Consider the following 64,903-nt stretch of genomic DNA (forward strand, 5'->3'; position numbering starts at 1 on the left):
CTGCACCTTAATTGTCGACAAATGTCTTGTTAGAGTTACAAGTCAGTCTACATTATCCTAAAATCTGCCAAGATCAGCAAAATTATACTTCAACACAACAAATGGCTAAATACTAAAATGAAATAGACACGAGACAGCTGAATAGCACCTTATAGCCATTTTAAGGTATATAGCAGCCAGTCCTATATATAAAACTAAAACTGAAATGTCAATGGGCTAATCATAGGTTGTGGTTAAGAACTTGCCTTTTTTTTTTTTTTTTTTTTTTTTTTTGTAACACACTGGTTACTCACAACCATGTCAATTCCATAATGTTGCAAATTGCTGTTGATGTTATGTCGGGACTCTTGGTTGAATGGGATGATATTCTGCCAGCTCTAACAACGGACCAGAAATGGTCTCCCCAAGAGACTGTTCAACCCATCTGGACAATAAATAGCTGGACTTTAAAAAAATAAAAAGAAATCTGCTGCTCCTCTTCTGATTCAATTCCTGCTGATGTGCCTGAGAAAGAAATTAAAGAATGGCCCAAGCCCTTGGGCACATGAAAACATCCTGGACATACACACATCATTCTAGGCTCCTGGCCTGGCCAGCCACAACTGTTGTGACCATTTGGGGAGTGAATCATTCCATTGAATAGCTCTGTCTTTCATTTCTTCCCAGTGCCATATATTTCAAATAAAAAATAAGTTGTGAAAATGATCCTTCCCAAATCTATTATAAATCCTAAAAATAAGTGAGAAAACCCAAGAACCACTCCCAAAAATTGCTGCTTCAGTTAATTTTCTCTGCAACTCCACTCAACTAGAGATCTTGAAGAAAGGAAGTTGTTGTCTCTTGCTCCGACCACCAGAGCCAGTAACGTGGACAGGGAGAGGGTCTGGGGATGAAGCACCCACAAGAGACCAGTAATGGTAGAAGTCTCTGCCAAGTCTCGCTTTATTGCTCCTTTACCTCTCCTTATATACTCTTCCCCCCAAGCCCTAGTTTAGCCAGAATATTAGATACAGATGAGTCCAGCAAGCCTAGGTGTTTTCAGTCACAACCCCAGTTTCTGTCCCTGCCCAGCCCAACCAGCACTAACCAACTCCTTAGCCCACAACAGTCTCTAATTCTGCAGGAGAAGCCATGCCTTGTGATCCAGGAGCCAGGTAAGGCTTAATTGGGAAGCAAGAAAGTTATAAAAGTTAACATCTGCCTCCCTCTCTGGCCACTTGTTTATTTAATAGCTCAACAGGAGACAAAGAAATCCCACAAAAGATTATAACCTTAGATAACAAAGTTAAAAATGTACCTGTTTCCTATCAGTGTAATAATATGCACCGATTAATCTATGAATAGATATTCCTCAGGATTGTTACAAAGATTCCTTATCTGAATTAAAAATCCTTAAGAAATAACTAAGAGTAAATCTTACAAAAACACCTGTTTAAAAAACCTTCCAAAGGGTGGATGAGTCAAGCTGAGGAATGAATCCTGAGGGACACCCAACAACAGGACCACTGACTGGTTTTTTGGATGGAGAAACCTGAAGATCTTTATAGGTCAGTCTGATACACCAGCCCACTTGGGAGTCCTGGGTTGGGCTTGTTAGCATGGAACATGGTTGCCCACCACATGCCAGTGCACATAATCCCAGTAGCTGACACTGAGTGTCAGATTAGGGGATGGGTCACATTTCACTGGGCCATGACACCAATCAGCATGCAGGAGAAACAGGTCAGGGGGTGGAGAACGGTGGGGAATACATGAGGAGGTATTCTGTGGGGGATATGTGGGCTCAACTCTATGGAACTATAAGCCCCACTGGTTAGCTTGAGAGTTGGGGTGGGGATGGGTTGAGCTAGGTGTGACGATGGAACTCACCAACGCTCACCAGTGCTTGGACTGGAAACAAGCTGGATAGTTCAAAGTTGCAGCACACACATGAGCACCCTAAAACAGGGTGTGGGGTGGGCTTGGCCACAACAGGTCATACAAAGACTGGAAAGGATTGGCCATGCCAGGTAAGGGCCAAGTACTACTGGCATGTGTGAGACCTGGGTCTTGTAGTGGCCTGATTGAGGGAGCCTTGGAAACTCTCTTAGTGGGTTATAGCTCCCACTGATGAGTCTGTGGTCCAAGCCTGCATATTGGGCAGTCTGGGCAGGGTAGCTCTGTCAGCAAGTGTGTGAGTTGGTGTTGGGTGGGGGCAGATAGGGCCAGGCCAAGTAAACCATATTCCACTGGCAAGTGCAGCAGCCAGGATGGAGGGCAGGTCATGCTGGGCTAACCTGCCACACCAACTGGTTTGCAAGAGCCAGGGATGACAGCCAACTAAGCAAGGCGAGGTTGCAGCACCTGCAAGTGAGAGTCGGGGTTGGGCAGTCAGACTGGATCAAGTCAGGCTGCAGCATTTGAAGACAAAGGCCAAGATAGGAGAGGGACAATGCCAAGCTAGGTCAGAGGAACCACTGGGTAATACCATTGTTTCCACACTAATATTATCATTTTTCCCTGTATCTGGGGTCAGGGGAGAAACAAAGGGAAAAGCCCCACCCAGCCTCCCACCCATCCCAGATCCCCAATGTGAGGCGCGCTCTGAGGGTCCTGCTCATACAGTTCTGATAGTTCATCAATTCTGGATTGCTGCCAATCTCTCAGTTCCAATCACAATGAACCCTATTCAGAATCCACTGGCTGACAGTCTCTTCATGGTTGGGGTTCTGAGATCAGCAGTTCAGTTGGAGGGATCTCCAAAGAAACTTCGTCTGAGATGATCCCAGGCTGATTCTTGCACGAGTTTGATAGTACAAAGTCCGACACCGTCCGTCACACCAATCAGCTTATGCACATGCTGGTCGTTGGGATTGCTGGGTTCGTTCTGTTTCCAGCCCTGTCTTCCTCGTGAACCAGCGGATGTTGTAGTCCAGTTCGATCCTGCCCGCTTCATACTCGGTCCTCACGCAAACCAGTTGGAGCTGCAGCCTAGTTGGGGCAACTCCCCATAACCCCCACCAGTTCTGCCCCCTACGCTGGTTCCCATGCTTGCCAGTATGCACCGCAGGCTTGTGAAGTCTGTCCCACATCCCGTTGAGCTCTCGCACATGTCAATGGGCATTGAAGCCCATCTCAACTCAACCAACCTACTATCCAGCCCACATACCTACTGGCAGGTACCCTTCTGTACAGCCACCCCTTCCCCTGTCCTGGTGTTCGTGCTGTCCAATGAGAGTGGTAGCCCTGAGGGAGGTGCTCACTATTTCCCTTCTAGGCCACACTCACTCCGAGATTATGCACCCTCCAGGTAGTTCTGGCATTAGACTTGACAGAATTAGCTACAAGTGCCAGCCTCTGCCAGCTAGTATTGCGGCTAGCCAAACCAACCCTCACCCACTCTAGTTTTTGCTTGCACCAGTCAGAACAGTCAGCCCACCGTGGCCCTTCCCTTATCTAGCCCACATGAGGCCCACAGGTGTAACAGCCCTGCCTAGTCTGATCTGCCCCATCCCGACTCACACTTTCCAATGGAAGTAGTTGTCCAGCAGGGGAGCCCACGTTCCCCTGTCAGCTTTGCCTCCTCCCCCTGATTATCACATGTGCTGTTTGGGCGCTGCAACCACATCTGGTACGGCTCATCTCACCTTGGCATTCCTTATTATGTACTAGTATGTGTCGCAACCGAACCTGGGTAGACCCACACTCTGTTCTGGCACTCGGACTCACCAGCAGGTGATGTGAACAGGTTCAGCCTGGTCTGCCGCCAATCCATGCCATGTGTATACCAGTGGGATAATTTCCATAGCCTGTTCTGGGCTGTTTCCTATTGTGCTTCTTACGCTTACCTGCAGGGACTGTGTCCTGCCAGAGGAGTTGCCCAGGCTCCTCCATCAGAAACTCTCCCATTGCCAGGTTTCGCGCATACCAGTGGGTCCATGAGCCAGCCCTGTTCAGTTCACCTCCTGTCCTAGCAGGAACAGTGGTGTTTCCTGACTGTTCTTCAACCCAATCTGGTTCTTATTGTTGGATGTTTCAACCCAGCCATGGCTCTTCCATACCCCCATACAGCTTACACATGGTTCAGTAAAGGCTGAGACCTAGCCTAGTCTGTCATACATTTCCCCTGGTCCTGCCGAGCACCAGATGGTGTTGGAGTCTAGCCTGGCTTGGTGCTTCCATTCCCAGTCCACACTTGTGCCAAGTGGGATTACACTCATATCCTGATCGGAACACAGCCCCATTTACAGCCCATGCGCTCATTGGTGGGAAACTCAACCCAGCTAGGGTATCCCCTTAGCTGCCCAACTGGGCCTATTCCCAGCCTTAGATCTCATGAAGGCCAGTGGTTGCTTGATTCAACTTGGTAGAGCCCCTCACTTGTCCTGTCCCATTAGATGCTGTGGCTTAGCATCCCTGTCTTACGCAGATCAGTAGGTACAAGGACCTACTTGGCATGACCTGTGCTCCAACCTGATTTCTGTTGTTTCTTGTGAGTTAAGGTTTGTTCAGCCCTGCCCATTCTGTCCCCTTCCAGTGGCAGCACGTCCCACCCCACATCCTGTTAAAGGATGCACTTTCAGGTGCTGCTGCCTTGACCTGCCCTGACTGTTTTGGCTTCCTGCACCCATGTGTGATGGCAGGTGGCATGGTCACATCTAGCTTAGTCCATCCCAACCCCACCTTGCAAGCTAATGAGGGGAACTTGTATTTCCACAGGGTTGGGCCCACACAACCCCATAGAGTCTACCCCCAGACCAAGTTCTCTCACATGCTGGATAGAGTCTTGACCCTGCCAAATGTGACCACTCCACCAAACAGTTGGGTAATGGTACCCACCACTGCCAAAGAGTCCCCCATCCATAGCATTGGTGTGGGCTGGTGTGTGACGATAAGTGATGTTCTAGGCTAACAAGCCATTTCTGTATTCCTAATTGGGCCGGTGTATCTGTCTAACCGAAATTGTCTCCTGGGTACTTCCCTCCAAACCACCAGGTCTCAGTCCCCACACATGCCTAAACCTTCCATGACCCTGTCACTGGGAATCACCCAAGATTCACTACTCACCTACACTAAAATTGGACTTAGTCATGGGTGTCCCCAGGCAGCAAACATATCTTAAAAAACCCCAGAGTTTGCGCCGGGTGGCCAGCAGGCAAAGCCTGGCACCACATGGTGCACTGGTCACCCTGGGGGAGGCCGAGGACTCGTTCACTGCCTTGCGGCAGTGTCTTTGGTGTGAGCCCCCAGCATTGGGTCCGACCCGGTGGGGGTACCCCCCACAGCCGCCACACTGTGAGGAGTGGCACTTGCTCCCACAAGAATCAGGGTCACCTCAGATGAAGTTTCCTTGGGAATCACTCCTACTGCACTGCTGAACTCAGAATTCTAAACATGGAGAGAAGCGCAGGTTCCAACGTCTTACTGTGGAATGCATGTATTAGATCTGGGCCTCCTCATTAGCTCAGACCAAGCAGTGGACAGCATAGCTAGGTGCACATGGAGGATATGGCAGTGCAGTGGAGCCTGCAGAGGACACCTGGTATTATAACAGAGGAAAGAGGTCAGAATAAATCAACCAATTACCTCACTCAAAGGTTGGCAATGAATATCTGGGCAAACAGAGACGCTAAGGTGGACTATGTTAGCCAGTGGATTCTGGAGAGATCTCCGTGATTGGAGTGGCAAAATTGGCAGCAACTCAGAACTGTTGAACTATCAAAACCACTTGAGCTGGACCCTCAAAGAAAGCCCCATATCAGGGTCGCTGGGATGGTTTTTAGGCTGGGTGGGGCTTCTCCCCTTATCTCCACACCGCCCCCCCCGCATATACAGGAAGGAAAAAAGAGAATGAGAAAACAGTGGTCTCGCTCAATTTCTTTTAGCCCTTGACCCTTCATACCTTAATCAAATATGTAGAAAGTCTCAAAAATAGGGTTTTTCTCTTGCTTTTCCTATGGCAGAGGAACTCAAAGCCCCCTCCCGTCACTAGGACGGGAGTCTCCTTTCTCAACTTTTCTAATAAATCTTCCTTTAAAACTAAACTGTGTCTGCATGAAAATTCTTTCCTACAAGACAAGAATTGAGGTCGCTGCCGTATTCAGGGTCAAAAACCCTACAACAGTTTTGGTGCCGTGTAATTCGCATTCTACCAGCAAGATTGGCGTACATCTCTAGCCAGCCTCCAGTCATAGACCTCGTCGGACGGTGAGCAAAGTGGATTACTTTCTGTCCTGTCTTTCGGAGACATTAGCTCTCCACAATCAGTAACTCTCGCAAAAAGAAACACCAGGTCCCTGTGAGCCAGTTAAATGTGTCTAGCTCGGCTGCTGGTCTCAAGACTCAGGAGCGAGGCTTGACTGTACCCCAGACTCCAACAGCCTGTCAGGGTGTCGGGCTGAAATCTGTACTCTTTTCTTCCTTCTGCGGGGATTCAGTTGTCAGTAAGAATGTGTGCAACCCACAGGAGGTCATGAGCCCTGCACTGTGTGCCTCAATTCCCAAACTGCCCCAGGCACTGACAAGTCCTCTGCTACCTTTTCTGTTTGGATCATCTCAAAAACTCTTTCTCACTAAGTCTCCTCATTCTCTACGGATTTAGGTTTCGGGTTTTCTTTTACTGGTCAGTATGTGCTAAATATCAATTGGTCTGTGATGGGGAGAAAAGGGAAAAGGCAGGCAATTTCTATCTATTGCGCCTCTATAGATGAGATCTAAGTAATGCAGATAGATTTGAGGGAGGAAATGTGTTACACCTTTAATCCCTTCACAAGGCAGGCAGCAGAGACAGTTCCTCCAGGATAGTTCTTACCAAGTATAGTCGCTAATGTGAGCGGAAAGTCAGGGTCAACACACATATTCTTCCAGCTCTGGTTAAGGACATTGTTATACATGCTTATAGAATCAGGCGGAAGTTTGAGGTCAGGCTTGTCAACTTAAGGTTAGAACCAATTTCAAAGGGAGAGCATATTTTGTCCGGCAGAAGTCCTGGATGCAGCTTGGTGCATTTTTGGCACATGCCGTTTCTGACTTGTATGTTCTCCGGGACACCAGAATATATTGCACCAGGCAGAGGCCTAAGTCTAGCATGGCGCAGGAAGTGGAAGCGGATTGTTCACCCCTGGCACGTGCTGTTCTAACCGAGACATCCCACAAGTCATGGAAGGTTGAGTGACATGAGTCAAGTGTACTGACTTCACTCCCACCTTCCTCCCTTCTTCTGTGGTCTTCAGCAGTGCACACCTGGACACCACGGACGAGCTATAGGAGTCCTGAGAGATGTCTTAGACTTGGGAGAGATAGAAACTGAGGGACGCTTCTGGTTTTTATCCTCATTTCAGTGCTCCCAGCACATGCTATTCTGACGAGTATGTCCAGGTGCAAAACCAGGATTTACTTGTACTGGCAGGAGTCCCAGAGCCAGCATGTCAAAGGAATGGGGGGCTGAAGAGAGATACCCCTTGGGGTGCCTCCGCAAATACAGGGATGCCACAGTCTGGCCGCCAGCTTTGAGCTTTAGAGTGGAGAGAGTTAGTCTGGATGGGCCTTTTTGCATAAGTACTCTGCTGTGATGTGCTGGCTCCGCCGCCAAGTGGAGCACACTACTGACTTTTACCTTGGCCCTTCCCTGTTCTTTTAGCCAAGTTTCCCTACTGCACCCTTAATTGTAAGATATCTAACAGGAGGTGGAAGTTCATTTTGTCTCTCCTTGATCATTGATCTCAGAAAGGAATGGGAATATTGCTAGTTAACAATGGTGGGCCAGACCCCAGAGTCCCGCACCCCCTGGTGAGAACTTAGAATTCATTAACTCTTTCTAGCCTGAGAGATTCTTTCCCTCTGCAGTTCCCTCTGTCCCCAGCTAGGAGTATTTCATTCTATGTGCCTTTTGTTTCATGGTGTATCTCACTGTTAATGCTGCGTTCATGTGCTAAATCAAGGTTTTTCTGTGTTATTGCAACTTGCTTCAGTGATGAGCTCTCAGTGTTTTGCAATGCTTTCCACTGTTTTTGTTGCTGTTTGGTCTTGCAGCTTAACTATCTACTGGTTTATAGTGCCGTCCTAGCTCTGATCAGATCCGGCCTACAGTGTTTATACCCAGAGGTGCTTGTTATAAGGAGGAGCAGAGTCTGTGTGTGAGCTTGTATGTTCTATTAAAGTGAACACATTTGTTGGCTACAACAAATTCCTGGTAAAGTTTCAATAGTTGCTAATGCATACACTGGTGGTTATGTTAATTGGTCAAGTTGTCTTTTCATTGTGAAGCTGTACCAAATTGTGGGATTATTTGTGTTCTTGCACTGTTGATTATTCATGTTCTAATTTGCAAAAAGCATTGTTTGTGAGATTTTGTCTTACAGGACGACAACAAGTTCTTAAAGGATGTATGGTATGATTGAAATGTTCTTTCGTACAATGGAATTGAAATCTGATTCTTTGTCAAAGTAATGTTTTTTTAACTTCTCTTTTAGTTATGTTCATCTTATTGGTGACTAAATCTGCTAACTAGTTCCAGTACAATGAAATATTAACATAATAGACTGCTAGTGGTACAAATGTGAAAACATCACTAAAATCTAATAATCTTGTTGCATTATTGTTTACAGCTGTTATCCTAATGAACAGGACCTAGAGACCTAAACAGAATTAGTGTGTGTAAAGTCCTACAGGTGGTTCCACAGTGTGCTGTGTGAAGCAAATAGTTGTTTATATTTGTTGATTGATAGCTTAATAATCATCACAATGAATGCTTCATCTTCTAGGTTCCAACAGACCTATTGCAGATAGTGCTAAAGTTAAACATTAAGCTACAGGTTCCAACTAAAAGCATCTTCGACTCGGGTTACTAAAAGCAAGATATAATTCTAAGTAACTGGTAACTTTAAGACATTTAAGAAATTTTTCAAAAGCTGTTACAAAAGCTATTTTGTTGTATAATACGCTATCTGGTACGCATGTACATGTTTATGTGGCAAGCTCTGTAGTCCATTTTAATCGACTTATAGATGAAAGTGTTCATAAATAAGGATTGCTAAGCTCAATCTTTTTATCTTGATTTAAATAAATCCCTGAGATTGGAACCACAGAGAAATCCCCCAGCTTCTTAAAATGTTTGAGGAATGTCTTTGAGTATATTCCATTAGATCCTATGCAGAAAAGAATAGGTTACATATAGATGCTAGATTTTTAACTGCCCTGGATATTAGGACAGAGCTTTAGAAACTTACAAATGGGACCTGAAAGTACCCTGATATCCTCTTAAAGGGGTCACCATGGTCTTTGACCTCAGAGACCAGGAGGGGATCCCAGGGCAAAGCAGGATAAGAGAGATCTGTGCCCCTGGTTCCAGTGAGACCCCTGGAGGCCTCCCAAGTGCTCTGCATTGCAGAAGCAAGGGACACTTCACCAAGGATCATCAGAAAGAATGCCCAGGGCCATTCCCAACTACCAAGGAGGTCACTGGAGATCTGACTGTCCTCGAAGGCCAAGTACTTCAGGTCAGTCATTTCCCATTGAATCTCCCACAAGGGACGGAAGCAGCCTGGGAACCTGCACAGTCTCAAGGCCACCCACAGACGTCAGTGACACCTCGGAACAGCACCCAAGAGCCCCGGGTGGTTCTCACAGTGGAAGGGAAATTGTAAGTATCCATCTGGAAATTGCCTTCTCTGTCCTAGCTAGCTTTGGCTGCTTCCCTCTCTTAGAGTAACCATCAATGTCTCTCAGGAGCCCCAAATTAGCTTAGGTGACAGACTAATCTAGAAGCTCAGAAAAGAAGCTTTTCAAGGAAAAAGTTAGTTAGCCGGTAACTGCTCAGCCTGCAGCACTGACCAGGCTCCCAACAGGCAGGTTCGCCATCTCCCTCTTCAGTTTTCACTAGACATCATTGGATAGGACATTCTCACTATTTTTTTTTTGAATGTTTTTTTTTTTTTAAAGATTTATTCATTTTATTACAAAGTCAGGTATACAGAGAGGAGGAGAGACAGAGGGGAAGATCTTCCCTCCGATGATTCACTCCCCAAGTGAGCCGCAACGGGCCAGTGCTGTGCCAATCCGATTCCGGGAACCAGGAACCTCTTCCGGGTCTCCCACGCGGGTGCAGTGTCCCAAAGCTTTGGGCCGTCCTCGACTGCTTTCCCAGGCCACAAGCAGGGAGGGAGCTGGATGGGAAGTGGAGCTGCCGGGATTAGAATCGGCGCCCATATGGGATCCCGGGGCTTTCAAGGCGAGGACTTTAGCCGCTAAGCCACGCCGCTGGGCCCCCGACATTCTCACTATTTTGAGGCAGGGTTCATGTCTTCCTCATTTACTAAATTATTGGGGATTTCTCTGTCCATCTATTTAAGACTCTTCTGTTCTCCAAGTGTCAATACATGGCTTATCACAACTATAGGACTAGTTCATTGCTTGCCTTGGCCCTAAGGTGTGAAGTTTTGTGAATTCTTCCTAGAATGCCATAAACTGCTGGGTTATTATAACTCACAACTAGTTTAATCTTTTACCACCTATGCTATGATCAGATAAAACTTGTAATGAAATGTTTTCAGTGTTGTGCTTTATATTCTAGGTGACATATCTTCCTGAGACTCTTAGGATTACCAGCAACTGGCAAAATACAGAAATACAGTTGCTAAAAAAAAAAAAAAAAATGCAGGCTCGGCACGATAGTATAGTGGTTAAAGTCCTCACCTTGCACACTCCAGAAATTCCATACAGTTGCTGGTTCTAATCCTGGAGGTCCAGCTTCCCATCCAGCTCCCTGCTTGTGGCCTGGGAAAGCAGTCGAGGACTGCCCAAAGCTTTGGGACCCCGCACCTGCTTGGAAGACCTGGAAGAGCTCTTGGCTCCTGGCTTCAGATCAGCGCAGCACCAGCTGTAGGGGTCCCTTGGGGAGTTAACCATCAGAAAGAAGATCTTCCTATCTATCTTGCCTCCTCTCTGTATATCCACCTTTCCAATAAAAATAATAAATAAATCTTTTTAAAAATGCACCACTTGTACACAAAGCAACTGTAGCCTTTGCAAAAGTCAAGTAAGTTTAAATCTTCATTCAAAATCACCAATGCTAGACGAAATTGCAACTCCATGGAGACTTAATGTTTACATGCCCTGTATTTTTTCATGTCCTAATGCCACTTGTTAATCATTTCATTGTTTCTGTGTCTTCTAATGGACCTAGATAATAATTTCATCTAGCTCATAAAGTTTCATGTGTTCTATTATGTTCATTGAGTTTAATTGTTTCAAAAATTGAGCTTTAAAAGAATTAATTTAAACTGATAAATCTAGTTCATAGCCTAAAACTAAACTGTTCAAGTCCAATGTTTACTCTGACAAAATGTTTCTCATAGCTAAGTTCTAAAACTCAAGTATTCAAATTGGTGTTTCCCACTATCTTATTACACACTAGGTTGGGAGAGATTATAATTGTCTTTGTTTTGTCATCTAGACTTCAACAAGAAGGAATACTCAGAGCCCCAAACACCTCTGATGACTTCTGCGTTCTACTGGGTAGCCTTAGACTAACCCATTAATATGGGTTTTTCTCTTGCTTTTCCTCCTGCCACTATGGCAGAGGAATTCAAATCCCCCTCCTGTCCCTAGGATGGGAGTCTCCTTCCTCAACTTTTATAATAAATCTTGCTTTAAAACTAAAAAAAAAAAAGGGCCCAGCAGCATGGCCTAGCGGCGAAAGTCCTCACCTTAAATGCGCCAGGATCCCAAATCGGTGCAGGTTCTAATCCTGGCAGCTCTACTTCCCATCCAGCTCCAGCTCCCTGCTTGTGGCCTGGGAAAGCAGTCGAGGACGGCCCAAAACCTTGGAACCCTGCACCCGCGTGGGAGACTCAGAAGAGGTTCCTGGTTCCTGGCTTCGGATCTGCACAGCACTGGCCGTTGTGGTCACTTGGGGAGTGAATCATCGGACAGAAGATCTTCCTCTCTGTCTCTCTTCCTCTCTGTATATCTGACTTTGTAATAAAAATAAATAAATCTTTTTTAAAAAAAGTCTCAAAAACAAAATTTATACAATAAAAAAAGACATAATGCATGAACCAGCCTATGGATATATGACAATAAGGGAAATTTATCAGAAAAGAATATTCCAATGTATTATATCATGAAGGATAAAACAGAAAATCCTGCACAGCCAATGGCTCTAATAAGATTGAAAGACAGATAATTCAGTTTCTATAATGGATATTCAATCTCCTATAGGAGTTGCTATGGCAACTGCCTTCTGCCCCTCCTCTATGTAAAACCCCAGTGCTTTAGTCATCAATAACATACTCTGGAGCACTTCTACTCTCTCAGAGTGCACTTTTTGAGATGTGTTTATGTGTTTGAAAGTTACAGACACATGGAGAAATCTTCCATCCTGTGGCTCACTGCTACACCGCAATTACCCTCCTCTTGCCAGTGACCAGTGCCTTAGCCAGGCTGAAGTCAGGAGACAGGTGCTTCATAGAGATCTCCCACAGGGACTCAAGTAATTGGGACATTTTGCAGTGCTTTTTCCAGGTACATCACCAAGGAGCTGAAATGCAAGTGGAGTAGCTGGGATATGACCCAATGTTTGTATGGGATGCAGTATTACAGGCTTCAGCTTTACCTGAAAGCCACCAAAGTTTGCAGCCTTTTCTTTATTGTTTGTGCAAGTTTCTATTCTTTGCCAGTGACTTCAAGAAAGCTCTTGCTTTTGTCAACACTGGAACTGGTGACATGTTAGGAGCCACAGACTTACGGGCCTTAGACTTGGCCTACCTAACAGCCTTCAGCATTGCAAAGCCTGCCTTGGGCTAACAGGATCACAGCAAGGAGGATATTATGGCTAAAACATCCCATGCAAAGCAAGTGGGACAGAACCTCCGCCCTTGTTCCTGTTCAAATAATTAGTTCCTCCCCTTTTTCAATATAGATGATTAATTCCTTCTCTGTTTCAATGAAGACAATTAGTTCCAGGAAGCCCCTTCCCTTCTCCTCCTCTTTTAGAGAAGAAGGTTTATATATGAGGAATAAAATAAAGAGCATGGGGCACTCTTTACACCAAGTATGTGTGACCATGTGTTTCTTGGGCCAGCAGCCCGGCATTCCAAGTCCACCCTCAGGGTTTGAGTGTTGTGCCCTGCAGGTCGGGAAAGTGACACACTGGGGAAGCCTCCTGCAGAGAAGACTCATGTCCTTGCCTCTCCGGGAAGAAGCTTCCCTCCTCTTTGATAATTCCAGCTCACAGGCAAGTGTTGCAAGGTTTATTCTGTCCCCTAGGAAGAACAGGAAGAATAGCCAAGAACTGTACCCCAGCACCAACTGGTTTGCTCCAAAGCAGAACTTGGAGAGAGGAAGTGAGCCAGACCCATTCCCATGTCAGACACAGAGAAAACTTGCAGCACACCCAGTCCTTTTCTTATCCAAGGCTGTCCCATGCAGGCGGTGACTCCAGAAACTGCATTAGCAGATCCCCTTATTCTTCTGCAAAATCCTGCATCCATGCTGAAGGCTGACTATATAGAGGGTCACACAAAAGTGCAGAGCATGGGCCAAACATCCCAGCCTGGAGGAAACTGATCCTGTGACCCCAAACCACATAACTCGGTCCCTAATGATCAGCATGTCCATGAGATTTCCCCATCACTATACCAATAGACCGTACATATGTTGCTCAAGAGTCAACATCCCTAAACTGTAGGCTTCAACACAGTCAAACTATCTTGTCTCCTCATATGCAGTATTAGGCATTATTCATGTAATAGGCTCTGAATTATTCCTGAAAATCTTCTCCCGTCTGATGACACCCAAGTTTTTCTAGCAGCAATAAACTTGGGTATCATCAGAGGGGAGAAGATTTTCAGGAATAATTCAGATATCTTCATTCACCCAGATATTTACTGTAAACACTTGACTGGAGTAGTTGTCCCAATTTTCTGCTCTCCTTCCTGTGCTATGGTGCCAGATGTCCTCTGCAGGCTCGAATGGGCTGCCATATGCTTCATGTACATCTGGGAATGCCTACTACTGCTCCATTTTAGCCACTGCGGAGGCCAGTTCTGATACATGCATTCCATGGGCAGCCCACCGATCCTGATTCTCCCCATGGTTGGAGTTCAAAGTCCAGCAGTTCAGTTGGGGGTCCCCAAAGAAACTTCATCTGAGCTGATTCCAGACCTGATTCTTGTGTGTGCTTGCCAGTATGGGGTATAGCTCTGTTCAGCACCCATATCAGCCTACACACACAATTGCATTAGCCATTGATCGCTGTGGCAGTTCTATCTCTAACCTGCCTCTCACATAAACCAATGGATCTTGCAGCCCAATCCAACACTGACTACCACACACTCAGCCCTCACATTCACTAGTGAGAATTGCAACCTGCTCAGGGTGACATACAATAACCTCTGCCGGGCCCACCCCCAGCCCTGAGTCCTCAACATACTGCTATGTGTATCACACTGGTTCAGGTTGCCCCACATCTCATTCAGCTCTCATACACATATATGGATGTTGGAGCCCAGCTCAACTCAAGTGACCCAGCTATCTAAACCACACTCATACTGGTGGATTCCACTGTTTTTTCAGCCAGGCACACACCAGCCTTGATTTCATGCTTGCTAGTGAGAATTGCAGCCCATGTGAGAGGTGCCCATAGATTTCCTTTTAGGCCCACTCCCAACTGTGGATCTTGCATTCATTGAGTGGTTCTACATTCTTGGCTTATTTGTTTGTTTGTTTTGTGAATATAGATGTGGGGGAATCCCCCAGTGGTTTTTATTTTTCTTTCTTTTTTTAAGCCAGATATACAGAAAGCAGGACAGAGATTCACTTCCCAAGTGACCACAATGGCCGGTGCTGTGCCTATCCAAAGCCAGGAACCAGGAGCTTCCTCTGGGACTTCCACATGGGTGTAGGGTCACAAGGCTTTGGGATATCCTCCACTACTTTTGCAGGCCACAAGCATGATGCTGAATGGGAAGTAGTGTGGCCAGGACATGAACTGGTGCTCATACGGGATCCTGATGAGTCCAAGGCAAGGACATTAGCCACTACATTACTGCACCAGGCTCAGTTCTGCAGTCTTGCCTGACAGGACCCACCCTCAGTTCCAGAATGTTCCAGCTGAAACTGATGCAAAGCCAAATCTACCTTTCACTTATTCTGGTTTATGCCTGCACCAGTAGAAACAGTTGGTTAGTGCAGTTTGCTCTCCCCCTAACTCAGCTCACATGAAGTCTAAAGGGTATTGTAGCACTGCCCAGTCTGGTCTCCCCCAGGTTCCAATACTCATGCTCACCAGTGGGAGCAGTAGCCAAGCAGGAAATTCCCACCAGCCATCCTACGGGTCTCACAAGTGTTAGTGGGTGCTGTGGTCAAGTCTGGCAGGTACTGTAGCCTGTTGTAGCCCAATCTGCCCTTGTTCTGATTCCTGCTGATGGGTGTCACTATACTTCCCAGCCCAGCCAGCCCCCAATCCCGCCCTAATGTGAAATGGATAGTGTTGGGGACCTACTCAGGTTGTCTTGTATATCTTCCTGGTTCTTACATCCTCCAGGAGATATCATGAACTGGTCCAGCATGGCTTGACACACCTGACCCATATATATTCTGGTGGGTTCCATAATCTGGCTTGTTCTGGGCTGCTTCTAGACTTGGAGAGTTCACTCACCTACAGGGATTGCATCCTGATAGAGGAGTTCCCCAAGCTTTTCTTCAGTAGATTCCAGTAGATCTCCCAAACATGGATGGGTTTTTGGTCCCAACTAACTTAGTCTATCTTCTGTCCTAGCAGGAACATTGGCCTTTCCCAACGGGCCCACACCCATTCTGGTTCTTACTGTTATGTGTTACAGCCAAGCCACACCTGGTCCATACTAGACGGAAAGCTCATGATGTTCAGTGGGTGCTGAGACTTTACCCAGCCCATCCTACACCCATCATGGCTCTTATCCTTCAATCAGTGAGATCAACAACATTTCAGTTTCATTGAAACTACCTGGGCAGAACCCTTGGAGTGTGTAGCACATTGCAGCCCTTGTTTGGTATCAGGGGGCCAATACACATCATTGGATAATGGAACAATTGGGAGGTTCGGTATGGCTTCTCCACATATTCCTTTCCCTCCTCACCCCCAAAACAGGAAATAAAAATAGAAAATTTGAAAAAGATGATCACCCCTACATTTCACTAACCCTGGATCCATCTGACTGACCAAATATGTTAACATCACATACACAAAAAGCAATTAAGTCTCCAAAAAAAAAAAAAAAAAAGCCACAAAAACCCAAACCTAAAAAAAAAAAATGATTAGGTAACAAGAGCAAGTGCACATGAAGAAAGAAAAACATGGAGATTTGGACAAAATTCCAGTTGCTCATATTCAGGAAATGGATGGACTAGGCTATGTCTCTGCCCCTACTGAGCCAAGTGTGAGCTGTATGTGGGTATGGACAAGCCGTGGCTGGACTGAAACATCCAACGGTAAGAACCAGATTGGGTTGAAGGCCAGTCAGGAAAAGCCACTGTTCCTGCTAGGACAGGAGGTGAACTAAATAGGGCTGGCCCATGGACCCACTGGTATATGTGAAATCCAGCATTGGGAGAGGTTCTGATGGAAGAGCCTGGACAACTCCTCTGGCAGGACACAGACCCTGCAGGTAAGCGTAAGAAGCATGATAGTAAACACCCCAGAACAAGCCATGGCAAGTTACCCACTGGCATACATTTGGCATGGGTCGGGGGCAGACCAGGCTGAATCAGTTCATTGGCAAATCCAAGCACCAGAACAGAGTGGGTCGAGCCAAGTTTGGTCGCAACAAAAACCAGTCCACAATACGGAATGCCAAGGTGAGGTTGCCTGTACCAGATGTGACCACAGTGCAAAACCAGCACACATGAGAACCAGGGGGCGGAGCCAGCAGGAGAAATATGGCTGGTTCCCTTGCTGGACAGCTACTCTCACTGGAGAGCGTGAGTTGGGATGGGGGCAGACCAGACTAAGCAGGCCTGTGGACCTCATGTGGACTAGATCAGGAAAAAGCCACGCTGGGCTGACTGTTAACGACTGGTGCAATCCACAATTAAAGTGAGTGAGGGTTGTTTGGGCTTAGCCACAGCATCAGCTGGCAGAAGCTGGCACTGGGGGCTAATTCTGTCAAGTTAAACCACAGAACCACCTGGAGAGTGCATAATCCAGGAGTGGGAGTGGCCTGGGAGGGAAATAGTGGGTTCCCCCCTCTTGGGTTACTACTCTCACTGGAGGGTACAAAAAATAGGACAGGGGCTGGGGTGGCTAGACAAAGAGGCACCTAACAACATCATGTGTGCAGGCTGGATAGTTGAGCTGGATAGATGAAACTAGGCTTTAATACCCGTTGACATGTATGAGAGGCGAATGGGGCGTGAGACAGACTGGACTAGTTTGCTGCATATACTAGCAAACCAGGGTAGGGGGCAGGCCTGAGGGGGTTAGTGTTAGTCGCTCTCACTAGGCTGCAACTCCCACTGGTTTATGCAAGGGCCGAGTGTGTGCTAGGCAGAACCAGGATGGACTGCAACATCCATTGGCTCCAGTAGAAGTCAAGGCTGAAAACAGAACCAACCCAGCAATTGCAACCACCAGCTGATGGGGCGATGGACTGTGCCAGGCCCTGTGCTTGCTAGTACATACAACAATCTGGTCTGAGAACACCTCAGACAAAGTTTCTTTGGGAATCCCCTTAATCGAACAACCGGACTCAGATCCCTAGTCATGAAAAGACAGAGGACAGAACAAGTTAATCAACCACCTCAGCCATATGTTGGCAGTGAAAAACTGGGCAAACGGAGACTCTAAGATGGACTATGTTAATCAGTGGATTCTTTGACGACCTCAGCTTGCTCGGAGTGGTGAGACTGGCAGCGAATCATAACTGGTGAAGTGTCAAAACCACTTGAGCAAGACCATTGGAGCATGCCCCACATCAGGGACCTGGGGTGGGTGGGAGACGGGGTGGGGCTTCTCTCTCAAACTCAAGTTTAAGAAGCCAGCAGGTGCCATGCAGACTTGGCTAAATATTAGTTACTTTGAGAAATTTCTTATTTCCAGAAAGTGTAGAATGATTTTCAAAGCATGAACCATAGGTAACACCTAAAGACATCCCTAACATTCTAACCTGAATATGGATGGACCAAGGCCACTGTACCTACGTAGGCACACAGAACCAAAACAGCACTCAGGAGCCATCACAGGTCTGGCTTCTGCATGGAGCAGGATGAGGCAGCAAGGACTCCTGGGAAATCCACCATGCTATCTCTTAGATCTTCACACACAGCAGGCTGGGAAGAGCCCGCTCAACCTGGGTATTGGCATCCCCACCCCCACCAACCCCCTGATGTCACCCCTCAGCTCCTAAGGCTTGAAGCTGCAAGCACCTGGCCTTGAGACTGCCCTGGACATCTCAGGCCACAACACTACCTCAGCTGGACCAGGAGCCATGGGAACAAAATCAGAACCACCTTCTCTGCAACATCAAACTAGGAGTGTACAGGGCTACCTTGCAGTTGGTCAAAAAACAATTTACTGAAGAAAGTAAGGGTTAGAAATCACGTCATTCAGGCAAATTCCACTGATTCTAGTTGCTTACTAATTCCTGAATTAGCTCCCAATGGTGGTAAACACAAGATTCTCTACTTTGTAGAAACCAAATGAATGGGACTTCCCCCCCTCCACTGCCCAACAGTACAATGTTTGTATGTAAAATGCTAATTATATACAAACTAGTTATGTAAACCCTAAACTCTGCTTTGAAGGTGTGAAGCTGACATCTGGCAATGCCCATCCCACTGGGCTCCCCTCGTGCAAGAACCGAGGTGGCTGCTGTCAGTGCCAGGGTGAGCTCACAGGCAGGTGGCAGGACTGTGCCTGGAAGCAGACCACAGCCCAGCCCTGTCCCAGGTGTCCCAGGAACTTTCCCTGATGTTCTCTCTAGTGACAAACTGCCCACTGAGGTAGCCACACACAACCTTGAGAGGCCACACACCAACACTTGGCACAATTCATGGGGTAGTTTGGCAATACTTCCAGCTCATCTTTTTTTTTTTTTTTTTCAGATGGATGGGTAAAGAAACCAGCCATCAGAGTGCCTCTTCACAGTTCATCTAGAAGTCAGCGTCCAAGGTGAAAGAGTTTTCCCACGAACTTGACATCACTCCCATCCTCTGGTACTCGCCTACTTGTTTTTCAAAGAAGTTCATCTTCCCTGCCAGTGAACTCTTCTCCATGAAGTCAAACGGATTATCTACCCTGAAAATCTTGCTGAAGCCGAGCTCCCGCAGCAGCAGCCTGTCTGCCACGAACTCGATGTACTGCTTCATCAGAGCGCAGTGCATGCGGATGAGCTTGACGGGCAGGGCCCCCGTGAGGAACTCCTGCTTGATCCGCACGGCGTCTACCATGATCTCCCTCACTCTCTGTTCAGAACATGAGGCAGGCGAAGTCGCAGTGCAGACCCTCGGCCCTGCTAATGAGTTCATTGGAGATCAGGCCGCGCTGCTTGAGCCAGAAGACGGACGCGAAAGAGCCGGGGAAAAGAAAACCCCTTCCACCGCAGCGAAACCTACGACCTGTTCTTTAAAGGTCGACTCTTTGTCCCCCAATCCAGTGCAAGGCCCAGTCGGCCTTCTTCTTGACACAAGGCATTGTCTCGATGGCGCTAAAGAGGAATTCCCGTTCCTTGCGGTCCATAATGGAAGAGTTAGAATAAGGAAATATTTCTGGGTGGAGATCGGCATATACAATCAAGGCACAGTGCACCAATAAGAAACAGATAAAGAACACTGTTAAAAGAAAAAGTACAGACCAGGAAATTAACATCAGTAACATAAATGAGATTGAAAATATGTATTTTTACTCTATTTTCTTTTTTTAAGATTTATTTTTAATGCAAGATTTTCAGGGAGAAGCAGAGACAAGTGGCCACAACAGCTGGAGCTGAACTGCCCTGAAGACAACAACCAAGAGCCTTTTCTGGGTCTCCCACGCGGGTGCAGGGTCGTCAGACTTTGGGCTGTCCTGCACTGCTTTCCCAGGCCACAAGCAGGGAGCTGGAAGGGAAGTGGAGCAGCCAGGATAAGAACCGATGTCTCTATGGAATTCTAGCATATGCAAAGCAAGGACTTGAGCCATTAGGCGATCATGCAGGGCCCTTATATACACTGTATTTTCAAATATTCTTCAATTCTATATTTTAAAAGTGAAATGATCTGACGGAAAAAACCTATACGAGGACGAGAAGTCACAGAACGTATTGAACATTGAGCGAATTGTAACTCATTTTTGGGATTGTCATACATTTTGGGGTTTCCAGACTTGAACAGAACCAGGAACCAGAAAGAGAAGAGGCCAGCAGGTGGATTATCTGACAGGTGACGGCGACCCCTGCTGTTGGGAGGCTCAAGCTGCAAAAGAAACAGGTGGCCTCTTCATACCTGGGGCGAAGCCCCGCCCCACTGCCCCTCCCTCCAGAAACCCAAGTGTCCGCCCTCTTCCCCACCGTAATTCTGATTGGCTGCGCATGCTCTGACGCCATGCATTCAATCTCGCGCGCCCAGGGAACACGATAGAACACTGCGGGATCTTTGCTTTTCTGGCGCCGCCATATCCCTGGTTGTGCTCCTGGGAAGCGCAGGTGGCTGAGCCGGTGCTGCCCAATGCGCTCCCTCCCCGCAGGAGCCCCTGGAGGACGCCCGACCCCTGAGGAGCTGGAAGCGGTGAGTGTGCGAGCATCTCCTGAGGCCCCGGGGCGGGAGGGCGCCGGTGGCGGGACCTTGGGGTCCTCACTGCGGGACTGACCTGGAGCCTCAGAACACACCTCGTGCAGTGAGGAGGGGAAACTGCCCAGGCACAATTGCACCTTGATTTCGGGCCTTTTTCTCTCTCTCTCTTTAAATTTACCTAACCTTTTTCTCCATTTTTAAATATATATTTATTTTTAGTGGACAGTCATATTTTACAGAGAGGAGGAGAGACAGAGAAAGCTCTTCCGTCTGCTGGTTCACTCCCGAAGTGACCGCAATGGCCGGAGCTTTGCCGATTCCGAAGCCAGGAACATGGAGCTTCTTCCGGGTCTCCCACGCGGGTGCAGGGTCCCAATCCCAAGGCTTTTTACCGTCCGGCACTGCTTTCCCAGGCCACAAGCAGGGATCTGGATGGTTACTGGGGCTGCCAGGATTGTTCTGGTAGCCATTTGGGATCCTGGGCGCAGGCAAGGACCTCAGGACTTTAGACACCAAGCTGCCTCTCCAGGCCCAACATTATCTGTTTAAGAGAACTGTTTTCTGTGCACAGTAGGTGTGAGAGAAAAGCAATGATTGCCACTTGACACAGCACAGGAAGGGATGGATCACTGCCCTGTGGGTGTGTGTGACTGTGGTTAAGATGACATTGGGACTCCTGTGTCTCCATCAGAATGCCGGGGTTTCAGTTCTGTTCACATGCAGTGTGCAGCTAATGCCCAGGCTGGGAGGCAGCAGACATGGCTTGGGCACCAGTGTGAAAAACCAGGTTATTTTCAGCCTTGTGCCATTTGTGGGTATGGGGGAGGTGAGCCCGTGGATGAAAAGGCCTGCCTTTCTATCTCTGCACAGTAAATAAACAAAACTAAGTTAAGCTTCCACAGTCTTAGTACATCTCCTTTTAGCTAACTTAAGTTGCAGACGTTGTATCAGAATGTCCTCATTTTGTGATTCCCCTTGAATAATTTATGTGACCCTGAGTACACTCTTTCCTTTTTGTTTTGTAGTTTCAAAATTGTAGCAAACGACCAATTTATCCTTGCTGTCTCATTCCCCTGAAGGATAGCAGTAGAATGGGGGTTGCCGGGTCCAGTGTGGTGGACTAGCAGCTGAAGTCCTTGCCTTTAACCCTCCGGGATTCCAAATACGTGCTTGTTCTAATCCCAGCAGCCGCGCTTCTAAACCAGCTCTATGCTTGTGACCTGGGAAAGCAGTCGAGGACTGCCCAAAGTCTTAGGACCCTGCACCCGCGTGGGAGGCCCGGAGGAAGTTCCTGGCTCCTGGCTTCAGATTGGTGCAGCACCGATCATTGTGGTCACTTGGGGAGTGAATCATCGGACAGAAGATCTTCTGTATATCTGATTTTACAATAAAAAACAAATGTTAAAAAAAAAAAAAAGAATGGGGGTTACCAATTAGAGTGGCAGCAATGCCCTAAAACGGGAGGGCATCCATTGTATTCCCTCTATTTTATAAGCTAGCTGACCCCTTGGATCATTAATATTTTCTTTTTTTTTTTTTTTTTCTTTTTTTTTTTTTCTTTCATTACAAAGTCAGATAGCGAGGCGAGGACTATAGCTGCTAGGCCATGCCGCCGGGCCCCATTAATATTTTCTGTACCTACCTGCAGCCTCATTCCTAGGTGACATGTTAGTATCAAATTATTAGAAGCTGAAGCTGATATGTAAAGGGCAATGTAGAAATGATTGATGCATTCTGGGTTCTCTCAGCCTCACCTACCTAGGGAGTAAAACCTTTGCAAGGGCCCAGGTAAATCCTTAGAGTATGTTCTTGGGGTACACAGCAGCTTCGTTTTGCATGCACAAGTAGGTTCAGCCAGAGGAGAGTTTGTACCAACAAAGAATCTTTGCCAAGGTAAAATTCTGGTGGCCTAGAGCACTTAGAAATTTGTGAGTGTGTTAGCAATTGGTTGAATAAGTTATTTCAGAGAATATTTGCAGTGGTCCAATTCCAGTGACAGAGGTTATAAATGTGTAAGTGTATTTGAATGGTTTACTAAAAAGTTACTTTTGTGCTCAATATCTGGCCCAAGGATCTTAAGACCCTGGGGATTTACTGAGACACAAAACCTGTCTCTGTGGAACTTGAACCTGTCAGACCCTAGATAAGCTTCTCCTAAGGAGATGGCTCTGGATAGGGTCCCTGGGTAACTGCTTAAAGGACACACCAACCAGAGTTAAGACCTGTCATCCACCAACATTAATTGCTCCTGGGTATAGAGTTTGAGCCTTGACCCTGAGGCCTCTACTAACTCTATATTAGGGAAGAATGGAATTGGTTTGTAATTGACTGTTGATGGTAAATTGGTATTAAACAGACATAACACAGCTGGTGTTAGAAGTGATAAAAGAAAATCCCAGTGATCACTCTTTAACTTTGGAACCTGTGGCTGCAGAAGAGAACTCAGCTGCTGGAGGAAGCACGCCAGGCTGTGAGGAATTCCCAGGTCCACTTTGTCACATTTCTGGCTGCTTAGAATCCCCTCAGTCAGTGACGTGAGCCCCCAATGGGCTCTGTGTCCTCAGTCGGAGTGATCCCCAAGGCCTGGGAAAGGGGGAAGCTGCTGAGTGTGGGTCTCCCTGTGAAGTGTAAGCAGGCTGCTTCCCAGAGCTCATTCTCTGTCATGTCTTTGTGCTTTGATTTATAGTTTGCTCACTTATGGAGTGTCGTGTGCCCTGATTGGGATGTTACATCTTTGTTTTCTTGCATGGAAGCTGGGTTTACTCAGTGATCTCAAAGCAAGAAAAGAAAACATCTTGGCAATTTTATTTTCTGCCAAGTTTCAGTAAGACTGAAAACAATATAAACTGAATGCCTAGTGAGAAAAAAGCCTTTGTCAGTTCAGGTTTTGGTCTTTCCTGCTGCTGTTCACAGAGGTGACTGCATCCTGCCTCTGTCTGATGTTTGATGCTTTGGATTGCTTAAAATTTCTTTGTTAATGTAGCACAGCCAATCAAGCTGCTACCTGCATGTGGGTGCCATTTCAAGATCTGACTGCCTCAGTTACAATTCTGCTCCTCACTAGCACATCTGGGAAAGCAGCCCAGGTGTCACAGGTGCTTGGGTCCCTGCTCCGTGTGGGACACACAAAGGAAGCTCTAATTCTCTTGCTTTTGCCTGGCCCAGCAAGTGTTACCATATATGGAGTGAACCAGCAGAAAAGAAGATCTCTGATTCTCTCTCTGTGCCTTTCTAGTAAAAAAAAAAAAAAAAAAAGCTTTAAACATATAGATTGCCTTATTTTCAAGTGAAGTGAAAGTTAACAAAATAAAAGAGAGAGATCTTCTATCCAATGGCTCTCTCCCCAGATGGCCCAAATGAGCAATCCTGCACCAAGCAGAGTCCTGGAGCCTGCAGCTTCCTCCAGGTCTTGCATGTGGGTGATCAGGGCCCAGGCACTTGGATGATCTTCCACTGCTTTTCCCAGGAGATTACAGAGAGCTGGGCTGGAAGTGGAACAGGTGACTCCATATGGGATGCTGGTGTTGCAGTTGGCAGCTTTACATATTATACCACAATGCTGGCCTTTGCTTTCGTTTTTGATACTGGTGACAATGTTTTTCTTGCTTTTTGTTTCTCATATGCTAATTCATAGCAGGTATTTTACATATGGGACAATATTAGGTTACAACTCGTGCGTAAGTTCTGATGCTGTTTGAGTTATTGGCAGGGTAGGTTGAAGTCTAATGTTTATTTCTTGTGCACTTAAGTTATTTTGTGATTCTCTAGGACTTGGTTTGACTTTCTTTTCTTCATGTGGTGTGAACTGATATCTGTGTGGTCACATTGCTGGGCACTGACACTGTGGCACTAACTTGTCCTGGTTACTGCCTGTTGGTGTGGACTCCTGCTTGCTGTTCTCTGAGGTTTCCCTTCACATAATGCACTGCTCTGTATAGGATCACTAAATGAAGAAGCAGGTGATCCTCAAAATTTTGCATGAAAATCTATACAAAACATCCAGGCCAATTCTTGTTTTCAAATTCTTTTTCTCTTATTTGCAAAAATAATTTTTGTTCATGTGCTTTATGTATAAAAATCATGGAGACAGAGTGATCTACCATGTGCAGGCTCACTCCTTAATTTGCTGCAAGATTGACATGGTCCGACCAAAACCTGCAGCCAAGAACTCAGTGTGTTTCCATGACAGCAGTTGCAAAGACGCATATGCATTTAAAGATTTCCTGCCAGCTTCCAGGGAGTGCATTAGTAGCAAGATGGAATTTTGTGGAGCCATAACAAAGCCAGGTTTTTCCTGTGGATAGCAGAAGCCCAGAGCCTTAAGCCATTGCCACTGCTTTCCAAGGTTTACCTGAACACATAGCTGGAATCAGAACTAGGAGTGGAAGCTAGGTACTGTAGTGTAAGATGGAAGTTCCTTACCTGCTAGGCTAAGCACTCTTCTTGTGTTTTTTGTCATTTTTTTTTAAAGATTTATTCATTTTTATTGGAAAGCCGGATATACAGAGAGGAGGAGAGACAGAGAGGAAGATCCTCCATCCAATGATTCACTCCCCAAGTGAGCCACAACGGCCGGCGCTGCGCCTATCCGAAGCTGGGAACCTGGAACCTCTTCCAGGTCTCCCACATGGGTGGCAGGGTCCCAAGGCTTTGGGCCGTCCTCAACTGCTTTCCCAAGCCACAAGCAGGGAGCTGGATGGGAAGTGGAGCTGCCGGGACCAGAACCGGCGCCCATATGGGATCCCGGCACATCCAAGGCAAGGACTTTAGCTGCTAGGCCAAGCAGCCGGGCCCTTTGTCATTTTTTTTTTTAAGATTTGTTTTTTATTGCAAATTCAGTTATACAGAAAAGAGGAGAGACAGAGAAGAAGATACTCTGTCTGATGATTTACTCCCCAAGTGACCACAATGGTTGGTGCTGAGCCAATCTGAAGCCAGGAGCCAGGAAATTCTTCCAGGTCCCACCCTAGCTTTGGTCATCTTTGACTGCTTTCCCAGGCCGTAAGCAGGGAGCTGGATGGAAAGTAGAGCTGCCGGGATTAGAACCAGCGCCCATGCGCGATCCTGGCGTGATCAAGGTGATGACTTTAGCCTCTAGGCCACTGCGCCGGGCCTGTCATTGCTGTTTTTACTGAGATACATTGATTAAATTTGAATGCCTTCCTGTAATTTTAAGTATGGGTATGGTGGAGTGAATGCACCTCTCTTCAGTGCACCTACTTCTAATCCTGGCAACTGCACCCTTTCAATCCAGCTTCCTACTGCATCTGAGAAGCATCTGGTGGTGGCATAAGCAATTGGATGTCTCCCACCCACATGTGAGATGCAAGAGGGGGACCTGGAGTCAGTGTGACACAGCCACAGCAGTTAAAGGCATTCAGAAAGAAAGAAAAAAAAATTGTGCAAAACATCTGTTTTTCTGTCATTCTTGCTTTCAAGTGAATAGACATAGTGTAAGTAAAGCAGTATGACTATCTTTCCATCTACGTTGAAGGTTAGATTTTCCAGCAGTAGCTTGTACAACATCACTGTAAATCATGTTCCAGGTGAGCAAGAGGTTCAATGGCAAAAGCAACACTGACTTTTGATGACAAGGTTGTGTGTATTTGAATAACCCTTAGGATCAATGTTGTGATATAACATCTCACATTGCTCCATGCAATGCCAGCATTCCATATAGGACCAGTTCTAGTCTGTCGTGTTCACATTCTGATCTAGCTCCCTGCTAATGAGCTTGGAAAACAGCATAATATGCGCCAGTTCCTTGGATGGCTGCACTCCTGTGGAGGACCTGAGTGGAGTTCCAGGCTCCTGCTTTGAGCCTGGATCTGGTTGATTATTGTGGCCACATGGACAGTAAACAAGTGGAGGAAAGTACCTTGAGTTACGTGATGACTATGGGTTTGTCATGTGTAGATACTATTTGATTGGGGTATATGTCTACATACCCAAATTGAGGTATATCCAGGTATATCTACACATAGTTATAGGTTTGCACAGCTTATAGATATGTAAGGCATACAAAAGAAATGTAGAATTGTATTGAAAGTTGTCTGTAAGATGGTTTCAATACTGCTTATCCTTCATCCTGTTTATGTACAATATTTAGGTGGTTGATTTGCATTCATTGCGCCATTGTCTGCATCCTCAGGTTAGTTGCACCTTGATTATCATGTGTAAGTGTATTGACGTTTTGTTGGATTCATTTTGCATGTATTAGAATTTTGCATGTATTTTTATCAGGTATACTAGTCTGTAATTTTTTTAACTGGATTTCTTGGGTATGAAAAGTTATTTCAGAAGAAACATTGAAAAATAAATAGAAAACCAACTGTGCAGCAATGGGGATAGCTTTTTTACTGAGCTTTTTTCCATTGTGTTTTTCGATTTAAAACATAGTCAGATGTAGGGTAAGATCTCCCAACTGCTGATTCAGTCTAGTTTTGGAAGCTAAGTATTGTTAGGCTCAGCATAAGTTTGGAAGTGTTTTCTCTGTTTCAGATTTTTCCAATAAAACTTTGGGGTTAATTTCATAGTATTTAGTAGTGAAGACAGCTGGTGTTGACATCTTGTCTGAGTTTTTATTCCTAATTCCATTTTGTTATTTACCTATTGTTTTGGTAAGGATTTTTTCTTTCTTTTTTTTTTTTTTTAAGATTTATTCATTTTTATGGGAAAGGCAGTATACAGAGAGGAAGACCCGATGTTTTTTTTTCTGAAGTGGCCACACTGGCTGGAGCTGAGCCAATCCGAAGTCAGGAGCCCAAGGAGCATCTTCCAGGTCTCCCAAAGAGGTGCAGGGTCCCAGTGCTCTGGGCCATCCTCGATTGCTTTCCTAGGCTACAAGCAGAGAGCTGCATGGGAAGCGGGGCTGCATGGATTAGAACCAGCATTCATGTGGGATCCTGGTGTGTTGAAGGCAACTACTTTAACTGCTGAGTTATCGCACAGGCCCTGTAAAGTTTGTAGAGGCTTTCTGATTCAGATGGTAGGCTAATAAGTATCCAGAAATTAACCATCTCTAACAGATTTCGGTTTATATTTGCTGTTGGTGATCTGTAGTGATCCATTGCATTCCTTCATCTTTTTTTTTTTTTTAACTATAGATTCTATTTATCTATATGGAAGTCAAAGTCCCACATCAGTACAGGGACTCAAGTACTTGAGCCCTACTCTGCATCCCCATGTGCATTAGGGGGCTGGATGAGAAATGAAGCAGCCAGGACTTGAAGTGGCATCCACATGGGATGGTCACACCACAAGCACTGGCAGAACCCACTCTGTCACAGGCAGCCCCGGTGCATTGTACTTCCGTGAGAGCAATTTTCTTATGTTTATTTTTCTTTTTGATTTTATGTACTTAAGTCTACTTTTTTCCTTGATCTAGCTAATGGTTTATTGTATTTGTCTTTTCAAAATAATCAATGTTTCCTTTTTCTTCAATATTGCCTAATTGAGTTTACTGATTTCCTCACCAGTGTTCACTTTGAATTTTCCTTTACTATTCCTGGATTTGGCTTTTTATTTTGAGGTACTTGGAGATCAGTGTTTTGGGTGTGTATTGGTTGATATTTTGTTGTTGTTGTTTAGGTGTTAGGCATCTGAAGTCGTAGCATTAGTTCTCTGTATTTCTCTGATGATGATGGCTTCTTTCTTATTGGCTATAGAAAGTATAGTTACAAAGAAGAGAGTGCTTTGGTTGCCATAAAACAATACTATAGAATGTGTTTCTAAGGGCAGGACTATAATAGTTTTAATTCCTCCTGAGGTCACTCCCTGGCCAGCTCAGTCCCCATCTTCCTGTACCCTCATGTGGCATTTGCTCTGTCCGTGTGCATCCTTCTCTAATGGGGCCTAAGTCCATTTTTACACGGGGCTTTGCAGTTATGATGTTAGTTTCCAGTAATTACCTTCTTAAAAGTGCTGTGTTAAGGAAAAGTCACATTGGTGGTCACCCTTCATGTTACAGAACCATTTCTTTCCATAGCAGTTAGAAGGAACACAGTGATGTGCCCAAAAAGAACCATCTTTGACTTTGATTTGGTGTTTGAAATTAGTGTTATGCTTACTCTTAGTGTTAGGCAAATGTGATAACCACTACACTACGGAAACCTAGCTGTATGCTTACTCACAGTTTCACTTAAAATATTATCTGTCAGCACAAACACATACCCTTAAAACCTGTGTATGCATAAACACACCATCATGAAAATGTTTGGTAATCATATGGTAAATCCACAAGACAGATAAAGTAGAAGAAATGATAAAAATTAACGTGTGTGCTATAATATTTTTACCGTTTCTAAAATAGAAGCTCGAAATTTTGAAAAATCAAGCAATGCAAACTCACACAGTACAGTCTTCCTCCATAGTCAACATGAGGAACGTTTCCTTATGTCCATACACACTTCAAATCGCTGTTACGGGAAAGTAGTATTTGGGACTAACTGGAACATGGAATGATGCATTTCTAAAAACAAACCTGATAACATTGTAGCACAATTTTGGTTAATGCTGCTTCTTTTCTTAAAGTACCTACTAAATTAAAAACGGGGGAGGACAAATTATCTACATTAAAAACAGGGAAGGAAATAATTATCTACATTAAAAACAGAGAGGAACCTTGAGTAACAAGGCGGAGGTTATGGCCTGCTCAACAAGTTTTGCACATGGAGAGAGTACTCTTAGAAACTGGCTCACTACACAAATTCTGGTAACATTTCAGTTAAAATGGGAGCTAATGAGACAGATATGGTAGCACATCAAATTATGAAGTGATTTGGATACTGTAACTTTTTTAAAGAATTTATTTCATTTTCATTGCAAAGTCAGTTATGGAGAGAGGAGGAGAGACAGAGGAAGATCTTCCATCCGATGATTCACTCGCCAGGTGCCGATTCATATCCTTGCTGCAGGATCCCAAGGCTCTGGGCTGTCCTGACTGTTTTCCCAGACCACAAGCAGGGAGCTTGATGGGAAGCAGGGCTGCCAGAATTAGAACCAATGTCTATATGAGATCCTGGCAGATTCAAGATGAGAACCTTAGCCGCTAGGTCACCACACTGGGCCCTGTAATTTCTTTCAAGAGTGCCAGTTTGGAATTTGGCTACTTCTGTTCCAAGCCAGCTTGCTGTTAATGTTCCTGGATAGACAGCAAAAATAGCACACCAACTTAAGTTTCTAACCATCCGAACGGGATCATGAATACAATTTCTCATATTTTGCTTTGGATTTGCTCAACTTGGATCTTATAAATGTGTGTGGAACTTGAACCACCAGATTTGCTTGTATTGCCAATAAATAATTGTTAGAAGTTTGAAGCTATATGTTAAATCTAAGTATCCAACATACTGAAAGTGTCTACTTGCACTTCACATGTCAGTGATGTCCTTGCGGGGACTTGTGCAGGAAGACATAGTTGAGTCAGGCATGGAAATTGCAGTCAGATCAACACTCTTGGTTGTGTTTATCCCCAGCAGAAACTTCACCACTATGGTCAACTTGAACAGTTTTTAGAAGATTTGAAAAAGAAAAATTTTGATGGTGGTGATGATCAAAACTGAAAAACAATTACATTTATAAATTTTCTGGTGAGTTCTATTCACATCTCAAGCATCCTGTTTAAGGAAGTTTCGGCCCCAGCATGATAGCCTAGAGGTTAAAGTCCTCACCTTGCATGCCCTGGGATCACCTATGAGTGCCGATTCATATCCTTGCTGCTCCACCTCCTTTCCAACTCCCTGCTTGTAGCCTGGCAAAGCAATTGGATGTCCCAAACCCTGGGGACCCTGCAATTATGTGGTAACCTGGAGGAAGCTCCTGGCTCCTGCTTCAGATTGGTTCAGCTCCAGCCATTGTGATCACTCAGGAAGTGAACCTGTGGATGGAAGATCTTTGTCTCTCTTATTCCCTGTTACTCTGTCTTTTCAATAAAAATAGGCAAATCTTAAAAAACGGTTGTAAAGAGAAGCAATGAATTATGTTTAAAGTAATAGGGTATAGTTTACTATCTCAAACTTCTATTCACAGTAAATGTTTTTCCTCTGTAAGCTAGCTGTATATTTATGTGTTGACATTGATATGAATGTAACACTGCGGGATAGTTGCAGAAATGGCATGAATTACAATGATTGTTTCAGGACCAAGATATTTTGGGGAAAGGTGTTTGTTTTTTAAGGCTTGCATTATAAAATGAATTAAATAATTTTTTTAAACCTATTTTGGGGGGAGGTGTGGGGGACAAGTTTCCATGGTTAGAACTCATTTGTTTAAGAGATTAATTTTATTGTTATTTTACAAAGTCAGATGACAGAGAGGAAGCTCTTTTGTCCATTGATTCACGCCCCAAGCAGCTGCCATGGCTGGAGCTGTGCCAGGCCAAGCCAGGAACCCAAAGCCTCTTCTGGGCTTCCCACGCAGGTGCAGGGTCGCAAGGCTTCTGGGGCTTTAGGCAATCTATTTGGGTTATTTATTTCCCAGGTGTCAAGCAGGAGTTGGATGGGAAGTAGGGCCACCAGGGTTAGAAGCGCTACTCCTATGGGATCCCAGGTACATGCAAGGCAAGGACTTTAGCCACTAGGCTACCATGCCAGGCCCCTGAATTAATGTTTTTTAGTGTATGATCAGACACCAAAGGTACATGAGAATATTTTTAGTAGTAATGAGTCAAAAAGACTAATATTTGCTGGCATTGTGGTGCAGTGTGCTAGTCCCTGCTGATCATACTGCGCACAATATTGCAGTGCCCGATCGGTTCATGGCTACTCCTGATTCTGATTCCTGATAATTCCTAGGAAGGCAGTGGAATTGGCCGAGACTTGGATATCTGCCACCCATGTTGGAGAAGTAGACAGAATTCATTGCTGCTGTTTCCTGGCCCGCTGATCTTGTCTCTGTTTCTGTACCAGTACCAGGCTGTATTGATTCCCACTGTCCTGTAGTATGTCTTGAGGTCTGGAATCATGATTCCTCCAACTTCACTTTCATTATTCAAGATAGCCTTGACTATCCATGGTCCTTTTTTATCTCCAGGTGAGTTTCTGTATGCTATTTGCTAGCTGTGAGAAGAATGTTATTTTTATTCTGATTGGTATCAGCTTTAATCTGTATTTTATTACAGTAATATGGATATTTGATGATCCTGATCTTGCCAGTCTGGGAAAATGATAAATGTCTCCATCTTTTAATGTCTCCTCCAGTTTCTTTTTTAATGTTTTGTAATTTTACATCTTTGGATAGGGTAATTGCAAGGTATAAAGATTGTTCTATGCCATTTTAAAGGGGACTGTACCTTACAAGTTCATTCTCAGCCATGGAGTTTTTGATAAATATTACAATAATTGGTTTATGTTCACTGATTTTTGTATCCTGCAACCTCGTGAAAATCTCTAATGAGCTTTGTGGAAGGACATTGTGAATCTTTTGCCATGCAAAATCAGAGCTAGTGGTAATTCCTCCAGAAGTCTCCAGGAGCACTTAATATGGAGATGAATGCACAGGAACCATCGTGGTTCACAAAAAGGACCTGCTGGAGCAACAAGTTGTGTATTGGGAGACTGCCGCTTGCTGATGAAATATAAATGACTCAAGCTCCTCCTCCCTGGATGCCTACATCACAACCTTCTTTAAAAAGTCTGATGCTGTTAGTAAACTTTGGCTATTGACCATCAGTCAGTAGTCCACTGATGCCATTATCGTCTCCGTGCACCAAGTCATTCGCTGCAGGACAGCAAACAGCTCCAATAGTCTCTTCATTGAGTCTTTTTAATCTTTACTTTTTGATGCAGTGTGTCATGTTTATGGATTTGTGTGTATTGAACCATCACTACATTCCAGGGATAAATCCCTGCTGGTCTTGGTTAAGTGATTTGTCTGATACACTGTTGGATTCTGTTGGCTATTATTTTATGTAGGAATTTTGTATCTGTCTATTCATCAGAAATTTCAGCTTGTACTTCTCTGTTGTCTCTCTATCTGGCTTTGGTATTAAAGTGATATTGGCTATATAGGAAGAGTTTGGAAGGATTGTCTCCCTTTGTGTTGTTTTGAGTAGATTATGGAGGATTGGTGTCATTTCTTCTTGAAATGTTTGTTAGAATTCAGCAGTGAAGCCATCTGGTCCAGCACCTAACTTGGCTGGGATGGATCTAACTACTGTTTCAATCTCCATCCTTATTATATGTGTATCTACATGATTAATTGTATCATGATTTGATTTTTGGTAGATTGTAGAATATGTCCAAAAATCTGTCCATTTCTGCTAAGTCTTCCAGTTTGTTGGTGTGCAGTCGTCTGTATAGTTCTTGATTATTCTAGGGATGTTCGAGGTATCCATTGCTATAGTTCCTTTTTTGTCACTGATTCTATTGATTTGCATATTTTCTCTCCTTTTTTTGATTAGTTGGGTTATCAGGCAATCCATTTGGGTGATTTTTATCAAAGAACTTGCTTTTTTATCCATTGATCTTACATACTGTTTTTTGGTCTCTATTTGTTTTTTTTCTTCTTATTTTTGTTATTGTTTGTCTTTGCTAATTTGAAATTGTTTTTGCTGCTTTTTTTTTTCCCTAGATCCTTCAGAAGTAGTATTGACTCATTTACTTGATGCTTTATTAATTTCTTGACAGGCATTGAATGAAACTTCTGTCTTAACACTGCTTTGATCCTGTCCCATATGTTTTGACATGCTGTGTTGATGACTTCATCCATTTCAAATTTTTTAAAATTCTTCAATTTCTTTCATAACATATTACCCATCCTCCAAGTATTTGCATATCTTCTGGTCTGTTTTGACTTGTTCTCCAGTTTCACTCCATGATGGTCTAAGAAGGTGCATGGTATGCTATTGATTTGTAAAAATCTGCTGAGGTATGTTTTGTGACATATGTTAATTGGGTGTTACAGTTCCCCATCATTATTGTGTTGGACTCTATTTTTCCCTTTATATCCACTAATACTTGTTTCACATAGGCTAGTGCCCTTGGCATTTGGCATTTGGTGCATTTACATATTGTTGTGATTTGTTTTCCTTGCTAAATGCTGAATGAATTCTTTGATCATTTTGTGGTATCCTTCTTCATCTCTTTTTTTTTCATGTCCAAGTATTTCTATATTATTTTGGTGTATTTTTCTTTGAAATTTATGATACAATTATGTATAGTCTGGGATTCCCCTACCCCTATTTTCCAACCCCCCTCCCATTTTTCCCATAATATCATACTCTTCATAAGAAGTTACAGTTCCAACAATCTGCTATTTAAGTGTGCCCCAACATTGATGGTACAATGTCAGACAGTCCATCATTCCATTGTCTAAATATCTACAACACTTTTGTTGGGAGTTCGTCTTTTGTTTGGAATCAGAGATGCGTGTTCCATTGTGTCTTCTCTTCTGGATATGGTATTCTCCATTACTGTACCACTATACATTGCAATTTGCATAAAGGATTCCTTATATTAGAGAAAACATATGGTATTTCTCCTTTTTGTGATTGACTTAAATCACTGATCATATGGTCTCAAGTTGGGACCATGTAGTTCTAGCAAATTGTATAATTTCATTCTTTTTAATCACTGAATAATATTCCATGGAGTAGATGTGCCACAGTTTTTTTTTTAAATATCCACTAATATTTGTTTCACATAGTCTAGTGCCCTTAACATTTAGTGCATATACATATTGTGATTTTTTTTTCTTGCTAAATGCTGAACGAATCCTTTGATCATTATGTGGTGTCCTTCATCTCTTGATTTTTGCATATCCAAGTATTTTTATGTGATATAAGAATGGTGAGATCAGCTCATTGTCATTTCCACTCACCTGAAATATCCTTTTTTCCTTTCACTTTCAGTTTCTGCATATCTTATTGGTGAGATGTATCTCCAGTAGGCAGCAGATAGATAGGTTTTGTTTTTAAATCCATTTTGCGAGCCTATGATATTTGATTGTTGAGTGTAAGCCATTTACATTTTGTATTATTATTCATAGGTAGCATTTTGGTCCTTTCATTTAGCAGTGATTTCCAGTTGTGTGATTTAGGCTTTTTTTGTCATTGTGTTGGGATGTTCTCCAAGTTTACCTTTGTTTTGGTAGCTGCAATTCATTTTCTTTGTCTGTGGGACACCTTTAAGGATCATCTATAGAGCAGGTCTGGTAGAGATGAATTCTTTGAGGTTTTTTTGGGGGTGTGCTCATTGTTTTTACATTCTCTTTATTTCTTTCTGTATCTGGCGGGAGCGGAAAGTTAGGGGGAGAATCCATACCCAGCATCCCAACAATCCCAGGGCATGCCCCGAGGGTCCTGCTCAAGTGGTTTTGATAGTTCAGCAGTTCTGTATTGCTGCCAGTCTTGCTCCTCCGATCATGAAGAAATCTCTTCAGACTCCATCAGCTAACATAGTCCGCTTCAGAGTCTCTCTTTGCCCAGGTATTCACTGCCATCTCTTGGTTGGAGTATTGATTGATTTGTTCTGTCCTCCATCCTCTTTTACAGTACCAGGTGTCCTCTGCAAGTTCCTATAGACTGCCATATCCTCCACGTGCTCCTGGATCTGTTGAACTGCTCCATCTGAGCCTCTGATGAGGCTCAGCTTTGACACATGCACTCCGTGGTCAGACCATGCAACCTGCAATTGTCAACATGGTTGGGATTCTGAGATCAGCAGTTCAGTTGTAGGAATCCCTAAAGAAACTTCATCTGAGGTGATCCCAATCCTGATTCTTGTGTGTGCATGCCAATACAGGGCACAGTCTGTAATCCACATTGGCCTATGTGCATACTGTTAGTTGAAATTGTTGGGTTGGTTGTCTCCAACTCCATGAATTAATAGGTGTTGCAACCCAGCCTGATCCTGCACCACTATCCAGCTCACACATGTGCTGGCAGGTGCCCTTCCCTCCTATACCCCGTGGCAGCATATGCTCGCTGATGCTGCAGCAAAGCCCAACCAGCCCTTACCCAGTCTGTACCCAGTATGTACCAGTAGGTACAGTCTAACCAGCCTGGTTTGTTCCAGATCGAGCTTACATGCAGGCAAACAGGGGTTGTAGCCCTGCCCTGCCTGGTCTGCTCCCAATCCTAGCTCTCCTGCTCTCCAGTGGGAATAATGGTCCAGCAGGATATCTCCCTGCAGCCGCCCTACATTGGGTTCACCCACTCTCCCCTGAGTCTCACGTGTGCTAGTTGGGTGCTACAGCCCAGTCTGCTAGTTACAGCCTGCCTGCCTCACCTGGGCATTTGCCAGTGGGTACTGTCGTCTGGCCGGGCCCAGCAGGCCCCAGTCACAACTCTCGCTGGTGGGTGCTGCCACCTGGCCCTGCTCAGGCTGCTCTCATTTCTGGCTCATGCAGACCAATAGTTGTGGCAGCCTAGCCCAGCATAACCTGCACTCCATCCTGGTTTCTGCAGTTGCCAGTTGGCTATGGTTTGCTTGGTCCTGCCCAGTCCACCCCCTTCCAAAACCAACTCACACTTGCCGATGTATGGAGCTACCCTGTCCCATCCTTCCTGGCCTTTGTATAAGCTGGTGTGGCCCAACCCAGCACACACCCTTTTTTAGGGTGCTCATGGAGGTGCTGGCTCACTCATTCCTAGCTCCAGTACTGGTGAGCATCGGTGAGTTTCATAGTCATGCCTAGCTCAGCCCATCACCATCCCAACTTTCAAGCGAATCAACAGGACTTGTAGTTCCATAGGGTTGGGCCCATATATCCCCCACAGAATACCCAACCCGGGCTGTGGTTCTCCTGCATGCTGGTTGGTATCATGCGCCAGTCTAATGTGACCCATCCCCTGATCCAACACTCATTGTCAGGTCCTGAGATCTTCCTGTTAAGCAGTCCCCTAGCCATAGCTTGCATGTGTGCTGGCATGTGGTGGGCAGCCATGTTCCATGCTAACAAGCCCAACCTGGGACTTTGGTGGGCTAGTGCATCAGTGTGACCCCAAAATGCCTTCAGATCTTTACCCTCCAAACCACCACATCTCAGTTCCTGTGCTTACGTGCAAGTACAGTGGCCCTGTTTTTAGGTGTCCGTCTCGATTCATTCCTTACCAACACATCCTGTGGCCTTATCCATGGATGTCCCTAGGCAGTAATTCCCTACCCCCAAGACCCCAGAAAGAGCTCGCCACCGGGTAGCCAGCAGGCAGAGCCTGGCACCAGTTTACACACTGGCCACCAACAAGCCCAGGACCTTCCCCCTGCTGAGCAGCATTGCATGGGAAGCAGGAAGTTGGGCCAGCACAGATGCCCCAGCCACGGCCACATGGCTGGGAGACCCAGACACCCCTGCTGTCTCTGCTCAGACCTACCTGGACTCTGCCCAGGCTTTTTTCCTAATTTTTTCCCCCCTTAAGAATCTGAAATGTGTGACTTCATTCTCTTCTGTTGTGTAGATTTTCCTCTGAGAGAATAGCTGTGAGACTGACTGGGGTTCCTCTATTAAGTAAATTGATTTTTAAAATATTTATTTTTCCTTAATTCAACTGCAAAGAGCTCGATTATGATGTGTCATAGTGAAGATCACTTTTGGTTGACCCTGTTTGGAGTATGTGTCCCTCCTGCTTTTTTTCCAGTTTATTCTCCAGATTATGGAAGAGCTCAAACATTGCATTATCTCTTTTAGCCAAACTCTTCTTTTTGAAATTTCTGACACTCCCATAAATCTTATATTTAGCCTTTTAATGATGTTCCTTCACTCTAGAATGTTTTTCTTACCTTGACACTGTCCATTCTTTTAGCTTTTCCACTTTAGTTATTGTAGATGTTGTTCAATTCAGAGATTGTTTCTTCTGACTTACTCAATCTGTTAGTTTTCCTTTGAATTTTTTTGAAATTTTATTTTTGAGGATGTTTTCCTAGTTAATTAGGTTGGGAAATGTGGAGTGTCATGGGAAGTAGATGGTACCATTGTTTCCACATTTTCTTTTTCTTCCTCCTGTAGGAAGAAGGGGGAATGAGGGTGATAAGAGAAGTCACAGCCAGTCTCCTAACTGCCTTAGTACCTTGGTGTGGGGAATGGACACCATGTGTCATCTCATCCCAGGGTCTCCTGTATGGAGCATGTGCCAAGGGTTCTGCTCAAATGGTATCAATAGTTCAGTTGCTCTCAAATGCTGTTGATTTTGCTGATCCAAGGATGAGGAAATCTGTCCAAGGTCCATTGGCTGATACAGTCCACCTCAGAGTCTCCATTCAGACATTAGCTGCCAACACTTGGCTGGGGTAGTTGACCAACTTGTTCTGCCCTCCCTCCTTTGTTATGGTACCAGATGTGCTCTGCAGGCTCGAATGGACTGCCATATCCTCCATGTGCATCTGAGTATCTGTCACTGAGGAGGCCCAGCTCTGACACATGCACTCCACGATCAGACCACAGATACTGCAATTCTCCCCATGGTTGTGGTTAGGAGTCCAGCGGTTCAGTTTGGAAAGGATCCTCAAAGAAAACTCATCTGAAGTGATCCCAGACCTGACTCCTGTGTGTGCTTGCCAGTACGGGGTCTGCCTCTCTCTGTCCCCCCCATCAACCTACACACACCCTAGTAGTTGCCATCATTGGGTCAGTTCTGATTCCAGCCCTGTGTTTTACATAAACCAGTGGATCTGTGGTCCAGCCCAATTGTTCCAGCCACACACTTGGCACTCACATATACCAGTGAGAACTGCAGTCTAGATAGAGTGACCTCAAATCGTCCTACTGCCCCACCTCCCCAGCTGTGGTTCCTGTGCTTGCCAGTGTGCAGCAAGCTGACCCAGTGTTTCCCACATCCCATTCATCTCTGATACATGCCAATGGCCATTGGAGCCTAGCTCATACCAACCAGCTCCACTATCCAGCTCACATTGTAGCAACAGGTGTCTGTCACCACCTGTCTAGTAGGCCCTCTTCCAGTCCTGGTTCTCATACTTGCCAATGGGGGCCATCAGAGGGGTGCCCACAGTTTCCCTACATGGCCCACTCCTAGCCCCCGATATTGCACTTTGCAGGTGGTTCTGCAGTCTAGCTCAACAGGATTTGTCTCAGGTCCTAACACTTTTCAGCTGAGGCTGCAGCCAAGCCCAAGCAGCTTGCACTTACTCTGGCTGATGCATGTACCAATGGGCACACTCAGCCCAGCCTGACTCTTGCTCTAAACCAGTTCAGATGCTGGCCAACAGATGCGGTAGCGGTAGCCCTGCCCAGCATGGTCTGTCCCTCTGATTCCCCAATGGGAGCAGTGTCCTTGAAGGAGATCCCCGATAGGCCCCACACTAAGCTCACACCTCAACCCCCCACCCAGATCACGTGTTCTGGCTCAGGCTGCACCCCAGTCTGGCATGACCCACCTCATCTCGGCATCAGCCTTTGGGTGCTGTATCCTAATCAGTCTTGACCCCAGTTCCACCTCATGCTGGTGGGTGTTACAGCCCAGCCCAGCCCAGCCAGCTCCAAGTCCCAGTCCCATGTGAACTGGCTGGTATTGTAGCTTGAACTGACTTTTCATGTACACTTTCTTGTTTTCAGATTTGGTACTGTGTGATTATGAACTGGCCCAACCTGGCCCAGCCCCAGACCTGACCCCCATGTATGTTGACAGCCTGCTTCCCAGTCTTGGTTCTTGGCACTCACCTGCAGGGACTGCATCCTGACAAAGGAGTTTCCCAAGCTCCTCTAGCAGGTCTCTTCCCAGTGGGAGATCTTGCATTCACCAGTGGATCTTTGGGACAGCCTGACTTAGTCCACCTCCTGTCCTGGCAGGAACAGTTGCACTGCCCAACCAGTCTAAAAGAATTCTGGTTCTTAAGTTGGTTGCTACAGCCTAGCCACAGCTGGACAATTAACTTCTTATACCACTTGAATGTCCTTTATTAGTAGGTAGTTGAGAGAAAGGTCTTTCGAGAACTCTTTTAATTATATATTTTGTAGTGTGTGTTTGTACATACTCCTTTTTTGTAAGTTTTTTTACATTTTATTAATTCCCATGAAAAACTTGCAAATTCCCGCAGATAGTCACTGCAAAATCTACTCCTTCGTCTTTTTGCCAGCACCAACCTTGGCCTTGGAAGTTCCCAGGACATTCTTCATCCGGTTCTTCCTGTACATACTCTTTTAAAGAGTTTTTTATTTTTATTGAAAAGTCAGATATATAGACAGGAGGAGAGACAGAGGAAGATCTTCTCATGCATTGATTCACTCCCCAAGAGGCCACAATGGCTGGGGTTGTGCCAATCTGAAGCCAGGAGGCTGGAGTCTCTTCCAAGTCTCCCATGTGTGTACAGGATGCGAAGTCTTTGAGCCATCCTCAGCTGTCTTCCCAGGCCACAAGCAGGGAGTTAGATGGGTAACAGGGCTGCTGGGATTAAAATCGGTGCCCATATGGGATCCTGGCACATTCAAGGTGCGGTCTTTAGGTGCTAGGCTACCGCATCAGGCCATATATACTTTTAGGCTTACAGAGAGAAAAAAAAGAGAGAGAGAGAGACAGATTGTGCGTAAGCTGGATTGCTCCCGAAATCACTGCACTGAGTGTAGCTGAGCCAGTTAGAATCCAGGAGCTTCCTCCAGGTCTCCTGTATGGGTGCAGAGGCCTGAGGAACAGGGAGGTGAAGCAGAAATAAATAGAGCAGCTTGGACTAGAACCAGCACTGTGTGTGATTCCAGGACTACAGATGAGGACTATCTTGAGCACCACCCTGGCCCCAAGAAAGAATTCTTGACACCAAAGTTTGGGACATGAGAGTTTATAAAGACAAAAACTGTGAAGGTTTCATAGTTAGCTAAGGCTTGGCTAAATTCAAAACTGCCTTATAGATGGAAAAGTATTAACTTAGTAAGTAACCTCTTTTGACTTAGCAGGCAGAACTCACTTGTTCCTCTAGTGACGGTTGAGCAGCCTCCCCAGTGGGTTCAAATATTCTGCCAAAAAGAATGCGATTTTCTTATTATTCTGGCATGGCTGCAGTTCATGGGTAGAGTTGTACCTGATCTAAGATGGGGTTCTTAATATCAGGTTTATTACTTCACTATCAGATATCGTGACACTTTGATATTCTTCATGTCAGCTCAGGCCATTGGAGATCACTTTTTACTTTTGAGATCCTTTTCAGGAAGTGAAGTCAATTTAGAAAAAAGACCCCACCATTTTAGGGCTTCCAGGTAATGTTCGTGAACATTACTAATCTTTTTTTTTTCCGATACTTGGGATTGTGTGAATACAATATGCTTATAATGACGTTTTTCCTCATTTAATGGCAATTATTCATTAATGACAATCAGAAGTACTGCAGAATGTCAAATGAACCCATTTTCAATTATTTTAAAAATATTTAAATAATTTTACTACTGATTAAGCTTCTTAATATGAACAAAACAAACTAGAGTCCGGATATCTGTAAAAAACAATTATAGTAATGTCTTTGTATAGTTCACTTAATTGAATTTGAAATGCTATGATTTTTGACTTACCAAGATGTATCCACAATTAACCTAAAATATGCAGTTTCTGATATAGTATATTTGTTTGTAATTTTTTTTATAAATATTACATTTACTTGAAAGCTAGATTACAGAGAGCAGGGAGATATTCCATCAGTTGGTTGATCCACTCACAAGATGTCACGGCTCTGCCATGCTTAGTTTAGCCATAGGAATCCATCCAGGTTTCCCAGGCGATTCTTGGAACGCACCCACTGTGTTCTAAGACCAATAGCAGGATACTGCACTGGGAGAGTTAAATAGTCAGTAGAAACAAACAAGGCATTTGGGGATCAGATGTAATCTATCCCAAGCAGCAGCCCAACCCCCTGTTATCAGTACATTCACTCCTCCAAGTCTGATGGTTTTCTCTGGCTGCTGCCTTAATGTAGCTATTTAATGAGGTAAAGTAAAAACACTCTTAAAACTTTGTTGCTGTCACTGCATGGATCCCTTATGGGCACCGGTTCCTGTTGCAACTGCTCTGCTTCCCATCCAGCTCCCTGCTTGGGGCCTGAGAAAGCAGGAGATGATAGCTCAAGGCTTGGGGACCCTGTGAACACCTAGGCGACTCGGAGGAGACTTCTGGCTTTGGATTGGCTCAGACCTGGTCATGGCGGGCACTTGGGGAGTGGGCTGGCAGATGGAAGGTCTTTCTCTCTGTCTCTTCTTCCCTCTGTGGGTATGCCTTCCCAATTAAAATAAACAAATATTAAAAAAAGATTTGATTCTAGATGTTAAACAGAATGAGCAGAGAACCAGGTTTGAAGCCAGTCCTCCCTAAAGAATTCATGTTAAGATGCAAAGATGGAGTATTTTATCAATTGTGATCTGCTCAGAAGCAGTTTTTCTTGCTTTCTTACATACAATGATTCCTTTATAAATTTAAATATGCATTGATGTAAAGTTTGGCATTCTAAAAAAAGCGTGCACTGGAAATAACAGGACAGATGGCATAAATGGGGTTAGAGACATCATACCATCGGATGGTGTAACAGGCGCATCAACAAAAATATCTATGCTTTAGTAAGCTGACTATGGCAATAGTCACCAGCGATCTACTTTGAGTCGCTTCTGTATGCCACAGCTTGTGCTTCTTCGTGCTTTGTACAGGGCCATTTGCTTTTGAGAGACTGATTCAATCAAAATTAAACGTTTGCTGTAAGAGAAAAAAAAAACTTTGTTGCTGTCATATTTAAGGATGTCCCTTGGGCTAAAGCAAATGAAGTGGCAAAGCCAAGTGTCATTGAGGGTTTAGGAACTGGGAAGTCTCTTTGAAGTCTTAGGAACTTAAATTTGGAGAAATTAATGGAAAGCTGTATAGAATAAATGTGCATTATATTCATTTTTCATATACAGGTGTAGACAAAAGTACTCTGGCAGATGTCTGCCTTCTGCAGAGCTGTTAGTATTAACAGCAAGAAGTGTTCTATTGGAAATCCTTATATGGAGTCCTATGCATGCAGCTCACCTTTAGAAATAGAGAAATACTCAATACCACCCAAATATTTTTCTGTAGCATAAATTTTAGTGACAATATGATATTTTTTCTATGGTATGTTGTAACCTGAACAATAGATTTTGAAAAAATATGTTAGTACTTGGCAGTAACATTATTAGTACTTTTTTCAATGGAACGTCAGATTGCAGAGAGAAAGCTTTTCCATCAGCGGGTTCACTGCAGAAGGAGTTGCAATGGCTGGAGCTGAGCTGAGCTGATGCCAGGAGCTTATTCCAAGTTTCCCACATGAGTGCAGGCGCCCAAGGTATTAGATTGTCCTTGACTGCTTTCCTGGATCTAAACAGGGTGCTGGAATGGAAATGTGGCAGCCAGGATACCAATCAGTGCCCATATGGGATTCCGTCACAAGATGAGAACTTTAGAAATGAGTTTATAGAGCCGAGCCTAGTAACATTATTTCTAAACAAGTAGTAGTTGTTTGTATTAACCTAATTAGTTTAATCACTACCAGTCATTAAAATTATTGATACTGTTTCCAGGCAGATTTCTGGCACTTGTAAAGCACTTTTCCTGCCCAGGAAGCTGCTGATTATTTTTGTTTCTCCAGCTGTTGTGTCTGCTTCCGGTCTTGACATGGCTTACTTAGCACAGTAGGAACCACTGAGGAGACTAAAAGACAAGCAAGCCTGACTCATAACTCCCTCTCTCCACCTTCTTCTGCAGGTGTAGTCCTGCATCCCACTACATGCTTCCAAGGCTGGAGAACGCAAACACACCTTCAGTAAGTTGCACATTGTATTTGATGAGCTTCATGATGATTTTTACACTAAAATAAAAAACCAGGTATGAGAAAAAGAAGGTAAAATTGTCCTAAGACCTTGAAGCTGTCAAAGCTGATTGAAACTTCCTCTCCAGGTTTTCTGATGCCATAACAAAACATGGTTGTTATTACATGATTCAAATTGAAATTAAAAATTTGTTAATGATTGTAGGATATCAATTTTTAAATGGCTTTTTTTTACAGATTTATTTTGTTTTTATTGCAAAATCAGATATATATATAGAAAGAAGGAGAAACAGAGAGGAAGATCTTCTTCCATCCAATAATTCACTCCCCAAGTGAACACAACGTCTAGAAATTCTGCCAGGCCTCCCATGCAGGTGCAGGGGCCCAAACCTTTGGGCCGTCCTCGACTGCTTTCCCAGGTCACAGACATGGAACTGGATGGCAAGTGGGGCTTCTGGGATTAGAACCAGCACTCATATGGGATCCTGGTGCTTTCAAGGCATGGACTTTAACCACTAGGGCACTGGACCAGGCACAAAATGGCATTTTTTGATGTTACACATGATATAATGAAAATTAACGCTCAACATTTTGGAATAGTTGGAGTTTCCAAATATACAAAAACAATATACAAAAATATACAAAAAAATATACAAATATACAAAAAATATACAAAGAACAATTGTTTATTAACAGGTATGAACCAATGTCCATGTGGGATGCCAGTGGCTTTATTTTCTAAACCAAATGGCTAGCCCCCCCTTTGCATTATGTTTGTTTTTTATTTGACATACAAAGTTGCAGAGAAAAAGGTAGTATGGAGAATGAGAGAGAGACGGAGAGATCTTCCATCTGTAACTTTACTTCCCACAGTAAAGTTGCTTGCAATGGCAAGAGCTAAGCCAATCCAAAGACAGAAGCCTCTTTTGGGGTCCCACATAGGTACATGTGCCCAAGGACCTGAACCATCCTCTTCCTCTCCCAGGGCAACAGCAGGGCAAAAGTCCACTGATACTGACAGCTTTAATGACGCAGGGGCAGACCATGCTTGCTGCTTCTTCAAAGTGATAACCAGGGCTGATTCCAAAGTTTGTGAGAAGGTTAACGATGTAGGCTTGAGTACCATTTTTAATATTACTTTCATCATTTTACACTTCAATCAGTAATGCCTAACTTCAGTGTCTCTTTGTGAACATTTTTGAATGAAGAGCATTGCAATGGATATAAAATGGTATCTCATTGTGGTTGTATTTCATTCACCTAATGACAAACCATTGTGAGCATCATCTTTGTAGAATTGTCTGTTTACTTATTTGTCCAGTTTGGAATTGTTTTTATTGCTTCTGAGTTTTACTGCTTTTATTTTATTTTTTTTATTGGAAAGACAGATACACAGAGGAGATACAGCGAATGAGCTGCTTAGAGCTAATCAGAAAAGTGAAGAAATAAACTTCAGGCAACTTGTAATTATTAAAGTTAATGCAATGATCCAAAAGAGAATTGCATTGCCAAAGATGCTCAATGCTAACTCTGGCCATAAGTGACACATGGTATGAAAGGGAAATTGTAACTAATGGACAACATACTCGAATCAGCATTAGACAATAGTCAAACCATAAAGACATACAGGGGGAATGAAGAGCAATACTGACAACCTCTTAACAGGAGTTCATATGTACGAAGTAGGGGGTTGACCCCAGGGTGGAGCAGGTGGACAAGAGGAGGCTTGTATCCCAACCCTGGGTACTCCTGGATCCTCACCAAGGACTATCAGTATGGGCACCAAGGACTACATCCCAATTGCCAAGGGTGCCACAGGGAACTGGAATGCCTTAGGAGGCCAAGAACTCTGAGGTCATCCACCCCCGTTTGTATCTACCACATGGGATGCAAGAAGCCCAAATCCTTCCTCACAGGATCCCAGGTCTTTGAAACAACAGCCAGGAACCCTGAGCAGACTGCAGAAACAGAACAGTAAACATCCTTCGGGACTAGGGAAGGGAGATTTCTCTGGTCCTTACTTAGTTCCAACTTTGGATCCCCACCCTCTCTTGCAATAGTGATCAGGGTCGCTACAGAGCCCCACGCCCAAACACACACAAACACACACACACACACACACACACACATTAGAATAGATATAGAACAACAAGGAAAGCTTAGATCCAGACAGGAAACAGTCAGCATGGACTCACACATGCCTTACTAGGTAGACCACAAAGATTAGTTACTCCTCACTGGGTTACTGATGATTTCTCTGCACACCCCTCCTAAAACTGTTCTGCACTTCAACTGTCAACATATGCGTTGTTAGATTTATAAGCCAGTTTAGACTATCCCAAAATATGCCAAGTTGAGCAAAATTAAGCGTCAACACCATAAACTGCTGAATGCTAAAATGAAAATAGACACGAAAAAGCTGAATAGTACCCTATAACCATTTTAAGGTGTATAGTAGCTGGTTTTGTGTATAAATTAAAATTGAAATGTCAATGAAGTAGTCAGAGGATGTGGTTAAGAACTCGCATTTTTAAACATATTTGCTACTCAATACCATGTCAACTAATTCCATAATGTTGTAAATTGTTGATGTTATGTTGCGGCTTTTAATTGATCAGGATGATATTCTTCCAGCTCTGCTTTCAGACCAGAGATGGTCTCCCCAAGAAACCGTTGAATTTATCTGGACAATAAGATGCTGGACTCTATGCTTGCAATGAAAGAATCTTGACTGAATTTGAACTGTAATACTGCAACGAGGTGGAGGAATCCACCATGGGAGGAGGGTACGGGGAAGGGTTCGGGAATCCCAGAGCCTATGAGACAGTGTCACAAAATGCAGTGAAATCAATAAAAAATAATATAACAACAACAAAAAAAAAGAAAAGTGAAGAAATAAACTTCAGGCAAATTGTAATTATAAAAGTTATGTAATCACCCAAATGAGAGTTGCATTGCCAAAGATGCTCAATACTAACTCTGGCCACAACTGACACATGGTATGAAAGGGAAATTGTACAGGAAGGAAACTTGAGAAGTATGATGTTTTTCTCCATTTTTAGGCAGTAGTTTTATTTTGAAACTGACCAGGTAGATGGAGAAAGCAGAGGAAATAGAATAGCATTTCTTGGCAGAGAGCCAGGATGTGGTGTGCCTCTTGAATGGACAGAGGTAGAGTCACTAACATTTTTCAAAGGGTTCTTAGGTTTTTCAGTGTGCCCTGACCTTTCCTTGTCCGGGCTGGAGTCTGTGGGCAAGACGTTTCCCATCGGTCGTCTCTCAAGCAGCCAGGAAATAGCTCTTACTGGCGCTCCAGATACACCACTGCCATTCTATGGTTGTTCAGGTAGCACAGATAGGAAGCCACTGGAGTGATCAAACTGGGACAGGAGACAAAATAAAGAAACTTGTCTATTCTCAATTCAACTATCATTGAAAGACCCGCCCCACATAGGTCATTTCAAAAGATCAAACACAATAGCCTGGCCTGTTAGCCTAGTGGCTAAAGTCTTTTTCTTGCACACCTGGGGTGCCATATCAGCAGTGGTTTAATCTAAGCAGTCCTTGTGGCTCTACACCTGTGTGGGAAACAAAGCTCCTGGCTCCTGGCTTTGGCTCAGCTCAGCTCCAGCTGTTGCGGCCACTTGCAAAGTGAATCGGTACACGGAGGATCTTCCTCTCTGTCTCTCCTGCTCTCTGTATATCAGACTTTCCAATGAAAATAAAGAAGTCTTAATAAAAAAAAAAAAAAAACAAGCAGATACTTGGGGGCTCCAGATTCTCATCACTCCTCCAACGAGGATGAAGCAACCTGAAACATGAGAAAGGAGCTCCGAGCTTGGGTATCATGTGCAGTGGTTGGCATTGAGAATGTACTGAGGGAGTTTTACTTGCTAAGTGACCGGGTGAACTTGAAAGAGTGGAGGGGGAAAGCACATCCCATGAGGGAGAGCAGAGATCGGGTGCCTTTTGAAAAGAGAGAGGAAAGGGCCGTGGTTTATTTGAAATCTTTTTTTTTTTTTTTTCCCTCCAGGAAGCCTGGTAAAATGGCATTTGAGAGAAAGGATACCTTTAATGTCCCTGAGAACAACCTCCAGAATGGGGAAAATCTCATTCAGCATGACAAGATACACATTTGTCAGCAGTCTTTTGAGCACAGTGAGGAAACAAAAAGCGGGAAGAAAATGTTCCTTATGTGCGAGAAAGATTATACCAAAGACTCATGTACTGAGCCACTTGGCAAAGTGGGAGAAACAATTCATGTTGAAAAGCAAATATTCCAAAACGATCCTTGCTTTGGTAAATATCAGCAAACACAATCAGGAGAGAAACCCCATGAACATTTCAGCAGTGAGAAATCTCTTATTAATAGAATTGACACAGGAGAAAATGATTATGTGTGCGATGAACGTGAAGACATTTTTTGCAAAAAACCAGAACTCACTGGAGGTCAGATCTTTCACACTACAGAGAAGCCATATGAATGCCGTGAGCCTGGAAAAGCCATTTACCAGCAGTTATCTCTTATTAGACATCAGAGAATTGACACAGGGGAAAAACCTTATGAATGTACTAAGTGTGGGAAAACATTTTCTCGTAGGTCAACCTTAATCACGCATTGGAGAACCCACACTGGGGAAAAACCTTATGAATGTGGTGAATGTGGAAAAGCATTTATCAGGCAGGAGAGTCTCCATAGACATCAGCGAATCCACACAGGAGAAAAACCTTATGAGTGCGGTGAATGTGGAAAAACATTTTCTCGGAAATCACACCTAACCTTACATCAGAGAATCCACACAGGGGAAAAACCTTACAAATGTAGTGAGTGTGGAAAGGCCTTTACCAACCAGTCAGGTCTCATTATACATCAAAGAACACACACTGGAGAAAAACCTTATAAATGTGATGAGTGTGGAAAGGCCTTTAATAACCAGTCAGGCCTCGCTAGACATCAGAGAACCCACACTGGGGAAAAACCTTACCAGTGTATTGAGTGTAAAAGAGGCTTTTCCAACCAGGGACATCTCATTGAACATCAGAGAATCCACACAGGGGAAAAACCTTATGAATGTAATGAGTGTGGAAAAGCCTTTACCAACCAGTCAAGTCTCATTAGACATCACAGAATCCACACAGGGGAAAAACCTTATGAATGTGATGAGTGTGGAAAGGCCTTCAACAACCAGTCTGGTCTCATTGAACATTGGAGAACCCGCACTGGGGAAAAACCTTACCACTGTATTGAGTGTGAAAGAGCCTTTTTCAATCAGGCAGATCTCATTAAACATCACAGAATCCACACGGGGGAAAAACCTTATGAATGTAGTGAGTGTGGAAAAGCCTTTACCAACCAGTCAGGCCTCGCTAGACATCAGAGAACCCACACTGGGGAAAAACCTTATCAATGTAGTGAGTGTCAAAAAGCCTTTGCCAGTCAGTCAGGCCTCATTAGACATCAGAAAGTCCACACCGAGAAAAACCTTATGAATATAGCGAGTATGAAAAGCATTTTCTCATAAGTGAAACCTAATCATACATCAGAAAATCCACACTAGGGGAAAACTACAAATGTACTTTGTGTGGGAAAGCCTTTACCGACACTCAGGTCTCATTTTAAATTAGCAAATTCACAAAGAAGAAATTAATGAATAATGATTGTGAAAAAACATTCCCCTACCCCCCCCCCTTTTTTTTAGTATTTGTGCTCTAGTGTGGAAAAATTCATACACAAATAAATATTGAGTGCAATAAACGTATCACTGCATTGACTGAAAAAATCCTTTACGGAAGTCACTGTTCAGTAGAACATCAGAGCTTAGGAAAAACAAAATCATGTAAACAGAAAGATTAGGTACCATAAACCTACTTTCATGGTTTAATAGAGCATACAAAGTTTATGAAACCTGCATTAGCAAAATTGCAAACAGAAAACAATGTAAAAGTATAATGGATGTGGAAAAAACACTTTGAAATTTCTGCTAATTTGTATATAATCCTTTGTTCTGAGGGGGGGAAACGTGAATGAGTTCTGCTTTCAGATTTTATTTTTGACAATAAATGCTCAGTTCATGACACTTGTTTCAAATGCCGTCCTTATCTTTTCCACAGAAATCTAATGTGGCTTTTTCAGAATCTCAATATTCCACAACCTATTGTGACTAATCTTGGAATCACAGCTAACTGATGCTTATGGCAATTGTAATGATACAGACCCAGTTTTACAGGATGAATCTTGTTCAGATTGAAGATTCTCTTGTGACCTCTGGCCAGATGTGCATCCCATACAGCCATTGTCTCTCCTTGAATACTCTACTATGGGAGATTGCTCATGGATCTCTGCCTGGTCATTCATGTGGAGAGCCATAGGCACATGGCTATTTTCCTTTCCTCCGGGGAATTCCGTGACAGTAGTCGGCTAACTCGGACTCCAACCTGGCCTGTGTAATCGGCATGTAGCCAGAGTTGTGGATTGTACTCCAGTTTCTCTGTCTGTGGAGGAGCTGTGCTAGAATTTCCATGACAAGCAACTCAGAAGTTAAATGCAATCCTCATCCTTTTGGGTGGAAGTGCTATTGAGACCACCCTTCTAGCTTCCTCCGTTTTGCTCTATAAATGCTTTCAAATTCTCCCCAATTAATGGACATCCCCCACCAGTGTCCGGTGGTTGTGCAGCTGAAGAACCCCATAGCCTCACCCCCAAGTCGTCTTGGGCCTACTGGTCACGAAACCCCTAAGGTGCTAGTAAGTATATGCCAGATACGTAAGAATTGTCTGGCATCAGACTCTCGGAGTTTATGTGTCAGCTGCCACCACTACTGCTCAGATTCACACTGCTTTTGCGCATGATGGCTTTCCACAGCAAGTTTCTTGCCATTGGATGAGCTCTTCCACTAAATGCCAGTCTGCCTAAGATCTTTCAACTGTGAGAGTGAGCAGCAGAAGCAGTACTGTGGCATAGCCGGTTAGCTGTCTCTGAGGTGCTGGCATGCCAGTTGGGCACCACTGGTTCACTTCCTAGTTGATCCACTTCTGATCTTGTTCCTGGATTCTGACTTCACATCAGCTCAGGTACTGCAGTTCAGCCATTTGAGATGTGAGTCAATGGATGGAAGATATCTCCCTGCCTCTGGCTTTTTCATTATAACCCTTCCTTTCAAATAAGGCACCCACTATGCAGCTGTGCAAAGGCCCCAAGCCAGGTGACCTGACACCCACTGCACCCTTTGCTCCAGGGACTTGCAGACCCAACAGGCACCACTCGGACTGGTCTAGGACCTAGGCCAGGTGATATAAACCCTGCCAGACATCTAGCCACTGGGGCTCATGCCCAAGTACATGGCCCAAGCTTCCAGGGTCCCACCAAACCTCCCGCACCCAGGGCACAGGGGTCCAGCACCCACCTCCTCCTGAGTGCATTACTTGCCTCATCTCATCATCCATCAGCATGTGCTGAGTCTAGCCTGTTTCCATTTCTAGGTCAGGCTGCTGTGTGCTGCAACCTAGCCAGGCCCAGCATGCCCCCTGTCTCAAGATCCCAATCCTACAACCCGTCCTGGTTCTCAGATCTACACGTGGATGGCCCCTCTCTACAATAAGCTGATCCAAGCTTGACACATAAGGCACAGATGATTTTATCACTCAGAGTGAGTTGAACACCATGGTGGTGTCACCAGGCTTAAATTTATCACAGGGAAGAAGTCATTTCCAGGATGTGGGAATTCTTGTTACAGTGGGAAATTGTGTGTCTGTGTGTGTTTTCTAATCTACACCCCATCCAGTTTCTTAAACAGTGTGTGGTGTCGTAAAAGTCATTGCGACTTGTGTGATTAACCGCTTTGTATACAGTTATATCATCATTCCAGACCTTTGTCCTCCCTTCCTAATGGTGAGAAAGGTTGAACTTCAAGGCCCCTTAGGACTTTTTGTCTCTTCAGTCTTCTCCCTGCGACTGCCACTTTTTTTTTCCCCATGGGTAAAAAAGGCTAGGGGGGGGGGGTTTCCAGGAATTTAGGACAAGTAGTGAAGCCAACCTGAAATATGTTTCAGTTGAATAAAATTCTCAGAAAAAACTGGGTTTGTGCTAGAATTTTTAAGATTTTATTTAATTACTTTTGTTTTCTTGGAAAGTCAAATAAACTGAGAAGAGACAGAGAGGAAGATCTTCTGTCCAATAATTCACACCCTCAAGTGGCCTTACTAGCGAGAGCTGAGCTAATCTGAAGCCAGGATCCATAAGCTTCTTCTGGGTCTCTCATGTGGGTGCAGGGTCTCAAGGATTTGGGCTGCCTTCGACTTCTTTCTGAGGCCACAAACAAGGCGTTGGATTGGAAGTGGGGCCGCCACTATTAGAATCGGTGTCCATATGGGATCCTGCTGCATTCAAGGCAAGGACTTTAGCTGCTAGGCCACTGCGCCAGCACTTTTAAGAAGTTAATTACCGGGGCCCGGCAGCGTGACGGCTGAGTTCTCACCTTGAGCGCACCATGATCCCATATGGGAGCCGGTTCCAATCCCAACAGCTCCACTTCCCATCCAGCTCCCTGCTTGTGGCCTGGGAAAGCAGTTGAGGACGGCCCAAAGCTTTGGGACCCTGCATCTGCGTGGGAGACCCGGAAGAGGTTCCTGGTTCCCGGCTTAGGATTGGCTCAGCACTGGCCCGTTGCGGCTCACTTGGGGAGTGAAACATCGGATGGAAGATCTTTCTCTCTGTCTCTCCTCCTCTCTGTATATCCGGCTTTCCAATAATAATAAATCTTTAAAAAAAAAAAAAAAAAAGAAGTTAATTACCAAGCCAAGCACAGTTGGCTAGTGGCTAAAGTCCTCACCTTGCTTGTGCCAACATGTCATATGTGTGCTGGTTCATGTCCTGGATGCCCCACTTCCCATCCAGCTCCTTGCTTGTGGTCTGGGAAAGCAGTCAAAAGCAGCCCAGATCGTTGGCACCCTGCACCCATGAGGGCCCTGGAAGAGGCTCTGCACTCCTGGCTTCGAATAGGCTCAGCTCCGGCCACTGAAGCCACTTGGCGAGTGAATCAACAGATGGAGATCTTGCTGTTACTTCTCCTCTCTGTATGTATGACTTTGCAAAAAACAAAATGCATCTTTAAATGTTTCTTACAAAAAGGTAATTACCAGAAAAATGTGATAATTCTGAATCCATTTCAAACTGATTTCCATTCCTTTAGAAGAGGATGCACATGGACAAAGGAATTGCCACGTGAGGGTATAGAAAGATGGAGACTGTGAGTTGGCCAGGGAGTGACCTCAGGAGAACCCAAACCTCACTCTTAAACGTTGTCATTAGGACCACAAAAAAAGAATTACTGTGATTCAATACATATACTTTATTTTGTAATGGCAATGAAAGCACACTCTTAATATGTAACTATCCTTCTGATAGTCAATGAGAAAGAAGCCACCATCATCAGAGCAACACAGAAATCAAAGGTTATGACTTAGATGTCCAACACATAAACAACAACAACAATATATCAAACATGCAATCGAAGTACTGATCTCCAAGTCCCAGAAAATAAACACCCAAATCCAGGAATAGTAAGGGAACATTTAAAATGAACATTGGTGAGGAAATCAGTAAACTCCATTTTGCAATACTGAAGATAAAGGAAGCATTAGGGCCCGGCAGCAGTGGCCTAGCAGCTAAAGTTCTCGCCTCGAATGCACCAGGATCCCATATGGGCTCCGGTTCTAATCCTGGCAGCTCCACTTCCCTTCCAGCTCCCTGCTTGTGGCCTGGAAAAGCAGTCGAGGACGGCCCAGGGCACTGGGACCCTGCACCCGTGTGGGAGACCCGGAAGAGGTTCCTGGTTCCCAGCTTCGGATTGGCGCAGCACCGGCCGTTGTGGTCACTTGGAGAGTGAATCATCGGACGGAAGATCTTCCTCTCTGTCTCTCCTCCTCTCTGTATGTCTGACTTTGTAATAAAAGTAAATACATCGGGGCTCAGCAGCGTGGCCTAGTGGCTAAGGTCCTCGCCTTGATCCCATGTGGCCACTGGTTCTAATCCCAGCAGCTCCACTTCCTCTCTATCTCTCCTCCTCTCAGTATATCTGACTTTGTAATAAAAATAAAATAAATCTTTAAAAAAAAAAAAGTAAATACATCTTTAAAAAAAATAAAGGAAGCATTAATTTTTAAATAGAAAAACAAATTTAATAAACCATTAGCTAGATCAAGAAGAAAAGTAGACTTAAGTACATAAAATCAAAAAGAAAAATAAACATAAGAAAATTGCTCTCACGGAAGTACAATGCACCGGGGCTGCCTGTGACAGAGTGGGTTCTGCCAGTGCTTGTGGTGTGACCATCCCATGTGGATGCCACTTCAAGTCCTGGCTGCTTCATTTCTCATCCAGCCCCCTAATGCACATGGGGATGCAGAGGAAGGCCCAAGTGCTTGAGTCCCTGTACTGATGTGGGAGAACTGGAAGAATCCACTGACTCCTGGCTTCAACCTGGTCCTGCATTAGTGATTGTGGTCCCTTGGAGAGGGATACAGCCGATGGAGATCTCTGTTTCTTAACTCTCCTTCTTTCTCTATAACTCAGCCTTCCATATAAATAAAATAAACCATTACTGAAAAAAAAAATGGATCATTAAAGACTACTAACACTAATTATAAACAACATGTTAGAAAGGATTAATTTTTGGATACATACAAGCATACCAAGCTAAATCAAGAAGACATTAAAAGTCTAATAAGTGCTCAGCATCATAACTTAGTGGCTTAAGTCTTTACCTTGCATGGACCAGGATCCCATTTGGACACCAGTTTATGTCTCAGATGCTCCACTTCCCTTCCAGCTCCCTACCTGTAGTTTGAGAAAACAGCAGAGGACGGTCCAATGCCTTGGGACCTTGCATCTTCAAGGTGACCTAGAAGAAGCTTCTGACTTTGGATGAGCTCAGCTCTGGCCATCGTGGCCACTTGCGGAATGGAAGGTCTTTCTTTTTTTTAATTTTTTAAATTTTTTTTAAAGATTTATTTATTTTTATTACAAAGTCAGATATACAGAGAGGAAGATCTTCCGTCCGATGATTCACTCCCCAAGTGAGGCACAATGGCCGGTACATACCGATCCAAAGCCGGAAACCAAGAACCTCCTCCAGGTCTCCCACGCGGGTGCAGGGTCTGAAAGAACCGGGCCGTCCTCAACTGCTTTCCCAGGCCACAAGCAGGGAGCTGGATGGGAAGTGGAGCTGCCGGGATTAGAACCGGCGCCCATATGGGATCCTGGGGCTTTCAAGGCGAGGACTTTAGCCGCTAGGCCACGCCGCCGGGCCCGGAATGGAAGGTCTTTCTCTCTTTCTCTCTGTAAATCTTCCTTTCCAATAAAAATAAATAACTCTCAAAATGTAAACAAAACAAGCTTGGGGCTCCACCTGATAGCCTTTTCTGTGGCCTGGGAAAGAAATCAAAGATGGCTCAAAGCCTTGGGATCCGGCACCCATGTCAAACCTGGAAGAAGCTCCTGGCTCCTCATTAGCTCAGTTCTGGCAGGTCTAGCCATTGCAGCCACTTGGAGGGGGAGTGAGTAGACGGAAGAGCTTTCTCTTTGTATCTCCTCCTCTCTTATAGCTGCCTTTCCAATAAACAAACAAACCTTCTTTTAAAAAAAGAAACTGACAAAACAAATAGTAAGTAACAACACTGAATCAGGAATAAAAACTGCAAACAAAAGGTCAATACCAGGTATCTTCACTACTAAATTCTACCAAGTTAACACCAAATTTTCAGGCCCGGCCCCATAGCGTAGTGGTTAAAGTCCTCACCTTGCACTCCCGGGATCCCATGTGGTCACTGGTTCTAATCCCGGCAGCCCTGCTTCCCATCAAGCTCCCTGATTGTGGCCTGGGAGAACAGTCAAGGACGTCCCAGGGCCTTGGGACCCTGCACTCGCATGAGAGACCTGGAAGAGCTACTGGCTCCTGGCTTCGGATTGGCTCTACTCCGGCCATTGCGGTCACTTGGGGAGTGAACCATCAGAAGGAGGATCTTCCTCTCTGTCTTTTCTCCTCTCTGTATATCCACCTTTCCAATAAAAAATAAATAAATCTTAAAAGAAAAAAACAACACCAAATTTTCTAGTTATTTTGAAAATTTGAGAGAAAACACTTTCAAACATTCTGAGATTAACAATATTTAGACTTCAAATTTAGACTGAATCAGTAGTTGGGAGATCTTAACCTACAGCTGTGATTTACAATGAAAAAAGACAATGGAATGACTCAGTCATAATGCAATCTCCATTGCAGTACGGTAGGACAGTTGATAGGATATCATTAGTATGAGGACACTTGATTGGATATACAAAACAAAGAGATATTTGCAGACAAGGGTATGGAAATAATTGTTGGGTTCCATAAACAGATTTATGAAAACTTGGAAGCTCTTCCATATGTCTTCCCTTATCCTGTGTGACCCTCAGTCTATTAACAGCATGAAGCCACTAATAAACTTTGGGGCAACTGACCATCAGTTGGTAGTCCATGTGTGTTATTACCAGCGTTGCGTACTAATTACATCACTGCAAGACAGCATGCACAACACAATTAGTCTTATGTATATATATATACTTCTTAACTGTTCTTAATTCTACAGATCCCAGAAATCTAGTTAAAAATAATCATAGACCAGTATACCTGATAAAAAATAAGGGTAAAATTCTTGGACCCAGCGCAGTAGCGTTGAATGCCACTGGAATGCCATATGGGAACCCGTTCTAATTCAAGTGGCCCAGCTTCCCATCCAGCTCCCTGCTTGTGGCTGGGAAGCCAGTAGAGGATGGCCCAAATCCTTTAGACCCAGCATCCACATGGGAAACCTGGAAGAGTTCCTGGCTCCTGGTTTTGGATCAGCTCAGCTATGGCCATTGCGGCCACTGGGGGAGTGACCCAGCAGATGAAAGATCTTTCTGTCTCTCCTTCTCTCTGCATATCTGACGTTAAAATAAAAATAATTAAATCTATAAAAAAATACATAAAGGTAAAATTCTTAACATAATATATATAAAATGAATTAAACAAAACACCAATACTATCACAGATGATAATCAAGGTACATCTAACCACAGGAGGTAGAAAATGGGGTAACAGGATGGGGCGTCTTGCTCAGATCCCGGCTCCAGCCACCACATGCACGTGGTGAACTGTCCCCGGGCCTGCATGGACTCGTCAAGGCAGCAGCACCCAAATGTGCATCCTGAATAGGCTGTGGGGTCGGCCGGGCTGCAACATTCACCAGCTCATACAAGGCCAAATGGAAGGCCAGACTGCGCTGGGCATTGGCCTAAAACCCAAGGGCATGTATGGGAACTGGGTCTGGGAGTGGATCAAGTAGAGGAACTTGGGAAACTCCCCTAGTGAGTCATACCTCTCGCTGATGAACATGTGGTCCAGACCTGGGGGTCGGACAAGCTGGGTAAAGTAGCTCCAACAGCTGGCTAATGTGTGAATTGGTAATGGAATGGGATGTACTGGGTAGGACTGAGCAAACCTTTTTTATTTATTTATTTATTTATTTATTTTTTAGGACTGAGCAAACCTTAACCTACAAGCGAAACTAGAAACCAGGAGGGAGCACAGATCATGCTGAGCTATTTCACCTACTGGTCTGCGTGAGCCAGGGATGCTAAGCTACAGTGTCTAAGGCAGAGGCCGGGACAGGAGAGGGGCTGAGCCAAGCTGAGTCAGAGCAACCACTGGCATGCACATGATCTATGGCTGGGAACAGGCCCAGTGAGGAGCTAAGGGGACACCCTAACTGGGTTGAGGTTCCCACCAAGGGGTGCATGGGTTGGAATGGGGGCTGCGTTCTCATCAGTAAACGGTTGTAGTCTCCCTTGGCACAAGCGTGCACTGGGACTGGACGCACCAAGCCGGGCAAGACCCCAACAACGTCTGGTGTCCTGGAGGATCAGGGTAGATGTGGGACGGACTAGGCTAGGTCTCAACCCCTACTGAACCATGTGTGAGCCGTATGTAGGTATGGACGAGCCATGGCTGGGCTGAAACATCCAACAGCAAGAACCAGCTTGGGTTGAAGGCCAGCCAAAAAAAGCCACTGTTCCTGCTAGGACAGGAGGTGAACTAAGTACGGCTGGCTCATGGATCTCCTGGTATGCACGAAATCTGGCATTGGGAGAGGTTCTGATGGAGGAGCCTGGGCAATTCCTGCGGCAGGACACAGACCCTGCAGGTAAGCACAAGAAGCATGATAGGAAACAGCCCAGAATAGGCCATGGAGTTTCCCAGGGCATACATTTGGCATGGGTTGGGGGCAGACCAGGCTGAATCAGTTCACATCATTAACTGGCAAATCCGAACACCAGAACAGAGTGTGGGTCGAGCCAGGTTCTGTTACAAGAAAAACCAGTCCACAATACAGAATGCTGAGGTGAGGTTGCCTGTATTGGTTGTGACTGCAGCGCCCGTCCACCACGCATGAGAACCAGGAAGGGAGGAGGCACAGCCAGCAGGGGAATAAGGGGGGTTCCCTTGCTCGATTGCTACTCCCACTGGACAAGGTGAGCTGGGATGGGGATAGACCAGAATGGGCAAAAGACCAGATCAGGGAAAAGCCAAGTTGGGCGGATTATTCCTACTGGTGCAAACAAAATTAGAGTGGGTGAGGGTTGTTTGGGCTTAACCACAGCATCAGCTGGCAGAAGCTGGCACTGGGGGCTAATTCTTTCAAGTCAAACCACAGAACCACCCAAAGAGTGCATAAACCGGGATTGAGAGAGACCTGGGAGGGAAATAGTGGGCTCCTCCATCTTGGGTTACCACTTCCATGGGAGGGCACGAAAATTAGGACAGTGGCTGGGGTGGCTAGACAGAGGCACTCAACAACATCCGTGGAGCTGGATAGTTGAGCTGGTTAGATGGAACTAAGCTTCAATACCCATCGACATGTGCGAGAGCTAAATGGGATGTGGGACAGACTGGACTAGTCTGCTGCTCATACTGGCAAATCAGGGTAGGGGGCAGGCCTGGTGGGTTATTGTTAGTCACTCCAACTAGGCTGCAGCACCCACTGGTTTATGTGAGGGCCGAGTATGTGCTGGGCAGAACTAGGCTGGACTGCAACACCCATTGGTTCCAGTGCAAGTCGGGGCTGAAAGCAGAACCAACCCAGCAATTGCAACTACCAGCTGATCGGGGCAAGGGACTGTGGTGGGTCCTGTATTTGCTAGTACATACAAGAATCTGGTCTGGGAACACCTCAAAATTTCTTTGGAGACCTCCCCAATCGAAATGCTGGACTCAGAACCTTAACCAAGAAAAGACAGAAGACAGAACAGGTCAATCAACCATCTTAGGTATATGTTGGCAGTGAAATACTGGGTAAACGGAGACTCCATGATGGACTATGTCAATCAGTGGATTCTTCAACGACCTCATCGTGCTTGGAGTGGCGAGATTGGCAGCGATTCATAACTGGTGAACCATCAAAAACACTTGAGCAAGTACGTCAGAACATGCCCCACATCCAGAACTTGGGGTGGGTTGGAGACTGGGTGGGGCTTCTCCCTCAATATCCCCTTTACCTCAGATATATGAAGGAAACAATACGGAAATAATAGTCTTACCCCCCCCAAAAAAAGAAAAAAAAACAAAAATGGAGTAACAAACGGAAATCATCAAACCAAATATTTCACAAAAGCAAATGGAGGATAAGCATCATTAAAATCATAGAAAACATTCAATAAAATTATATTTATTTTATAACATACATATATATAAGCTGAGCAAACCTACAAATACTTAAATATAGTTCCACATACCTCAACAGAAGCATACAGATCTATTTCCTCTAAGATATGAAACCAAATGAGAATGCCGCCTAAGGAGACATGCGCAAGATGACTGAGAATCATTAGACAGGGCAAAGAACAGAGAGCAGATTACAGAATAGGATAGAGGTCAGGAAGTGAAAAGGGAGGTTCCTGGAGATCCCCTAGACACAGGGAAGAGGTGACAATGGCAGAGCGGTGTTACAGGGAACGGAAATATCACCAGCCATAGGTGAGCTGTGATGCGGACTCCAGTAACAACCAGGGATCCAGCCGCGGACACAGATCAACCCTTGCAGGAGCCAGGTTGCAGCTTGGGTTCCCATGGGGAACTTGCGAGGTGAAAGCAGGCTGGGAATGGACAAACCTGCTGTATGCTCTGGCCCAGCAACAAAGAGAAAGGGAACTGCAGATTCTGCGGGGCAGACTGGTGGTGGGTCGGAGCTAACAACACAGCGATCAAACACCAGAGTGGGCGTGTCTCCAGCTAGTCACACCAGGCTGATTCCACGGGGAGGACAGCGCCAGTTTTGCATCCTGCAAGATCTGTGTGGTGCCCGATCAGAAAGCCAACAGCCCCGGCTCTCCAGCAGTGCCCCACTGGGTGCCACCTTGTGTGTTTAGACAAGATCAGTGTTGCCAATAAACCAGTTATCCGGGACAGTTGGTATCTTCCTAACCCAGGACACTGATTGAACATAGAAATTGACTTGTAGACCTATAGGTAATACATCTTAGGTATCTGCACTAAAGAGAAAAATCCACCAAACAGGATTGCAATGTCAAAAGTTAAAAGAAGAGATAGAGGTGCAATGAATATTACTGAAGACTCCCCAAGAAAGGAACAAAAGCCTTTACCACCCTTAGAATTAACTGAGGAAGACACTGAAAAAAATGGGAACACAGAATTCAGACTTCTTATAAAGCTTCTGACCAACAATAAGAAGTACATAACACAAGAGTTCAAAGAATTTAAAGAATTTATCACACAAGAAATGAATCAAATGAAAGCTGAGATTTCAGAAGTTGAGAATACAGTGGAGCAAATTAAAAGTACAGCGGACAGTCTAAAAAATAGAATGAATGAAGCAGAAGGAAGAATATCAAAATTAGAAGCTATTTCCTGTCACCAGGGGGAAATAAACAAAAAGCTTGAAGCAGAGCAAGGCCAAGCTAAAACAAAACAAAAAAAAGGATCCAAGAATTAAAAGATACTATTGGGCCCAGTGCAGTGGCCTAGCAGTTAAAGTCCTCACCTTGAACGCTCTGGAATCTCACATGGGTGCCAGTTCTAATCCTGGCAGCTCCACTTCCCATCCAGCTCCCTGCTTGTGGCCTGGGAAAGCAGTCGAAGATGGCCCAAAGCCTTTCTGAGTGGAGGGAAAATGAGTGAGATTTCCTTTATCGTTTGTTTTTGTATTTTCTAAAATCATTAGTACCACACATCAGACATTGATAATCTGAAAAGAAGTGGGGGTTTTTTTGTTTGTTTTTTTAATTTTTAATCTAAGGGAAACTTTCTGAATTGCTGGTGTAAAATTTCCTGGTTTCCTTCTGGGAGGTCAGATGAAGCTGAGCTCTCTCCCCATTTATTCTAACTTGTAGTGGACCATTTCCTTGTGTGCTTCCTCAAATAATTCTATAATTCTCTCTCCCTCTCTCTTTCTCTTTTCCAGCTTAACTGTTTAGTGCCTAACACAGTAGCCTAGAGGCTAAAGTCATTGGCCTATGAGCTCTAGGATCCCATACGGTAGCCAGTTCATGTCACGGCTGCTCCACTTCCCATCCAGCTCACTGCTTGTGGCCTGGGAAAGCAGTCGAGGATGGCAAAGTCTTGGGATCCTGCACCTTCATGGGCGACCTGGAAGAAACTCCTGGCTTCAGATTGGCTCCAGCACCATCACTTGCAGCTTCTTGGAGTATGAAGCAGTGGACAGAAGATCTTTTTCTCTGTCTCCCCCTCTTGTATAACTGAGAAGAAAATCTTCCATCCCCTGATGAGCTGATCTGAAGCCAAGAGCCTCTTCTGCAACTCCCCAGTGGGTGCAGGTTACTAAGGATTTGGGTTCTTCTCTTTTGGCCACTGAGCCATTATGCCGGTTCCAAATAATCTGCATTGAGTTTGTTTAGTGCAGGCTAGAGTGGGATGGGTGGATGGCAGAATTCTCAGGCCCTTCTGGCACTGGTGCAGCACAACCCACTGTTATTGGAAACTTTAATGGAAGTTCCAAAATAACACCTTCTCTACAATTGCTTCTGAGCCTTCACTAATGCTCCACTTGTTTTACAACCACAGTTGGTGTGCTGCTCTAATTGCTTAACGCTGACTGCTACCTTGCAGCGCCATCTTATGGTCATTATAAGCCACAGCAAGAAACAATAGGAGGTTGTGTGGGAGAGAATCTCAGACTATGGCAAATCCTTAATCAGAAAAGTATCTGGGGGCCCAGTGCAGTGGCCTAGCGGCTAAAGTCCTCGCCTTGAACGCCCTGGGATCCCAATGGGCACCGGTTCTCCTGGCAGCTCCACTTCCCATCCAGCTCCCTGCTTGTGGCCTGGGAAAGCAGTCGAGGACGGCCCAAAGCTTTGGGACACTGCACCTGCCTGGGAGACCCGGAAGAGGTTCCTGATTCCCGGCTTCGGATTGGCGCAGCACCGGCCAGTTGCGGCTCACTTGGGGAGTGAATCATCGGATGGAAGATCTTCCTGTCTGTCTCTCTTCCTCTCTGTATATCTGACTCTGTAATAAAATAAATAAATCTTTAAAAAAAGAAAAGTATCTGATGCTAGAATACACTGTACTCTGTGCAGGCATCCGGCTCCATTCTTCTCAACTACACACTCTAAGGCGTGGACTTAACAAAACACAAACAAACCAAACTCCTTAAACTGGTTGAGCAGGAAATAAGGGACGCCTACTCAACTGGACCGCTGCTGCTGTAGGGTTTCTCTGAGAAACAAGAAACGACTTAGCAGGTTTACCTTTATGAGTCCAAACTTTCTTAAGCCTCTGCTTATGTAAAATAAATGAGGCTTTCACTTCTTTCTGCTCCAGAGAAAAAATCAGACAAGGAAAGAGACAAAGATCTCAGTAAGGTACACTGAGGTTCAAATCCCCAGCTCTAATGATGTACAAGCTAAGTAAATGATCTGATTTACTAGGCAATTCCACTTTAACTGTAAATTTGGGATACCATCAAATAATGTAATTATGGACAGGGTTAATGAGATGATACCAACAGAGTATTTGCTTGTGGCCTGATTTGCATTAAGTCCCTTTTCCTATTTGGTACTTGGGTTTCCAGGGGCAGGCACTGTGGTGACATAAAGCTACTCGCTGCTTCCCTTATGAGCACTGACTCAAGCCTTGGATGTTCTACATTTGGTGCAGCTCTCTGCTGATGTGCCTGAGAAAGCAGCAGAGAATGGTCAAGAGCATGGGTCCCTGCGCCCATGTGGAACAGCCAGAAGATGCTGCTGAATCTGGGTGTTGAACCAGCACTGTTTCAGCCATTGGAGCTCTTTATGAACCAGCATATGGAAAACCCCCTTCTTTATCCATCCGTCTATTTTTTTTTTTAAGATTTATTTATTTTATTGGAAAGGCAGATGGACAGGGAGGAGGGGAGGAGAGACAGAGAGGAAGATCTTTCGTCCAATGATTCACTCCCCAGTTGGCCACAACAGCCAGTGCTGCACTGATCCGAAGCCAGGAGCCAGAAACTCCTTCCGGATCTCCCCCACGCAGATGCAGGGTCCCAAGGCTTTGGGCTGTCCTTGACTTCTTTCCCATGCCACAAGCAGGGAGCTGGATGGGAAGCCGAGCTGCCAGGATTAGAATCAGAGTCCATATGGGATCCTGGTGCATTCAAGGCAAGGACTTTAACAATTACTCTATCACGCCAGGCCCCATCCCTCTATTTTTATAGTACAAAGCCTTGGGATCCTGCACCCATGTGGGAGACCCAGAAGGAGCTCCTGGCTCCTGGCTTAGGATCAGCACAGCGCCAGGCATTGTGGCCACTTGGGGTTGAATCATCGGATGGAAAATCTTCCTCTTTGTCTCTCCTTCTCTGTGTACATCTGACTTTGCAATAAAAATAATAAAAAATTTATTCAAAAAAAAAAAAAAAAAAAAAAAAAGAAACTAGATATATTCCAAGGTCCAAAGTCTTAGGGAATACTTTTACTATCTAAAAACTCACGTGACTGGGCTCTGAGCATGTGGCCTGATGCCTGTTAGGAAGACAGACATCTGGGCTCTGAGCATGTGGCCTGATGCCTGTTAGGAAGACAGACATCTGGGCTCTGAGCATGTGGCCTGATGCCTGTTAGGAAGACAGACATTTGCAGTCCACCTATTCCTCCTGTCTTTCCTGTTGTTGGTTTGTTTCTTTGTTTCGTTTTGATTTGATTTATTTCATTTTTTTAGTTAACTGTTCAATGCCCATAGTCCCTCACAGAGTCTTAAAAGACACTAGAGCGAAAGAATTCACTCATTCATTCCACATACATGAAATGGTATCTCCTCTACCTGCCAGGCATTAGTGTTACCAAATGCACAAAATGAAAACCTCAGGTATGGCCAGCGGTTAGTCTTGGCACTCTGAATCTGAATTTCAGAATGTTGGGTATATGCTAGTATTTTGTAAACATGCAAGAGTTGGAAGATAAATTTAGTAAAATTCTCACTACCAGGCCAGGCATGGTTGCCTAGTGGCTAAAGTACTCACCTAACATACAAGTGCCAGGATCCCTTATGGACACCAGTTCATATTGTGGGTAACCTGCTTCCCATCCAGCTACCTGCTCATGCACTAGGAAAACAATCAAGGAAAGCCTAAAGCCTTTGGACCCTGCATTCATGTGGGAGACCCATAAGAGGCTCATGGTTCCTGGCTCATCGTTTCAGATCAGCTCATCTGTGGCTGTTGCTGCCACTTGGGGAGTGAACAAACAAATGGAAAATCTTTCTCTCTGTCTCTCCTCCTCTCTGTAAATCTGACTGTTCAATTAAAACAAATCAAATAAGTAAATTCTTAAAAAAAAAAAAAAAACTTCTTACTACCAAGAATTTTATAAGAACTATAAATCTTTAACTATACCCTTGAAATGACTTTGCAAAAAGTCAAGAATCAAGAATTTTTTTTCACTTACTATCATGATGCGTGACCAAAGTCAGTGGTTCTGTGTCACGGTTTATTCATTTGAAGGACACACATACACACACACACACACACACACACACGGCCATCACACCCTATATATGTGGTCTATGTACCTCACAGCTTTAAGATCAATTTCATGAAATAGCAATTCAATTAATGAATATCTATTCTATGTCCGTTTAAAAGATTAGGAAAGACAGTATCCCTGCCATTGTTAAGCTTGCATCTTAGAGAAGGATCCAGACAACAAACAATCCACCATAAAAACAAGCAATCTGTCAAACAGTACCGAAAGTAGTCGCACAGCACTGCTGAGAGCAACTTACCAAAATACAGGCAAGTGGAAAGCAAGTATACAACACAGCAATTCCAAGTCCAGGTATCCATCCCCCCCCTTAAAAGGAACCGCTTATTTGAACATGGGTACATGTACACAGGTGTTCAGCGTAGCATTGATCAGCTTAATCCTAACATTATATAATAGACTA

The 64,903-nt window shown here is 44.6% G+C and overlaps 1 protein-coding gene and 1 pseudogene across 1 annotated transcript; one reads left to right on the top strand and one right to left on the bottom strand.

Moving 5' to 3' along the window:
- Window positions 1–19,011: 19,011 nt before the first annotated feature.
- LOC131482758 (ribonucleoside-diphosphate reductase subunit M2-like) lies at window positions 19,012–46,699 on the bottom strand (annotated as a pseudogene).
- A 777-nt stretch (window positions 46,700–47,476) lies between these two features.
- On the top strand, window positions 47,477–48,952 carry LOC131482759 (zinc finger protein OZF-like). The gene has a single exon (XM_058678162.1). The coding sequence runs from the start codon at window positions 47,477–47,479 to the stop codon at window positions 48,950–48,952; it is 1,476 nt and encodes a 491-aa protein (XP_058534145.1).
- Window positions 48,953–64,903: the final 15,951 nt, after the last annotated feature.

The sequence above is a fragment of the Ochotona princeps genome, chromosome 20 (assembly GCF_030435755.1).
Source record: "Ochotona princeps isolate mOchPri1 chromosome 20, mOchPri1.hap1, whole genome shotgun sequence".
NCBI classification, from domain to species: Eukaryota; Metazoa; Chordata; class Mammalia; order Lagomorpha; family Ochotonidae; genus Ochotona; species Ochotona princeps.

Excerpts from the sequence above, each read along its gene's own strand:
- LOC131482759 (XM_058678162.1), top strand. The coding sequence starts at position 47,477 with ATGGCATTTGAGAGAAAGGATACCTTTAATGTCCCTGAGAACAACCTC.